The 72,089-nt window shown below is 41.7% G+C and overlaps 1 protein-coding gene across 1 annotated transcript; it reads right to left on the bottom strand.

Annotated features, from left to right (window-relative positions):
- Window positions 1–11,802: 11,802 nt before the first annotated feature.
- On the bottom strand, window positions 11,803–40,618 carry LOC309555056 (low molecular weight neuronal intermediate filament-like). The gene is made up of 4 exons (XM_082256877.1): window positions 39,785–40,618; window positions 23,814–24,134; window positions 21,508–21,632; window positions 11,803–12,274 (listed from the first exon to the last, which is right to left on the bottom strand). Exons 1-4 carry the CDS (start codon window positions 40,502–40,504, stop codon window positions 12,031–12,033), a joined length of 1,410 nt encoding a protein of 469 aa, XP_082113003.1. The 5' UTR covers window positions 40,505–40,618; the 3' UTR covers window positions 11,803–12,030.
- Between the last annotated feature and the right edge of the window lie 31,471 nt (window positions 40,619–72,089).

Raw genomic sequence — 72,089 nt, 5'->3', positions numbered from 1 at the left:
AGTTTGCCCACTTACAAAGAAATTAAGGGTATTTTTTATCATATGTCTATTTTAAAATATAGAGACAGAATATCAACCAAAAAAAAACCGAAAACACACAATACAAATGTTAAAAATTCGCAGTTCAGTGAGTAAAATAAATATTTGGTCCCCAAGCAAAAACTAGATTTTTGTCTTATCGTAAAATCCTTTTCGCTGATGTTTATTGACAAACACATTTCCATATCTTCTTTGACACTTGGGTTATGCTGCTCTCCATAGAAGTGGGGGGGGGGGGGGGCTGGCGCCCTCTTTCCTCATCTTGTTGATTCTTCACAAAAAAATTACAGTTTTATATCTTTATGTTTGAAGCCTGAAATGTGGCAAAAGGTCACAAAGTTCAAGGGGGCCGAATACTTTCGCAAGGCACTGTGTGTATATATATATATATATATATATATATATATATATATGGTAAAGAGAGTGGAAGGTAGAATGCAGAGGTGGGGGACTTAAGTCAGACTTAAGTCACCAGTTTGAGGACTTGAGACTTGCTTGACTAAAATTAATAAAAGACTCGACTTGACTTTGACTTGGTATACATGACTTGAGACTTGATTTTGACTTGAGACATATGACTCGAAATGACTTTACTTTTATTAAATATTTGCATTTTCTCAAGATGTGTTAAAGCAAAATTAATGTGCCTGTTATGTTTCTGACACCACAGTCACTTAAAACACATCAGTGTGTTCTGATTTTTAGGACACTGGCTGTTTAACAATGGAAATACTTAAAGCGGAGTTCCGGCCTCAAAAACAACTTTGGCTCATCCGCTTGCTTTAAATAGCCTAAAAATCAATTGGATAATCCCATTTTTTTTGCTTTACTTACCTTGTTTTTGAAGAAAATATACTTACCTTTCTTCCACTTCCTCCCTCTTTGGCCGCGGCCCGCGCCATCTCTTACTGCTTGCATTGACTCCTGGGAGCTGAACGTCATCGCTCCCAGGAGTCAATGCGCCTGCACCGGCCCGCTCGTCACTTCCGGTACAGACGCGTCATTTCCTGCTAAACAGCTTCTGGGCATGCAGGGCCAGTGCAGGGCATTCTGGGACTCCGAAGTCACCGAAGAGGACACTGAAGAGAATGCTCTGGCTTCAGCTGCCCACACCTGAGATGGCAGCGCTGGACAAGACATTTTCAAGGTAAGTATTTCTTCTAAAAGGTAAGTGAACCCGGGGACAGTTCAGAGGCTATGCCTGTCCCGGGGGTATTTTTATCGAAAAAAAAAGTTTTGCGGCCGGAACTCTGCTTTAAGATGTTTTAGTGACTGTGGTGTTGAAACATGACCAGACAAAGGATTTTGAGCTGTTTGGGCATTCAAAGTGTTTCTTTAAAATGCCAAGAAAAAAGCACTAAGCAGTTTTGTTAATGTTGAAAATAAAACAAAACCTTTCCTGACCACTGACTTTTAACTGATTTAAAGGTGAAAATTGGGGTAGATCAGTATTTTGACTTGATTTGTGACTTAACCAAAATAAATGACTTGACTTGACTTGCTTGACTTCTAGCAGTGACTCGACTTGACTTGCTTGCTTTTCACCACAGTAACTTGGGACTTGCTTGAGACTTGAAGGTTAAGACTTGCACATGTGTGATTTACTCCCATGTCTGGTAGAATGTGACAGTGCCATCGTCATCAGAGGTGGCTATGAAAGGAGATGAGCATCCTCACCCCCAACAGTTGGGGAGTCATAGAAAGAGAAAAGGGGTGGGGGAAGGTCAGCTGGAGTGGGTCTTTAAACTTACTTCAGTTGATTTTAGTAAGAGTAGAGGCCGGAGGGTAGAAAAGAGCAGCGGTGGAGACTACAATCAGGTGTTTGTATATCTATCATGTAGTTAAGCTGTCACCATTCTCATGATAAGATTCAATTCAGCGGTCCAGTCTTCTATACTAGAAACTGATTTGGATCTCCAGTGTCTAGGGATCAGTGTTTTGCTGGCTGAGAAAAATCTCAGTAGACCCTTAAGAGGGCCAAGAATAATGGAAAGGGCTGATAACCTCTAGGGTATCAGGGCATACAGGTCAAAGATGGATCACCTGCAGGTTCTTCAGATTTGAAGCATGATACCCTTAGCATCTATGCATCTCTAGCACTGTGGAAAAGCACTGATACCACAGAGAGGGGATCTTATCTGATGTTTTGAATGCCTAATGTGTTTAGAAGACCCTTAGGTCCCCAGCAGTTTGGTTCGAGCACATGCCTGTCCTCACTCCACTGACATATTTGCTGTGCAACCTGCTTAGTGACACTTAGTGTCTCTTCATAATCCTCCCTGTCTGCCCCTGCTGCCTCCAGTGCATGTGTATGACAGGCTCCATTCATTTCAATAAAAAAGTCTGTACCCCAGCTGCGTACTGCTCTTCCAGATCAGGTCTGAGGTCCGCATACCAAACATGCAGCCAATATGATCACAAGCAGGTCGATAGTATTAGTCTCCATATTTCCCTCAGTACAGGTTTCTTGTACAATTTTGGAACAAGTATAGATACAGGAATTTTAATGGTGCCACAACACAGAAATTGGTAAAAACATTTTTTATTTAAATCAAAATTTAAAAAAAGATATGGAGTATATAATTGCTCCCCAATGAAGCATTTAAAAACAGTTTTATCCAATACACATATGCTTATACAAAGACAAACTGTGTCAGTCACAATGCTTGTTGCTTGACATGTTTCACTTTCCTGGTTCTTCAGGAGCTATAAAGCATGTGTAACTACAAAGAAACAGAACAAATCAACATAATAAAGCACACAAATAGTAACAGTTCTCATTTATTGCTAATATACGTTTGCATATATGTGCATACTGCACAAATATACCAGTATTTTCCAAGGGACTTATTAAAAAGATACTGAATTCTTACATAAACAATCTTCATTATTCTCACTGAGAGTCTGAGTGCTACATATAAGGACAGATGATACATAAACACTCACCATATGCATTTATCCTAATCAGTTGAACACTAGTAGGATCCTAGAGTTGATATAAAGAGGAGAGCCAGCATCTGCAGTGACAGTAGATCGTAGGGAGAGCACAACCTATCAGGGTAGCTGAAAAAAGGTTTAAATATATATACAGGTGTATAAGAATATGTATGCACACGTGAGCCCAATTCAATTGAACTCAATCTCATCAATGAAAGGGACTCGCGGGGGACGCATGTGACGTCATCGTCCTTTGGCGTTCGCATGTGCACGCAGGCAAACGCATGTCCGCGATCTGCCGGTGAGGTCAGACGCCGGCTGATTGGGGGGGAGCATATAAAGGCAGAAATGTTGGTGAACACCACATCACCCGCCTGGAACCGGAGGGTGCTGTTATGTCTCCATGCTTGGTGCCTTGGTGAATAGAAGATGATTTGTGAACATCTCACAAATTGCATCCCTTGTAATATCTGTTTACCTTAGATGGGACATTTCTGATCATCTGGGGCTGCTTTAGTGACTATCTTGTTTTTATTGATGTTTGTAACAACTTATCCACCTTTGGATGAACAACTTTGGGTTTCCTTTTGGGTTCCATATATTTGGGAGGATTATCTGAGAGATGTTGAAGGTATTTAATCATTTTTATGATACATGTAGATAGGTGCTGTTTTCATTGATGGGATTGAGTTAATTAGAATTGGGCTCATGTGTGCATACATATTCTTATACACCTGTAAATATATTTAAACCTTTTTTCAGCTACCCTGATCGGTTGTGCTCTCCCTACGATCTACTGTCACCGCAGGTGCTGGCTCTCCTCTTTATATCAACTGTAGGATTCCTACTAGTGTTCAGCTGACTACGATATATGCATATAGTGAGTGTTAATGTATCATCTGTCCTTATGTGTAGCACTGAGACTCCCATCGTTTATGTAAGAATTCAGGGTTTTTTTCATAAGTCCCTTGGAAAATACTGCTATATTTGTGCAGCATGTACATATATGCAAATGTATATTAGCAATAAATGAGAACTGTTACTATTTGTGTGCTTTATTATGTTGATTTTTTCTGTTTCTTTGTAGTTACACATGCTTTACAGCTCCTGAAGAAGCAGGAAAGTGAAACATGTCGAGCAAAAAACATTGTGACTGACACAGTTTGTCCAAGTATAAGCATATGTGTATTGGATGAAACTGCTTTTAAATGCTTAATTTGGGAGCAATTCTATACCCCATACATTTTTTAAAAATTTTGATTTAAATAAAAATAGTTTTTACCAATTTCTGTGTTGTGGCACCATTACAATCCCTTTATTTATCTTTCGGGGATGAAGGTGCCTTTGATCAATGGATACATGTGACTGAGCTTAAGGTTTCTTGTACAGTTCATGCTCTGCCTTGTAATGTTTTTATATGGAATTTAACAGAATTACCAAAAGTAATGCACTGTGGAAGTCCACTTACTCACAGATGGCTTATTAAGATGTAATATCGATGACCTGATTACATATAATTGAATTTGCGATTCTAATAACAGACTCAGAGAGGGCTAGGGAAATGTCATATCTGGATTTCAGGCTATATCTTGTCATTAGAAAGCATTACTACACCAACTGTACAGATCCACCTAGGTTTGCAGAGAGTATTAATACTTTATGATAGCTAATAGTTTAGGTGCCCCTTATTACTGTTATAATTTGATATAGCATTGTACTTATAGGGCAAAATACACCTCTTAAAATAATTGTTAGGCTGTCAATATTCGGACAACAATTTTCCACCTGTTTCCTTTGATTTTTCTTTTGAAATTTTTTTGAACTAAGGCTACCCACAGCTCCAATTTTGGCTGATTCAGCTGGAATTGGCTGGAATTTGAGCTGTGTATTGCCAGTTTAAATGCATTCCATGAACTACTTTTCTGAAAAATAAATATGTACTCTTTTGCTTTGGTTTTAGCTTTTAGGAAATTTTTTTGTGGTCAGCGCTATGATGGTGCCTGAACCTGGCTCTTAACTTGTGGAATAACTTGTGGACAGTATGAGACAATAAGCAATGAAATTTCTACCTGGACCTTACTGGAGTCCAGAGACTTGTCAGTAGACAAATTTGAATGTTCCTATTGCTGACTTCTCCCTCTGATAATGTTAGGCTGGCAATACATGGCTCAATTTCTTTTGTTCACTGAACTGATTCCCTTAGCCACACATTCAAGGTGGATGGAGGATCCATTGTATTCTGACCGCGGGACTCCCCCAATTGGCTGCATGCGCTGACCAAAACAACAATTTACCAACAAGCTGGTTCATGAGAAGTTGGCCAATAGATCCTGCTGAACCAGTTGAATTTGGATCTGTGTATGGCCAGCTTTACTTGCATGGCTTTGATGTGGCCCCTCTTGCTACAGTACTGACCTGGAGCAAGTATTCTTCCTGATCTGCACACTGTTTCTGGGTACATGTTAGCCAGGCAATTAGCATTTGCAGAAGGAGGTCACCAATGGCAATACTTATATTTATGGCAATTTAAATTCACCTTCACCTTAAAAAATAAATAGATGCACATATTTTTGGCAGAAAAAATGTGCATTATTTATTCATCTTTTCCTGCAGGAGCTTGGAAATCATTCCACCCACAATCAGTAGATCATGGTGCAATGTAGGCTTCTGCAGACATGACCTCCAGCTTTCAGCCTGTACCTCTTTTATGGGCTTTCGATTTGTAAGTCGGAGGACATATCATGTTACTAGATTACAAGAGTGCTCATCAGTGCCCCTGCAGCCGATTAAAATTACAAGTCTGTCTGCTGCAATGGAAGATGGTACTTGTAGTTTATTAATTCAAAGCAATCTGTGAATGTATAACGTGCCTGTGTGGACGGTCACCATGCTGTTTTTAAGAAGTGACAGCAGGTGCAGGGAGAAGAAACCCCGCCCGCTTTCACGGAGGGTGGGGAGAACAGAATAGGCAGGAGCTGGAACATGTTACATGTTCCAAAGGTGAACTAAAGCAGATCATATATGGATTCAAATTCAGCCAGTTCAGCAGGGACTGGCTGAATTTTCATCCCTGTATGGGCAGGCGACTTCTCTACAACCAGCCTGTCAGATTTTACCTGCTCGATCTGTGTCGCCAACTATAGCCAGCAACGCTGATCAGTGTATTCTGACGGCAGGGAAGTCTCCCCACGGTCAGAATACAATATGTCATTGAGTTTGTGGATAGGGGACACAAGTCAGATTTTTTGTTCAACCCGTTTTAGCTTTTAAAGCAGAACTACTGTCATATGAGAACCATACTTTCCTGTCCACACTGCTTCTTGAATTAATTATACTGTAATCCCATACTTGTGTTTGCTGCAGAAACAGCTGTAAGATGAATGCACAGCAGTAGGTTACATGACGGAATGCTCTTGTATTTGGTCACATCATCTGCTAAATAAGAAAATCTGGTATTCTTCTGTCTGATCATTACCTTTAGAGATCATGTGACTAAATTCCAAGGTTTGGTCATAGCTTTAATTAGATTCTAGTTAAACTATTTCTACATTAAAGTTAAAGCGACAATAAAGCTTTATTTTTTTCTATGGGATCACATGATCACAATGTCAACAAAACTGGTATTAATGAAGTTAATTCATAACAGCTGTGTTTCCTATAGTGATTCTGTGGTGGCCCACAGCTATCACATGGTACGTGGGCCAATGATAGCACCCTGTACCGTGTGATAGCTGTAGGCCAATCACAGCAAAATAGTAAATCACAGCTGTTATGAATGTAACCCATTCATGACAGTTCAAAACATTGTTGTTACAGTGACCATTAGAGCCCATTCACACTAGCGCGACTTGTGAGGCAACTTGTGTTGCCCCAGGTAGCTTGACATAACAAAAGCAATGTTAATCAATCAGTGCCGTCTTAATTGGCACTACTGAAGTTGCTCCGACTTCAGAAAAGGGTCCTGTACTACTTTGAGGCGACCTGTGATCCGACTGTCCCATATACTTCAATGGGAGTTGCCTCCTTATCTTAATTGACACGACTTGTTATCAGACTTTCCAGGAAGAAGAAAGAGATTAGCCAGGCATTCCCCACAGACAGTCGCCTGTCTCTTCAAAGTAGTGCACAAGTCTCTTCCAAGTCTCTTCCAAGTCTCTTCAAGTCACGGGGCGACTTTCTGGTAGTGGTAGTGTGAACCAGCTCTCATTGTAACTATTGATCGGCTGATATCGTTTTTTTAACGCCGATACCGATATTTTGGTCATCGGATATCGGTATCTGCCGATATTTTCGGATATTAAAAAAAAAATGTCTACAGGTACTGTGGTGGTGGAGGGATCTGAGGGTCTAAAAGACCCCAAACCCCTCCTCTGCACTTAAAAGCATTCAAAATGCCAAGTTTGGCTGTTTTGAATGCTGTACGTTTTTACAGCACTTCCGAGTACTCGGCGCCAAATTAAAAAAAATGGAGACCCGGTCAGAGCTGAATGCAGCTTTGATCGTGTCTTCTCTTCGGCGGCCCTGCAGGTAGGATGCCCGGGTCTCCCTGTGGGACGGGAGACCCGGGCGAGCCGCGGAAGGTGGCGAGATGGGGGGGACGTCCCCTCCCGCTCCTTGGAATGACAGCCGAGCGGCTTCTCAGCTGCATCGGTTGTCATTACAAGACAGCCGACTGTTGGCTATGGACGCCGGTACTGCACTTTCCCGAAAAATCGGCAATATCGGTAAATCCAAAGGTCGATTCTGATATATCGGGGAAAGTGCATATCGGCCACGATCACTAATTGTAATAGCATTTAAAGTATATAAAAAGAAAACCTCTCTGATCACCCCTATCTCCAGAGTAGTACAGTGTCACTACTCTAATGAAAGTATGTACAAAAAAAATTGTAAATAAAAAAATTTTTTAAAAATTACATTTTTTCTTTCTTTTTTTTTTAACATACTGTCGCCAATCAATATCCCTGGTCACTGCCACATCAGTCATATGATGATGCTGTACTGCACTGGACATTATGTATAAAATTAATGTGAATTAAAAAAAACAAATTTTATTTAATTTCTCCATTTTCCAAAAAATTGCAACTTCAAAAAACTCACCATGCCTCTTGCTAAATACCTCAGACTGTCTACCTTCCAAATATTAGGTCATTTGGGGTGTATTAGTACTGTCCTTTCATTTTAAGGACCTCAAGAAATTAGATCAGTACATCAGGATTGATCAATTTTCAATAATATATATTGTATACAGTATCTCACAAAAGTGAGTACATCCCTCACATTTTTGTAAATATTTTATTATATCTTTTCATGTGACAACACTGAAGAAATGACGCTTTGCTACAATGTAAAGCAGTGAGTGTACAGCTTGTATAACAGTGTACATTTGCTGTCCCTTTAAAATAACTCAACACACAGCCATTAATGTCTAAACCGCTGGCAACAAACGTGAGTACACCCCTAAGTGAAAATGTCCAAATTGGGCCCAATTAGCCATTTTTCCTCCCCCGTGTCATGTGACTCGTTAGTGTTACAAGGTCTCAGGTGTGAATGTGGAACAGGTGTGGTAAATTTGGTGTTATCGCTCTCATTCTCTCATACTGGTCACTGGAAGTTCAGCATAGCACCTCATGGCAAAGAACTCTGAGGATCTGAAAAAAGAATTTTTGCTCTACATAAAGATGGCCTAGGCTATAAGAAGATTGCCAAGACCCTGAAACTAAAGTGCAGCGCGGTGGCCAAGACCATACAGCTGTTAAACAGGACAGGTTTCGTTCCGAACAGGCCTTGTCTTGGTCGACCAAAGTGGTTGAGTGCACATGCTCAGTATCATATCCAGAGGTTGTCTTTTATAATTGACCTATAAGTGCTGCCAGCATTGCTGCAGAGCTTGAAAGGGTGGGGGTCAGCCTGTCAGTGTTCAGACCATTTGCCACACACTGCATCAAATTGGTCTGCGTGGCTGTCGTCCCAGAAGGAAGCCTCTTCTAAAGATGATGCACAAGAAAGCCCACAAACAGTCTGCATGAATTACTGGAACCATGTCCTGTGGTCTGATTAGACCAAGATAAACGTACTTGGTTCAGATTGTGTCAAGCGTGTGTGCCTGCAAGCAGGTGGGGAGTACAAAGACAAGTATGCCCTGCCTACAGTCAAGCATGCTGGTGGAAGTGCCATGGTCTGGGGCTGCACGAGTGCTGCCGTCACTGGGGAGCTACAGTTCATTGAGGGAACCGTGAATGCCAACATGTACTGTGACATACTGAAGCAGAGCATGATCCCCTTCCTTCGGGGACTAGGCCGCAGGGCAGTATTCCAACATGATAATGACCCCAAACACACCTCCAAGACAACCACTGCCTTGCTAAAAAAGCTGAGAGTACAGGTGATGGAATGACCAAGCATGTCTCCAGACCTAAACCCTGTTGAGCATCTGTGGGGCATCCTCAAATGGAAGGTGGAGGAGTGCAATGTCTCTAACATCCACCAGCTCTGTGATGTCTTCATGGAGGAGTGGAAGAGGACTCCAGTGGCAACCTGTGAAGCTCTGGTGAACTCCATGCCCAAGAGGGTTAAGACAGTACTGGAAAATAATGGGGGCCATACAAAATATTGACACTTTGGGCCCAGTTTGGACATTTTCACTTAGGGGTGTACTCACTTTTGTTGCCAGCGGTTTAGACAATATAGGGTGTGTGTGGATTTTTTTTGAGGGGACAGCAAATTTACACTGTTATACAAGCTGTACACTCACTAATTTACATTGTAGCAAAGTGTCATTTCTTCAGTGTTGTCACATGAAAAGATATAAAATATTTACAAAAATGTTAGGGGTGTACTCACTTTTGTGAGATACTGTATATACTATAGTTTGTAGACTCTATAACTTTCACACAAATCAATTAATATACATTTAATTGGATTTTTTTTTTTTTTTTTTTACCAAAGGCATATAGTAGAATACATCTTGGCCTAAATTTATGAAGAAATTTAATTTTTTTTAACGCTTCATAACAGAAAGTAGAAAATATTGTTTTTTTCTTTTCAAAATGTTTGATCTTTTTTTGTTTATATAGCAAAAAGTAAAAAACCCAGTGGTAAACAAATACCACCAAAAGAAAGCTCTATTTGTGTGAAATAATTCTATAAATGTAATTTGTGTACAGTCCTGCACGACTGTGCAACTGCCAGTTAAAGTAGCACAGTGCTGAATATCAAAAAATAGCCTGGTCGTGAAGGAGGTAAACCTTTCTTGAAGTAAAGTGGGAGTAGTTTAGAGCATTTTTTTGCCAACTAGCTTTTAAAAGTACTATGGTACTTTTTGTATATATACCTTCAGTGAACTTTCATGCCCGTGTGCATATTTACTTATGCTAGACTTAAATCGATCTGAATGATTGCCTTTTTTTTCCTTGTATTTATGCAAATAGGCACCCAAGGTCTTCAGCTGTCATTAAGCGAGTCTGGGCTTTTGATGTGTTCCTACTCTTTTAAAGGATAAGTTCATCTTTTGGAAAATTTTACACCTGTAACTTAGTTCTCAATGGACCATAGGGGGGCTGATGAGCATGCTCCTAGTCCATTCACAGAGCCTCCAGCTTTCTAGCAGAAAGCTCTTATGGAAGCATGAACACAGAAAGCTGAAGGATTTCTCTAAAGGAGTCTAATGCCCCGTACACACGTGCAGATTATCTGAAGACTTTTGTCTGCAGACTTACCAAAACCAGATAATATGAGGTCAAACCTAAACACTTTCAATTTGTATGCAATCCGGCAGGCCCTTGCACTACATAGAAAAGGTAAATCTGAAGACAAAAGTCTTCAGATAATCTGCACGTGTGTATGGGGCATAAAGCTGTATACACACTATACAACTTTTTTTGGTAGATTTCCACTATGTAATGCAAGGGCCTGCCTGATTGCATACCAATTGAAAGTGTTTAGGCCTGACCTCATAATATGGTTTTGCTAAATCTAAAGAAAGGAAAAAATCTAAAGCAAATTGTATAGTGTGTATCCAGCTTAACATTGCACCAGTGATCCACTGATCACAGGTACAATGCCTTGGAGACACCTGAGGGGAAATTATAAATGCACATTTTTTTCGGCAAACATATATGTGCATTTACTATTTCTATCCTGAAGTGAGAAGCTGTTCCTCCATGGATACAATTGTTACCCTGGGACAAGACAGTCTTTTACTGGCAGGATCACCAGGTGAGGAAAGAAGGAATAAAAAGAAATAAAGATATAAGTAGAACTAAGTAAAACACTTTTTTGGATAGGTCAAGGGAGAGTAAAGTTTATTTTTGGTTGGATCTTCCTTTACTTCCTGTCCCATAGCCAAAACAGGAAGTACGAGAAAATCCCTCTAAAATGTGAGGGAATCCCTGGTTGTCACCTTGATGATAAACTGGGTTAATAGAGAGGATGAATCTCCCTATCAAGGGCACAAACAGCAATAAAAACTGACAGGTGTTCTAATTTCTCTCCCTTCTATCCAAAACTGAAAAAAGTTTTGCCTCTAGTTATACATATGCCCCGTACACACTATCAGATTATCTGAAGACTTTTGTCTTCAGATTTACCTTTTCTATGTAGTGCAAGGGCCTGCCGGATTCCATACAAATTGAAAGTGTTTAGGTTTGACCTCATATTATATGGTTTTGGTAAGTCTGCAGACAAAAGTCTTCAGATAATCTGATAGTGTGTACAGGGCATTAGACAGCTAATGCAGCCACCACATCTAAGGACTGGTAAACTGTAATATATTACATTCTTGTTTTTGGGTTCAGATACACTTTAAGGAAAGGACAGACAAACATATTCTTTATTAGGCGTTTATTAAGCCCGAAGCTTGGATGTAGTTTGTAAGTACATTGTTTCCTTGTTACACCTTCATTGATGAATATGACAATATGAACAGTTGTATGGCTTATTATTTAACCTTTTCTGGTTATTGCTAGTCTAATTGCATAAAAGTTCAAAATAAATAAATGGAATAAAAAAATATCAGTATGACAGATGTGTGGGTGTTAAAATATTTTAGCTAACTCAATTTTTGGAGGCAGCTTTATCTGCGGAGGCATCTACTGATTTTGGTGGCTTAGGCTGGACAGGGGAACCCCCCTTTCCTCCGTCAGATGCATCTTTTTTCTCTTCTTTGTGGGTGGAGATTGTGCTTGATGGGTACATCTTGCCACCATAATAGGAACCAGAAGAGTATTGGTAGCCGATTCCAAACATGCCACCACCTCCCACTGTAGTTAGACGTGTCTCTTCCCCTTCCAGGAGTTTCCTGATGGCAAAGGAGAAAATATAGTTAACACAGAAGCACTATCTGCAGCAAAGATGGCTTACATGCTACCAAAAGCCATCAAACCGGGACAAACCATTACTTGTTTCTTAATTGATGTCATGATGCAACCTCAGGTGAGTTTGGGGATTACAAAAAGTCAGGGGAATGGCCATCAGCACATCAGTGTGGCAGGGCACCCTATGCTTGAGGTCTTCTAGGTTATGTGGATACTTACCTTATTTTTTTTTTACAATTCTACAGATGAAATTATATGGTAAAGGTTTTTTTAAAATTTAAACATCATTTGATTTTCCATATAAAGTTTACATATTTAATAATACACATACATAATCATTCCTTCTTCCTATTTTTCTCCATTACCCCCACCCACATTTCTACCCTACCCTAGGTGCGCCAATCACTCTTCTTCCTCCTCCCTCTCCCCCCCTCTCCTTCCTTCTTCCTCTTTTTTTTTTATTCTATCTTTATCTCTGCATATTTCTTCTTTTTCTTAAATTGTATCCATCTATCCCATTTACTGGCAAATCTTTCTGCCTGGTCCTATTCCCTGCTACTCAAAAACTCAATTTTATAAATATACAGTATATTCAAACCATTCTCTAATTGTGGGCTTTCCTGGGTCTTGCCATTTTGTTGATATTATTCCCTTTGTTGCATTTTTTGGATGTGGCACTACTGTACTTTTATATGGTTTTTAGTGGTACCCATATTATTGAATAGGCAGACCCATGGGTCATCAGGGATCTCAGTTCCTGTTATTTCCCCTATGTATTGCTGTATCTCCTGCCAATATTCCCGTATTTTCGAACAATCCCACCAAAGATGTGCCATGGTGCCTTTTGATTACATCCTCTCCAGCATAGGGGGGATTCTTCTGGCTGATATTTTTGTCTCTTGTCAGGTTAATATACCATCTTGCCAAACATTTGTAGTTCATTTCTATCGTATTTATGTCTGCCGCCATCCCATGTACAGCTCTCAGTGCTTATTGCTCTTGTATACGTGATCCTAACTCTTTTTCCCCATTTTTCGATGAATGGAGGTATTTTTGGTCCCTCTAATATTGTGAGTATTTTATAGATCCACGATATACAGTATTGTGTTTCATTTTTAACTGTGAATTACATAGTTGTTCTAATGGGTTTAAATTCTCCTCTGATCTAATTGTTTGCGGCAATGTTGTCACAAAATGTTTTAATTGCAAATACCTCCATTCATCTAATTTCATCAATTCTCTTTTGTGATTCAAATGTTCCCTTTTTTTGTTATATCTTTCAACTGTGTATTTTTAATCCATTCCCCAACATATGTCCCATTTCCGCGCAAAAAAAAAAAAAATCGTTTCCGCTAGTGAAATTAGTGGCGAGTTATATTCCCATTTTGCCTGCCTGTAAGTCATATCCCACACTTTAAAAAGATTTCTAGTCATTTCATGTGTGTTTTCATCAAACTTTCTATATTTTTGAGGTATCCATGTATTTTTTTTAATTGTGCTCCACTTAAAGTGGAGTTCCACCCATTTTTAATAAATTGGATTACATAGATGTATCTAATCCCCTTTAAAACGACTTTTACCAATGGAAAGTTGTTTTTTTTTTTTGTTGCTAGTAAATACCTAATTTTCTGCTTTATTTATCCTCTTCTCACTTCCGGGTCTGGTCGGCGATTACGTCATTCGGCGATTTGCAGTGTGTGCTGGGATGGCATGAAATCTCGCTTTATTACACAGGAGATGAGCTGCACTGCGTGCTCTGCCCCGCCTCCTCTCAGTGAGCTGTATGTATGTAGTGTATTGAGGCTGTGCTCCGCCCCACCTCCTCTCAGTGAGTTTAGTGAGGATATAATGCTTTCAGTCCTCGCTCACTGAGAGGAGGCGGGGCAGAGCACGGCCTGAATACACTACATACATACAGCTCACTGAGTGGAGGCGGGGCGGAGGCGGGGCAGAACACGCAGTACAGCTCATCTCCTGTGTAATAATGCGAGATTTCATGCCCTGAGATACATCCCAGCACACACTGCGAATCGCCGAATGACGTAATCACCGACCAGACCCGGAAGTGAGCAGAGGATAAATAAAGCAGAAAATCAGGTATTTACTAGCAACAAAAAAAAAAAAAAAACTTTCCATTGGTAAAAGTCGTTTTAAAGGGGATTACATACATCTAAAGTGACTAAAATGGGTGTAACTCCACTTTAATGTGTTTTCTATCTTCACCCAACTTTTATCACTTTTTGTGTTTGTCCATTCTATCTTGTTAATAATAATGCTAACGCCCCCCCTGTGCTTTTCCTTTGCTTAGTACTGAGAACTGTACTCTAGGCTTCTTATTTTGCCATATGAACCTTAAGATCATTGTCTTTATTATTTTAAAGAATGTTTGAGGAAGGGTAATTTGTAACATCTAAAACGTGTACAGAATTTTGGGGAGCATTGCCATCTTTATCATGTTTATACGTCCCAGCCACAAAAGTGGTCTTGTTGATATTTTTTCATTTCAGTTTTAATTTCATTTAATAATGGGATATAATTGACCTGGTATAGATTCTCAAGGGAAGGTGTTAATTTTTTCCCAAGGTATTTTAGTCCCCCCCCCCCCCTTCCCCCCATGTAAATGGAAATTTCCTCTGTAAGGCTATCTCTTCTTCTTTACTCAAGTTTATATTCAAAATTACCGATTTTACGTGATTATTCTTTACACTTGAGAGCTCTCCATATTTTTTCAGTTCTTTTAATAAATTTGTGAGCGTTGTTCTAGGGTTAGATATATAAAACATGACATCATCCACGTCCCGCTATTCTGTGTTCCTTGTCTCCTATCTTCACCCCCCCAGCATATCTATACTATTTTGTATAGTAGCCAATAATGGCTCCAACGATCGTACGTATATATAATAGGAGTGAGAGTGGGCATCCCTGTCTTGTTCCATCGAACATTTCAAAGGGTGGTGATAAGTTCCCATTCACCTTTTTAGACGCTGTGGGATGGTTGTATAATATTTATTACACTGGGCCATTTTAGGGCACCTGCTCTATTGTATCAATCATAAACCCCCAGTCTACCCTGTCAAAAGTCTTTTCGACATCAATTGACTGTAATATAGAGATCTAACACTTATTTTATGCAGTAATAATAGGGTTCTTATACCAATAGACTTGCCTTCCCTTCCTGGGATAAACCCAGTCTAATCTGTATGGATCCAGTTGGGCATCATTTCTTTTAATCTTGCGGCTATAACTTTTGCATATAATTTTGTATCAGTGTTTGACAGCGCTGTTGGTCTATAATTGGAACACAGAGTTAAAGCGGAGTTTCGGCCATTTACTCACCTGTCCAACGGTCCAGCGAAGCGGCCGCCGGAAGCCTCGATCCTCTCCCTCGGCGCCGGCATCACTGCTGTGGGCACCCGGCTGTTACAGTTTGCGGCTTCACAGCCGGGTACCCACTGCGCATGCGCGAGTCGCGCTGCGCGCCGTGATTGGCCGGCAATCTTCTGGGACCTCTGACGTGTCCCAGAAGATTGCAGGGAGGGAGGGGGAGAGGAGAACTTCCGCTTAGGGCGCCGCGGCGCTCTGAGCTTAAGTGGGAGCGGGTACCTGTCAAAACTAGGTACCCGCTCCCCCCCCCAAAAAATGACATGCCAAATGTGGCATGTCGGGGGGTCAGGACTCCCTAAAGCGGAAGTTCCACTTTTGGGTGGAACTCCGCTTTAAGTCTTTCCCTTCTTTAGGTATAATTGTGATATATACCTGCAATGATTCTTTCCTCATCTCCTCCCTCTCTCCCTATTTATTCATGTATGTGCACATTTTTGGTATCAGTTGTTCTCTGAATTATTTATAATATTGGATTGTAAATCCATCTGGCCCTGGGCTCTTCCCTGTTGCTGTATTCTTTATTGCTGCCCCTATCTTCTCCTATGTTATTGGCTCCTCTAGAGCTTGCAATTTTTATCTTGTATAAAAGGTGCTGTAATAATTATGGAAAACTCTGGCAATATCTGATGTTGTATGGACCATTTCCCCTTTACTGTTTTTCATTTTCTCTATAAAGTTTATTGATTTTTTTTTATTTTTTTAGTCTTGCTAAATATTTCCCTAGCTTATTCTCCCATAGGTATCTGTCCTTGGCTGCTTTATTAAATACCTGTCTTGTCTCTTGTTCCATAAGATCTTTTATCTCATCTCTTTTTATTACAAGTCCCTGTTGTATCTCTATATCTATTCTCTTTTGATGTATTTGTTCGTATTTCTTTCTTTTCTTCCATGTCGACCTTTCCTTCTTTTTTCTGAGCCGATTGATATCAATATGCCCCTTACATAGACCTTATGGGTCTCCCAAATTGTGGGCTTTGATACCCCTGGGGATTTGTTTAACAGTAAATATTGTTCCAGTTCTTTTTTAGTTTTCTCTTCTACTTCTTTATCCTGTATCAGGTCCTCCTTCAACCTCCAGGTACTTGTCCTAATCTGAGTGTCTCTAACCTTCAGCTTCACTATTACTGGCGCATGATCTGATAACGACAATACTTCTATGGACTCTTTTTTTTCCCACAGATTCTAGCAGTCTGTGCTCCACCATAATAAAATCTAATCTTGAGTACGTACCATGTACTGGAGAGTGAAACAAATAATCCCTCGATTGAGGATGTTGGGCCAGCCTTACATCTACCAGTTGACACTGGTGTAGCTTCTTCTTTACTGTCTTTAATTGGAAGTTTCCGGTCCTCAGTGCACGTTAGATACTGTTCACCCATGGATCCATGCAGAAGTTCAAGTCTCCCACAAGGATTTGTTTTCCCTTCTTAAAACCCATTAGTTTCCCCAAAGTTTCCTTCAGGTTTCTATTAGGATCATATACTGTATATTTGCCAATTTCCACTCCAAACCCTGTAGATTTCCTTTTAGAAATATAAAGTTTATAAACTGTCCCTCAGGATCTACTTTCCTCTCTTTTAAAGAGAACATTACCCTCGTTCTCCCCCCCCCCTCCCTTTCCTAAAGGTCCTATACATTGGGACCTGGGCCAACTCTGGTCTTGAGTAGACTCTTATTTTTTTCCTGTTGGATATTCCCCTCCCATCTAGTCTTTCTAAATTGGAGTGGTGCTCTATCTGCTGCACCTGCTATCCCCCCCCCCTCTTTCTTGAGGCGGAAGGTCAAAAGCTCCCCAGGAACCCGGAATCACCCACCCTTTTACTTCTGTAACTCCTTCTTCCCCGCCTTGCCAGTCTAATCTTAATATAGATTAAACTTTCTTCTATGTCTTTGCTTCCCTACCAAACATGCATGGAATCCCGAATTATACTGTATATTATGTTTGCGCATCTGCTCCAGCAATGGTTTAAGGCAGTGTTTCTCAACTCCGGTCCTCGGGGCACACTAACAGGCCAGGTTTGCAAGAAAACTGAAATACATCACAGGTGATCTCATTTGCTGCTCAGTGATTGCAGTATTCTAGTCTGCATCTCCCCAAGGTAATACTTAAAATTTGGCCTGTTAGTGTGCCCCGAGGACCGGAGTTGAGAAACGCTGGTTTAAGGTGCCTCCTTCTTATTAGTGTTTTATGTGAAAGATCTACAAAGATCTGAAGATTTGCGCTTTCATATTTTAATGGTGCTATATTCTTCAGGCATCCTCATATTTGTGCCTTTTCTTCATAATGGTGGAACCCGATTATTATGTCTCTTGGGGTATCTGATGATATTCCTTATGGTCTTCTGATCCTGTGGACCCTTTCTTTTTTTAACGGATCTGACAGGGTTGAATATTTTTGTCATTATTTCCTTTAAATCTTTGCCTTGTGTCTATTCTGATAGGCCACTAATTCTCTGATTTTTCTTTCTGTTTTCCTGATCTTCTAGTCTGTATGCCATGTTTCTTTGTTCCAGTCGTAAATTTTTCATTTCATCTTTTAACTCTTTTATTATTTGTCTATGATTGTCTAGTCTCCTTTCTGTATCTTCTACCCTTGTTAAGATCTGGCCCAGGTCTCTTTGAATTATTACCATTGCAGTTTTTAAGGAGCTTTCTAATTTTGCAAACATGTTTACCATTTCTGATTTTGTAGGTAGTTGGGCATTTGATCTTTGTTCCTCCATTTGAATGCTTTCAGAGTCACTTTCAATCTCCATATCTGCTCTTGACTGGCTAAGCATACTTGTCCCTCCCAAAAGCCTGCCTTGTCCATTCTTGCCGTTTCCTGTACCCTGTTCCTGACTGTTTGTCCAATGTAATTTTGTGGCTACTCCCTTCTTGTTACATACATTTTTTATTGAACCTGAGCTTGCCCTTGTTTTTGGTGATTTTACCGCTCCCCCTACTTTAACTGTTTTGCCCTTCATCTTTTTTTTTTTTTTAAATTTTAATGTCTCTTCTCTCCTTTTAAATACGATCTTATACAAATGTGTAAAGAGGGATAGTTTCACTGAGGAGGTGGGGGGGGGGGGGGATAAGCAGCCAGTCTATAGTTGGTAGAACACAAGAAAATGGAGCGTAGCCCATGCCCTTGAAAAAATGTATTCCAAATCAATGGTCCCAAAATCCACTGACTATAGGCAGCATTGCCTATATGGTGGCAATATGGGCAGCAATTGAAGTTCGTTAGGCTGCTCTAGGACCTCGGTCACCCCTCCTCTTCTTCCTTGGGCATTTGCTTGGGGGATCTTTTCCTCTTAAGTATTATATTACCATTTGTCTTTATACTACATCCTATGGGAGCCCTCATTTGGCTTTGCATCTCTGAGACATGGGTCTCATGCCCTATAGCTCAGATTTAATACAGTATTGATTTTTGGAGGGCATGGAGGTATCCCATGTTAGTCACTGCGACACCCCACCATTCATTGATGGTTTTAGAGGTTTCCTCTATATGGTGGTGAGAGCACACTATCTGTATTATGGATTATACCCCCTAATTTTAGAGCATAGGTCCTATCCAGTCCTTTGGCTAGGCCATATCTGATGTATTATGTGGCCTTTTCCTTATACACTTTTGGGTGATATTATTCTAAATTCATACAACATATTTTTTGCAGACCCATAGCTCCACCTACTGTCCGCTTTGGTGGCACCTATGTAAGGCTGGTCCAACCTATACCATTTAGCCATCTCCCTTCAGGACCCCGGGGCCCTTTCGGGACCTTTTGGCTTGGAGTTATGAGGCAGGCTGGCGGGAGACGCAATCTGAGGTCCAAACCAACTATGTATTTGTTAAAACACTCGCTAAGTCTGGTAAGCAGTGAATATATACTATTTTTATATGTCTCTTAATGTGATACACACACATTGTTATATGGCAAGGCATGTTTTATGATGATGGGTTTGTCTTGCCACTATATTATGTATTGACATGTCTTTTCTCACTATAAATATCTTCAAGGTTTGAATGTAGTCGTGGCTCTGTAAAAGGGGTGAATTTCAAATGCTATAGTTCCTGATGAAGCTGGAGTATTCCCGCGGAATGCATAGAACAAATCAATCACCCATCTGATTACTACTACCATGATATGTGAATTACGATGTATTTATTTTTCACTATGTCTTATGTGTCGACTTTTTATATCTTATGAATAAACATTGTTGCTTTTATATTTTGCCTTTTTCTGCTTACCTATATACTATTGACAAACAGTCCGTTATAGTCCCACCCCCTTTCCTATAGTCAGTGGATTTTGGGACCATTGATTTGGAATACATTTTTTCAATTCTTAGTTGGTAGAACACAGTTGGTCAGAGAGTTGGTATGAGTTGGTAAAGAAAGTGAGAGACACAGTCTACAGTTTGTAAATTGTAAATACTCAGGGGATAGTAAAATGCAGAGACTCACCGCTCCTGGCAGTACAGAGGCAGTTGATGGTTCAGTTAATGGTTCGCTTTTTAGTCCCCTTGAAATCTCCTGCTTATTTCCTCATCCCTTTATATATTGTGCTTTTACTCTAATGAATATCCACTCCTCCTAATGCAGGGGGATCTCCCCTCCTCAGGCTCAACTCAGGGTCTGTTGGGACTCTTTTTCTTTGCAGGGTATATATCCCTTTAATTGGGATGCTCCCGCTCTGCTCTGCCTCCAGCTCGCCTCTTATGTTGCCTGCCCTGGCCGCCTAACCCTCGCAGACTGCCGGGTCTCACAGTTCCTGCCACCAGAGCTTCTTTGTACTCCTCCGAGTGCCACCGACCACTGCCGAGCATGGCCGACGTCCCCTCCGAGCCCGCTTATGGTATCTCTCACTCCCGCAAGCTTTGAGGCTCCCAGGGAGTTTCCGCTCCTCTCACCTCTTCCTCCTCTCCATCTCTGAGACCAGGCACCGTCAGGAGCCGCTACGAGAGGTCTAGCCTGACCTGTGCCTGCTCACTCCGGTGTGTGGCCAGAGAGTTGAGGGTACGGGGATGCGGGGGTAAGTGGGCTATTTCATTCATTGGCTGCATTGGCTGGGTGAGTTTTCCTGGAGCTCCTAGCACGAGCTCCCTGTCAGCGCCATACTCAGGCTCCTCCTCCTAAATGTACTCAAGTTGATCAATCGATACTCAATTATATTAAAGAATAAACATCCTGTCTGAGAGCAGACATCACAATATGCGTGCTATTATCTGTATATAGACAGAAAAGCCGCTTCTGTGCCTTGGTCTAATGTAGCTTCACTTAGTGAAGTTAAGCCATTAAGTCTCAGGCCCCATTAACAAACTGCCACCTGACTGTCCAGTAAGGGTGCTTTTATTGGCCACTGAGGCAGTATCATTGGACAGTGGAATAACGGGGCTTAGCCATAAAATCTCTGAAAGTCAGGCCTCAGTACGCTTTACTGGATTCCTAGGGCAGTACAAACATTCTTCATTTCAGATATTTGTGATACATGCAAACCAGTATGTGTGTGTCACATTCATATGGGCTCAGATGTCCTCTCATTCTGGTCCCGTTGGGGTGTGATGTCTCTAACTGTCCCCAGTCCACCATAACTCATGAATCTCAACTCTCTCCTCCACACAGTGGATCTGATAATGGTTTCCTTTTTGCAATGATGTCACTAGTACCTAGTGAACTGATAGTCCAATTACTCTTTTATAATGGTTCAGTCTACAAAACGGTTGCATCGCTTTATTATTTGCAGTTGACAGGTAAATCTACCCATTCATATTTTCAGTTTTAGAAAGCAAAATTGTATCCTATGATGATGGTTTTCTACTCACTACCTCAGTACTATAGATCCATTACCTGTATGCTGCTATTTCAATGTCCAGAGCCATCTTGACATTAAGAAGGTCCTGGTATTCCCTCAGGTGACGAGCCATTTCTCCCTTGGTGGTTCTTAGAGCATTGTCAAGCTGGTTGATGGTTTCCTACAGACAAAACATTACAACAGTGTGTCATATCACATCTGAAATTATAAAAAATAATTGCTTACCAAGCATACGTTCAGAAAGTCTTCAGAGGTGGTGCAGAACCCTGAAGTCTTGCACAGAAATAGCATACTGCTATCCTTTCAGCATATTTTTATTACTAATACAGCTTGTTGATGTTAGCTGTGTCTTGCTAGCCACATGGGCTCGTTGGTACGACAGAGCACAGCACACCAGTTGTCATGGGAAATATTGTATATAACTAAGAACCTAAGGTCTAAGAAAAAAACATATTTAAAGGGTTAACCTGGTATTCATTTTCAATAGATGTGGGAGAGCTAACCCAACTGACTGTTCCTTTAATTTCCCAGGAATTCATTTAGTAAGATCTCGGAGCTTGAAATCCTGGGTCTACTCTTTTGCTGTAGCCATTATGAAGGATCCTACTCTTCCTGTTGGAATTGGTATTCATTTCAAATTCTTAAGAAAGCAACAAGAGCAGCTGGAATACAGTATCTAAAGGTGGACAGAAACATCCAACATTTCCAGGTTTACAGAAACAGAGAGGAGTCAGGATAAAGGCAGTAGGATCCAACTCTTGGAGTATCAGAGGCATAAAAAGCCAAAGCTGAGTGGGCCCAACAGGCTCCACTCAAAAAAATAAAGCAGAGATTCAGCAAAAAGGGGAAGCTTCACTTGTCTGACTTCTCCCCCCTTCCACTGCCACATTTGGCACCTTTTGGGGGAATGGGTACCTGCTCCCACTTCTGGCTGAGTTTGCCGCAGTGAACTCATCCGGAAGTTCGACCCCCCTCCTCCTTCCCCCTTCAAGCATGCACAGTAGGGAATTCGCAAGGCTTCACTGCCAATTTCCCTTAATGCAGATGGTGGCAACAGCACCCAATAGCCAATTGAAAAATTGGCTCGGGTGAGGACACTGCTGGATTCCTGGACAGGTAAATTGTCCTAACATTAAAAGTCAGCAGCTACAGTATTTGTAGCTGCTGACTTAAAATTTTTTATGAAGGAGCCTGGAGCTCCTCTTTAACCACTTTCGGACCGCCTGCCGCATATATACTGCGGCAGGGCAGCCCAGTTGCGCAAAAACACGTACACGTATGTGATTTTGTGCAAGAGATTTCAGGGGCGCACTTGCCGCCAGAGCGTCGCTCCCGCTGTGATTGGACACAGCAGGAGCCAATCAGCAGGTTCAGTGGCCGCAATGGCCAGCGTACCCACCGATCGTTCAGTGGAATGACAGAACGGCGGTCTGCCCTATGTGAATAAGGCAGACTGCTGTATTGTCAGGGAGGAAAAGAGAGATCTGTGTTTCAGCTAGGCTCTTTCCCTCCAGTCCATCCACTCCCCCCACAGTTAGAAAGCACTCCCTAGGAGCACATTTAACCCCTTGATTGTCCCTGGTGTCAACTCCTTCTCTGCCAGTGTCATTTATACAGAAGGTGCATTTTTTTTTTTTTTTTAGCACTGATCACTGTATTGGTGTCACTGGTCCACTAAAAGTGTCAGATTTGTCCACCATAATGTTGCAGTCCTGCTATCAAAACATTTGATTTTTTACATTTTTTTTATTGGGTATGTTTTATAGCAGAAAGTAAAAAAAATATATATATTTTTTTTCAAAATTGTGGCAATTTTTTTGTTTATAGCGCAAAAAAGAAAAAAATGAAATACCACCAAAAGAAAGCTCTATTTGTGGGGGAAAAAAGACCTCAATTTTATTTGGGTACAGTGTCGCACCACCGCGTAATTGTCAGTTAAAACAACGCAGTGCCGTATTGCAAAAAATGGCCTGGTCATTAAGGGGGTAAAACCTTCCAGAGCTGAACTGGTTAAGGTGGATTGTCTCTTTTAAAGAGGCAAGAATCAAACAATATAAAGTATGTTGTAGTTGCTTTAGTAACTTAAGATTTTGTGTTTTCTTGCTAACTGGCTAAGCTGGTTATCCCTGTCAATTGACAGTGATCAAATGGCAAAGCAATACTAAGCCAGATGTTGACCATTACGCTGTTCATGAGCACTCTGTAGCATATGTAACAAAAATGTAATAAAGATAGATGTATTTGAATGGGTTCGTACCCTGGACTATGGGATGAAATTATTCAATTTCCTGTTTATGAAACCCAAACAATATTGTGGGGTGTGAAAACACTGAGATGTTACCTGCATTTGGGCAATTTCTTCGTTGTTCCTGTCCTCGGTTTCCTGCAGTTGCCTCTCTAGTGACTCGTTAGCATTGCGCAGGGCATCATTTTCCAGGGTTCGGGCTTGGAGCTGTCTCCGATACTCATTGATCTCTTCCTTGGCCTGTCGGATGTTATCATTGTTTCGAGCTGCCTCCTGGGTGACATTGGCAATCTTGGTCTGGTACCAGTCCTCAGCCGTCTGCTGGTTGCGAGTGGACAGGACCTCATACTGCATGCGGATTTCTTTCAGGGCAGCCGTTAGATCTGGTTTATTAACTACATCCATCTCCACAGTGATCTGCACAAAGAAAAGCAAAATTGTCAAGTATGACACTGTAGATATTTCAAAGTAAAATTACTCATATTTTCATGGGCAGAATAGCAGAATAATAAATGCAGTGCTGCTTGTTTGGTAAGATTTCCTATGAACAACCAGAGTTGTATAAAGTACTCGAAACCCATACTTGAGTAAAAGTACAAGTGCTCGATCAAAAAGTGACTCGAGTAGAAGTACTAAAGTATTCAACATTTGATGTACTTAAGTATTGCAAGTAGTTTTTTAAAAAATTTTGCTACTTAAGTACTGAAAGTAAAAGTACAAGTACTGTGTTATGTAGTTATTAAAGAAAGAAGTCAAAAGTTTGAACATCATATTGTTTTTTATTATTTCAAATGCAGCTTTTATTCATACATACAGTAGCATTTATTTTCGTATGCGCTGATAATACATGTTTTGAGCTTCATGAAACCTGCCATCTACTGTTCTGGCAGTGGTAATTTTTATAATTGTAACGAGTAACTATGCAGCACAAAAAAAAAAATATCGGAGTAGAAGTATTGAAATCATTGAAAAAATGTAGTGAAGTAAAAGTGGAAGTAGGAGAAAAAAATTCTACTCTAGGAAAGTACAGATACCGCCTTTCGGTACTTAAGTACAGTAGTGAAGTAGTTCTACTTAATTACTATACATCTCTGTGAACAACATACACTTATATACCATATATTTTAGGAGCATCATTTTGTTGTTGGGGATGAGCAAATCAGGGAATCTTAACAATATTACTAAATATGCAGATTTCTGCAATTTGTGATGAACTATATAATTTATGTCACAATATTCTATATCCAGAATGAAATTCGCTGCACATCAGACAAATATGAAGTACATTTTCTAGGAAAACAAAAAATGCGTGCTTTGCCTGAATTTTCCTATGCAGACCTGTCATGATGAGAAATATGTAATCCAGGATCCAGACAATTGTGGTTATTAGAGTCAGGGCAGTCTTTAATATTGATTGGACCCTGGGCAAACCTTTTCTTGGGCCCTCCCAAATCCACTTATCAACTATTTGTGGGCAGTGTAGTCTCAAGGGGCAGCGTCTTTTAGTCCCACACCCAGGGGAGGGCTGGCAGCCTTAGATCTGGGGGTCAAGTCCAGTCAAGTGGCCCACTGAACCATTGAATCAGCTTACCATCCATGCCCACCTGGTTTTGGACTTGCAGCTGTATACAGTGTCTGGCCTCTACATTAATCCAGCCCTGAGTGAGGCCTTTTTACCAGTTTTTACCACTTTTCAGAGTGGCCCGGGGGGCAATTGCCAACCTGCCCCCCTTGCCAGTCCTCCCCTGCCCACACCAATGACTGGGCCCATGGCAGCTTCCCCTTTTGCCCTGTGTTAAAGACGGCCCTGATTAGAGAATATGATATTTTTAGACAAATCAATTAAATGAGTGAATCGGTTCATAATCCTTTCTGTCTGTGATATTTTCTTGATTTCAAATGTCCTTGCAGAATAACTCGTATTGCTGGAAACATAACATCAAAGGATGAGGCTATATGCAAATAAACCTTATGATGAATCACATGCAGTGTGTGTGGGGTAGGAGACAAAGTCTATACCAGTGAGGCCCATTAGGCAGGCCATAGACGGAGCAAATTTATTTCCTGCAACCTTGTCCCTGCCGGAAGAAGACAGTGATTATTGCTAGAGCAGCAGCTAGCAATAATCGCAAGCAAATCCAGCAGGCTGGTTGTGCCCACGCAGATGGTTTGATCAACTTGGTACATTCAGCCTGCCCACACACGGTTTGAATCGTGGCCGATTCCTGCTGAACCGGCCGAGATTTGAATTAATGGCTTAACAGCAACATAGGGTTCCTGCAACAAACCAAATAACCATGTCTAACAGTTCGTGTTAGAACAAGAATTTTGTTTTGCTCACATTTGTAAATGTATGTGTAAGCTGCAGAGGCCACGTCATGGCACTCCTGTGTATATGCAGTTTGTTGCAGGCTGGCTGGTAAGGTAGGTGGGAATTTTTGTATGTTGTTACATATAGATATGAATACTTTATATACAATTTAGAACATTTTTTTTCGACTTATGAGTAACGACATATAGAACAGGAATCTGGCAGAAAGAAAATCCATCACATTGTCCTAGCTTGACCTTCATCAGTCCTAGCAAGGAGGGTGTTAACCCATGAACAGCTGACAGTAAATCCCAGAGGTGTCCCAGGGTATTGTGGGTAAGACAAGTGCATTAAAAGAACAGCTGGACGCAAGGGATTGAGGGAATAAAATGCAGCATGGACACTGCGATCTTTAGAAATCTTATTATGATTCATCTCCCAGAGGAAGCGTTTTTATCTGCAGAGCGATGAATCTTAGCAAGACAACAGTGTGCAATGCCAGAAAGAATTTATGGTTTTAATAAAACCTAAAAATGGAAGTAATATCCAGCTAGGACTTTCCCTTTTAATTTCCATATACTGCAGCATCTAATGATTAGCCTTGGATGATGGATGAATAGAAGAGATGGTGAAGAAAAATTCAATCAGGAATTGGGAAGTGCATGAGAATAACAGATGGCTAATCCAGAGATCAAAAATGGTCTCGGGATTCTATAATGCATATAGGTCATATCTGTCTGTCATGTTTAAAGGGCTGAATACTAGTTCTGAGCAGAAAAGATGAATATATTTGGCTTCACTGGAAATAGTATCACTGTCCATACAGCCCATGACAGAGGATTGCTGCCTCCTTAAAGTGGTTGTAAACCACTGGTTGTTTTTTTTTTTTTGGACATGCAAGGTAAATGCATAATGTGCTTGTATGCATTGCATACTAGCACATTATGTGAAACTTACCTGAAAAGGAAGCCTTCCAGCGATGCGATGTAATCCCTGGAGGCAGCGTCCAGCTTCACCCTGTCTTCCTTCCGGGTCCGCGGACTCTGGCTGTGTGACAGGTAGGAGCCGCAATGACGTCACTCCGGCGCATGCACAGGGGAGCCGTCATTCACAGCACAGGTATCTGAAGGAAAGGTGCAGGTGGCCAATCCTTCAGAGCGCATGCGCCGATTACTTTATCAGATGCATGTAATGTAACTATGTTTAGGAGATACAGCATCTCACAAAAGTGAGTACACACCTCACATTTTTGTAAATATTTTATTATATCTTTTCATGTGACAACACTGAAGAAATGACACTTTGCTACAATGTAAAGTAGTGAGTGTACAGCTTGTATAACAGTGTAAATTTGCTGTCCCCTCAAAATAACTCAACACACAGCCATTAATGTCTAAACTGCTGGCAACAAAAGTGAGCAAACCCCTAAGTGAAAATGTCCAAATTGGGCGCAAGTGTTAAAGGTCTCAGGTTTGAATGGGGAGCAGATGTGTTAAATTTGGTGTTATCGCTCTCACTCTCTCATACTGGTCCCTGGAAGTTCAACATGGCACCTCATGGCAAAGAACTCTCTGAGGATCTGGAAAAAAGAATTGTTGCTCTACATAAAGATGGCCTAGGCTATAAGAAGAATGCCAAGACCCTGAAACTGAGCTGCAGCACTGTGGCCAAGACCATACAGCGGTTAAACAGGACAGGTTCCACTCAGAACAGACCTCGGGATGGTCAACCAAAGAGGTTGAGTGCACATGCTCAGCGTCATATCCAAAGGTTGTCTTTGGGATATAGACGTATAAGTGCTGCCACCATTGCTGAAGAGGTTGAAGGGGTGGGGGGTCAGCCTGTCAGTGCTCAGACCATACACCGCACACTGCATCAAATTGGTCTGCATGACTGTCATCCCAGAAGGAAGCCTCTTCTAAGGATGATGCAGAAGAAAGCCCGCAAATAGTTTGCTGAAGACAATCAGACTAAGGACATGGATTACTGAAACCATGTCCTGTGGTCTGATGAGACCAAGCTAAACTTATTTCTGGTTCAGATGGTGTCAAGCCTGTGTGGCTGCAACCAGGTGAGGAGTACAATGACAAGTGTGTCTTGCCTACAGTCAAGTATGGTGGTGGGAGTGTCATGGTCTGGGGCTGCATGAGTGCTGCCACCACTGGGGAGCTACAGTGCATTGAGGGATCCACGAATGCCAACATGTACTGTGACACACTGGAGCTGAGCATGATCCCCTCCCTGCGGAGACTGGAACGCAGGGCAGTATTCCAACATGGCAATGACCCAAAACACACCTCCAAGATGATTACTGCTTTGCCAAAGAGGCTGAGGGTAAAGGTGATGGACTGGCCAAGCATGTCTCTAGACCTAAACCCTATTGAGCATCTGTGGGGCATCCTCAAACGGAAGGTGGAGGAGCGCAAGGTCTCTAACATCCACCAGAACCATGATGTCGTCATGGAGGAGTGGAAGAGGACTCCAGTGGCAACCTGTGAAGCTGTGCTGAACTCCATGCCCAAGAGGGTTAAGGCAGTGCTGGAAAATAATGGTGGCCACACAAAATATTGACATTTTAGGACATTTTCACTTAGGGGTGTACTCACTTTTGTTGTCAGCGGTTTAGACATTAATGGCTGTGTGTTGAGTTATTTTGAGGGCACAGCAAATTTACACTGTTATACAAGCTGTACACTCACTACTTTACATTGTAGCAAAGTGTCAGTTCTTCAGTGTTGTCACATGAAAAGATAAAATAAAATATTTACAAAAATGTGAGGGGTGTACTCACTTTTGTGAGATACTGTATTATTATATTATAGGGCTTAGCTATAGGTACAGATTATACCTTTGAGTTTACTTCCTCTTTATTATTTACATAATGAATTGTAAGTATACGTAAACTCAATCACTAAAATCTCATGTAAGCTTAAAGCCTCGTACACACTGCTAGTTTTTTTTTTTGTTCAAATCAGTGGGTTGAACAAAAAAAAAAAACTGACAGATTAGGAGACGCTGTACTAACTATACAACATTAGTACAGTGATCTCCCCTGCTGTGCTACTGTGTTCTGACAGAGGAAAGGCTCCCCAGAAGCGGGACCCAATCAGCAGACCATTTGTGGTCATACCTTTTTTACAGAAGCCAGCACAAGATGTGAGGATACAACCGCTTTAATTAAGTTTTTAAAAGACTGCGTTGCGCAAAATATGTGTAACATAAATAATTGCAACACTCGCCATTTTATTCCCTATGGTGTCTGCTAAAATATATATATCTATCTATCTATATATAGATATATATATACACACATATATATATATATATATATATATATATATATATAATGTTACTGATTTAAACTTGTGAAAAAAAAGCGCCAGAAAACACTTTGTCTTCAAGTGGATAAATAAAAGCTGATCATTTTAGGCACCCTTGTCAGTGGTAAATGGTTTGACTTGCTGGCTGGATGACCAGATGAAAATAGAAAGCCTAAAATGAAAACAAATATAGCCATCGCATCTAAGAATTGGTAAACTGCAATATAATTTAAAAAAAATGTTTGCTTTTGGGTTTGATGCTGATTTAAGTAATTACTGGGGAACAGGGTTTTCTTCACACAAATAGTTTCATCTGAAGGACAAAATAGCTTGTTCTTGTCTCTGGAATCAATAACAATCCATAAAGCCTTTAAGAGCACCCAAGGAACCAATCGATTGTTGAGTAGAGAAAAGGTTTTCATACCAATTGCATCTTTTTTTAGAAACGAACAAAAAAAAAAAAAAAGGTAGAAATTCTTGTGTTTTGCATTTCTCAAATATGCAACTTGATACTGACATAGCTGGCTCTTAAAGTGAATGTTTGCAAATGTATTCAGTACTCTAAATATGGATATAAATTATTTTTTTTATGAAATACATGAAATGGCAACACAGGTTTTGAATTATAACTCAAGGTTTGTGCTGGAAATGGACTGATATCTGAAATCTTTCATGTCCAAGTGAATCTCATGTACTATCAAGATGAAGAGAGACTTGGCTAGAATATCATGAATTTATTTATTATTTAATCTGAAAGATGATGAATAATCTCAATCAGAGAGATGTTGCACACTCCCTTTCTGCATGTGAGTCAACATACAAACTGGCTATCAATGTGTCAAGATGAAGAATGTATAAGGTCAATAAACCATTAAAATGTAATTTAATTTATATTAGGTTTTAAAGAAAAGGCTTGGTTTGCTTACAAACCATAAACGGTGGGTGCCCAGCCATGCATGTCTAATTCAGTGGAGGGGGGGGGGGGGTTGGGGACACTTGAGCACAGGTCTGTCTCTTATCCAGGAAAGAACATCTCCATGAATGCTCAGCAAGACAATGTCTGGTGAAGGCCCCCAACATTGCCCTGTCTGACCATAACTGATGATTTTGTGAACATTCTCCTAAATCTGTAGGTGCCTTTGCACTGTCCATACATTTGGTAGGGCAGTTTTTCATTAGGTGATGATTCAACCAATCTCAGGATAAGCAGCCTACAAAGTGCTCCTTAAATAAATGGCTCTTCCAGATGGACACATTTATGGCAATAGAGAGGGGAAGGCAGAGCCAGATCATCCACAAATGAACCTAGACATAGGCCTGGTTGATGGGAAGGGGGCCCAGCTACAAACTTTTGGCTCCTGCAGTAAACCAGGGGGATGGCACAACTGATCAAAGCTGTACACATGGGCCAGTACAGTCAATGCCAATTAAGCAGCGTATCTGTGCCTGTTGCAATCATTATAAGTGCATACAGAAGATACTGCTACTTTGTCTAGGTCAATGTTTCTCAACTCCGGTCCTCAGGGCACAATAACAGGCCAGGTTTGCAAGAAAACCGAAATACATCACCGGTGATATTATTTGCTGCTCAGTGATTGCAGTATTCTAGTCTGCATCTCCTCAAGGTAATACTTCAAATCTGGCCTGTTAGTGTGCCCTGAGGACCAGAGTTGAGAAACACTGGTCTAGGTCAACATTTGGCCTAATCCATATTTGGGGAGCAATGGCTATCTAATCCATCCAACTGCTTGTTCCCCCTAACCCCAGCAAAGCACCCTACCTGCAGGCATCCAATTAATCCCAGACTGGAAAATTGTCATCTCGTCTATTACTATTGGCGCTATATTATTCCTGTATAATAATAATAATATCATTAGCTAAACAATGGTAATAACTGGATAGAACTTACTGATACCTGCACATTAGTTAAAAAGTTTTACAACTGGGGCGCTATTTCCTACACTCAAATTAGGCCTACAATTTGAAGGAGATGTACACCCAAAGTTTGTTTGGTTGTACATCTTCTATGGATCATAGGAGTGCAGTTTGTTCTGCACTCATGTGACCCGTTTTCAGCAGAGAGTGGGCTAAAGTCCACTGTCAGCTGACATCACAGAAGTCAGTCCAGGCACTGCCTCATCACGACAAAGGAAGTCGGGATCCGCCAGGTGCCTGGACTGACACCCGGCTCAGCCTCTCAGCGAGCTGCTGGGAGCCCGAGCCGGCCACTCCCATCCCCTCCATAGCCCAGTGCTCCAGAGAGCGAAGAGGGGGCAGAGCGGAGAGTTGTCAGAACAGAGCGATTGGCGGTGTTCTAGAGCGTGATTCTCAGCGTAGAGACACCGAGGGACAAATGTAGCATCGGGCGGATGCTGCATCCACTTAGATAAGTATAAATGGGGGGAACCAAACTCATACTTCTCTTTTAAAAAATTGGAAAAAAAAGGATGATTTGTCTAATGAACATTTCTAGCTGTAGGCGTCTGGCTGTGTCATGATCTGCTTTGACTGTATGTACAATGCACACTGTAGTTTTCCTATGGGAGCTCTTTAGTGTCTTTGATATGTAAAGAACTGTGAGCCACCAATATTCATTACGCTCTACTGTTCCACAAGTTTAAATTCCAACATATGTGATGTTTCCTCTAAAGTATATTTAAATCCAAAACATTTTTTTCCATTGTGGAAATAGTAAGTAGGGTTTTCTGCCATTATGTCCCATTGGAGAGATTTCCCCCCATCTCCTGAGCTGTACAGCCATGTCCAAAATTTTTGAGAATGACACAAATATTAATTTTCATTAAGTCTGCTGCCTCAGTTTTTATGATGGCAATTTGTATATTCTCCAGAATGTTATGAAGAGTGATCAGATGAATTGCAATTAATTGCAAACTCTGTCTTTACCATGAAAATTAACTTAATCCCATAAAAAAAAAAAAATTTCACTGCATTAGTGAAGAAGGCTTCAGGGCATCCAAGAAAGTCCAGCAAGGGCCATGTCCTACAGTTGATTTAGCTGCGGGAGTGGGGCACCACCAGTGCAGAGCTTGCTCAGGTATGGACTGGGGTAAAGTCAAGTTTTTCTGATGAATCTCCTTTCCGATTGTTTGGGGCATCCAGAAAAATCTTGTCCAGAGAAGAAAAGGTGAGCGCTACTATCAGTCTTGTGTCATGCAAGAGACTGAGACCATTCATGTGTGGGGTTGCTTCTTAGCCAAAGGAGAGGGCTCACTCACAATTTTGCCTAAGAACACAGCTATGAATAAAGAATGGTACAAAAACATTTTCAGAGAGCAACTTTATCACCAAACTGTTCTTGGATGGTTCGGAGAACAATGCCTTTTCCAGCATGATAAAGCCACCATGCCATAATGCAAAAGTGATAACTAAGTGGCTTTGGGGAACAAAACATTAAATTCTGGGTCCGTGGCCAGGAAGTTCCCCAGATCTTAATCCCATTGAGAACTTGTGGTCAATCCTCATGGGTGAGTGAACAAAAAAAACCCAAAAAATTCTGACAAACTCCAAGCACTGATTATGCAAGAATGGGCTGCCATCAGTCAGGATGTGGCCCAGAAGTTAAATGACAGCATGCTGGGGTGAATTGCAGAGGCCTTGAAAAAGAAAGGTCAACACTGCAAATATTGACTCTTTGCATAAACTTAATGTAATTGTCAATAAAAGCCTTTGACACTTATGAAATCCTTGTAATTATACTTCAGTATACCATAGTAACATCTGACAAAAAGATCTAAAAACACTGAAGGAGCAGACTTTGTGAAAATTATTATTTGTGTCATTCCCAAAACTTTTGGCCATGGCTGTAGACACGTAGAAGAAGACGTAATTTGATTCTACACCAAATGATTGTCCAATCTATCCAGTGCCATGATGTCACCATCCCATAAATTGGAATGCATTCCAAGTGTCCAGCAATGGTAGCTACCATCTAAATCTGAACACAGAAGTATTCTGCTGTGTAATAGATTTCCTTTGGGGGAGAAAAAAAAAAAAAAGAAAAACAACATGCATGCTGGCTTTTAGGAAATAAATCTAAACAGCATTTATGGTTAAACCAGAATATGTTTCAAGAGCTCATGAGACCAGCAGACATTGTTTGGGATATAAAATTCTAAATCTGAATTTTATTAAAGGTAAAGTGTAGTTTTAACCTTTTTTCTGAGTTTAATTGGAAAAATTATTAATGGCAAAGGGTAAGTATATAGCTGCTGTAACATGAAAAACAACCAGACTTATGGAGCCCTTAATGACCCCACAGCAGCTCCCAAACCTATGAAGCCTGGAGCCCTAAATAACCCCAAAGAAGCTCTCAGACCTATGAATCCTGGAGCCCTAAATGACCCTAAAAAACAGGGGTATGGAATTACAATTCACAAAGGTCCGGTCAGTAAAGTTTTCTTTGTGTCGGTACCACTGCGCATTTTCACGTGCGCCAAACAGCATGTTGCTGCAGTACCATGCGGCTAGGTGTGGCACAATCTTTTAAAAATAGGTAAAGGACTTCTTTCTGTGTTTCTTGCGGGTAGTGCAGCCCATGATGTGTGCACCTAATGCACATGCACAGATCTTAACCTATTCTTACATCAGCGTCCTCAGTCCCCACTGCACATCAGTCCCCTCCCCCTTCACATCAAGATCCCCTCTTATTGAGTGTCCTCAGCTCCCCCTTTACATCATCCCCCTCCACCCCTTTCACAGTAGTGTTCTCACACTTCCTTGACATCAACCCCCATTACCAGTAATGTCCTCTGCCTCTATTTACACCATTCCCCACATTCCAGTCCTCAGCTCCCCCCCACAATCCAGTCCTTAGCCTTGTCTAACTTCATCTCCCTCTCTGTTCTGCCTTACACAGACAGATCGCAGGGAGACATGCTGCGCTGTCCGGATGGAGGCAGGCGTTGTAAGATATTGATTGGCTGCTAGGACTGCCCTTCATCCTAGCAGCCAATCACCTGCTTCTTAACCTCAGGCAGCTCCATCCAGAACTGTCCCCCCTCCCGCTGTCGGCTTTATGAGGATTACAAAGCGACAGCAGGGGGAAGAAAAGGCTCCTTAATGGCAGGACTGCGGCAGTCCGGATGGTAGAGTGACACGGTCTGCTTTTTTGACTCACCATTTAGTGATGCCTGCTATAGCAGTTCACAAACTTAGAAGCATGGGGCCCTTAATGATCTCATAGGGGCTCCATTCTCCTTACCATGATCCCCCTTTGCAGGCAGAAGTCTGTGGCATTCTAAACATTAATCACCATGAACTTGGGTGTCACAGACTCTTTGCTGTACCCTAGAGTAAGGAAGACCAAGACAGTGTGACCACTAAGGGCTTCAGGCACTGCAGGCTAACTGTCATATTGCTAATTCTAACTCTTAGCCAGTAAAAGGCCTTCCAGTTTAATGCCCAACAATTGATTATAAATGTACCTACATGGTGATATTAACCTTCAAACGTTGGTTAACTGATATGACCCCCTGGGGGACTTTGCAGGGTGGTCTCTCCCCCCCCCCCCCATTTGTGTGCCCCTTATCTCGTCCCAGGAGGGATTTTTGCAGTGACCTTATTCTGGTATGAATCAAAAAAGAGCAGCGCTATTAGTGGTAAATAAAATGACCCACATAGCGTAATCTCATTGGTCTAGCGTAATCATAGTGTAATCTGTGACCTACCTTATTAGGGGGTCACTACATTAGGGTAAATGTGGTGTGAAATCACAGACTGGTGGCATCTTTGCAAGTCTTTATTCACTTTTCACGGATTGAGGGATTTCCTTATCTTTCTCAGTGTTTAATAGGACTGTTTACATGGACTTTCATTACATTCATTTATTTATTCATCACTAATAGCGCTGCACTTTTTTGATTTGTGTTTGTTTGATCCGGTGTCTGGATTGTGCACAGCTGCTGACAATTTTATATGTTTTCATCATTTGCGCAAATTTATTTTATATATGTTTTATTCTGGTATGGCCTATAGACCGAAAGAACATAATGACATTTTGTATTTTGATTATTGAGTTTGTAATGATAGATATATACAGAGGAATACCTATATGGTAATTATATTTGTTATTATTATATGTTTCCGTTTTAGATATAGAGCTATCCTGTACTTAGCTCCTGAAGAAGCAGAATAATTCCAAGAAACTTGTCAAACAATCCCTGTCTCCACCACTGTATCTAATAATTGCATATGATGGACTGAGTAACATGACATATATTATTATGGCTATGATAGCTATTGAATGTTTGATGGGGACATAAGTACCATGGCTTACCAGGGACATTATGATTTTTTACAATTGTTTTGTATCTTAAAGGATATTACTAAAATGTATGTTGTCATTGGGTACTCTAAAAATCCATCACACACAAAAAATCCATCACACACACTCCAGTGAAGGAGTTTAAGCATGCATGGGATAGGCATAAGGCTATCCTTCATATAAGATAGAGCCAGGGACTATTCATAGGATTCAGATATATTGGGCAGACTAGATGGGCCAAATGGTTCTTATCTGCCGACACATTTTATGTTTCTATGTTTCTTAATTCTGGGCATTCATATTTTGGATGTGGCGCTGGACTGAGCCCAACATCTCTGTTTGATATAACTGCACCTATCCTTTAAGCATTAGACCATATCTTTGGCATATTTACCCACAGATCTAACATCTTTGCTGCACCGAATGATGATCACTTAGCAGTTAGCACCTAAGGTTCAAATGTTTGATCCCCAAGTATTCCAAACATGTGTACTGAACACTCACAAGGAAGGGAAGATTTGAGCTAAGCGGGGGGGATTTGTGCTGAGAGGGGGGACATTTTGTGGGTAGAGGATTTATGTTAGGAGGGGTGATTTTTTTATTTATTTTTTTTTTTTTTTTTGGGGGGGGGGGGTCAGCAGGGGGCAGATTTATACTGGGAGGAGGGAGAATTTTTCCTTGGGGGTAAACATGCAGCACCCATCGGGGGGGGGGGGGGGAAATCACAGTTTTTGGCAGGTTCGCCCTGGGCTTTAGATGACTTTGTCCGGGCACTGACTGCAAATGCCTGTTTTCAGTTGTTGCTTAATGGCTACACTAGCTGATTATTTCTAGAGTTCCTCCATTAATCAAATTGATGACTTGGTCAATGTCTTCCCAATGCAATTTTTTAAAAATCTGTAGCACCCGATATGTCTGTATCTACAACTGTTTTATTGATTGCATAGATATAGAAGCCCCAATAGCCATCTGAACACACTGCTGTTGGTGCTTATTGCCTGACAGGTGCCCAGTAGTTGGGAGGGGAAAGCAATAGGGTGCATCTGTATGATCACACCTCCCAGATCTAACCAGTACCTATGATGGGGATTCTGGAATCTCCTGCAGATTGTAGAAGTGCCAATTGAGCATGGGCTCTGGGGTCCCTGGGGTCTGCAGAAAGAAGGGAGGAAGGGCAGGGACACCAGCAGAACAACAGCTCCCCTGCAGTGTATAGAGCAAATGTAACCCATGACACAGGGCTATTTTGGTTATTTTGTCTATCCCTGGTAATAATGCCATTATAATAAACTCATTTGAAGACCCCCGCCCACCTTTGCGCAACTATGTGACTATCCAGCTACTCGTTTATTCAACCTGACTGAGAGAAATTTCTAGAAGGAATACTGCCAGGATTTAACTTGTTCCCTGTCCAATAATCCAATCATCGGACACTGCAGTCAGCCGCTCCCAGTGGGTTACTCTCAGCTTTATCCAACAATGGAATAAAAAATAAAATCTCACAAACCTGAGCCAACTTTAACTGCCATTACCAATGGAAGTATGGCTAGTAGGTCTCACCAAGGCAATGCAAAACCTGCCTACTGCAACAACGATGAGGAAATATGCAGTATAATAATAATAATTAGTTAATCTTATAAGATCGTTTTACCACTTTGATATGCAACCAAATCTAATTCTGTCAACGAAAAGTTCATATTGCATTCACATTTTCTACCATATTCAATCGCGTACACACATACAATCTGCTCCAGAGTATCTGCAGAGATATTATATAACTATATGGGGTGGTGCCTATGTGTCCCTAGAAGACATCCCTTAGGTGGCTGTTTTAGGATGCCACTCCCCACTAATGTTCAGCATATGCGGGTAACCCCTCTAAAGACTGTAGGAGCAAATAACATGCAGCATTAAAGAACCATTATCCCCCTGGGTGCTTAAACAGGTATAGCAATAGTTTTTTTTTAAGAGATTATCTGAACCATGGGAATAAAAGCTGAATGTTGTTATCACCTCTGGCCAATGGTATAGCTTGCCCCATCCCTGTTACTGTCACTTTTTTTTCCTGGACAGCTTGGTCTACTTGTAAATTTGCAGCAAAATATACATAAAGACGTTAATAAAAAAAAAAATAATAATAATAATTTATATGCAAATTTTTATCATTAAATGCATTAACCACATGCAGTTTTTAGAATACAGTACGTATACAATACTATAATGCTAGCAGATATATTGGTTCATATTTCACATATGTGTAATAAAAAACATCATGTCATTCAATATTCACTCATTTGTGTCTTTCAGTTAATTTTCCAATAAGTTCAGTAGAACCTTCTTAAAACAGAAGGCATCTGCATTTCTGATTTCCATCATAAATAGAAAGATAAGGGGTCTATTCCTCATTTTAGGGTAGTGGGTGGAGCATGCAAATCATTCCTTTTTTGTTACTGGGGCCAATGGAACATCCGCTGGTCTACAGTACAGATACAGACTGTCATTTATTACAAACTGAATAGAAATGTTTCAGACTTCTTGAGAATTGTTGGTGCAATGTATGGAAACAATTACTTCTATGGAGCAAGGCTTTTTGACCACTGGTGCTTTTTTTTCCTTTTAACCCAACTCAGCATGGCTTGTTTTACTAAATGCTTGTTCTGCATACAGATTCAAATATTGAGTACTAGCTATTTTTTTTTTTTATTATTATCTGTCTATCTAACCTATCCCACCTCCTCCTAAGCCAAAGACATGCTGGTAGGTTGATTGGATCCTGTGTAAAATTGGCCCTACTATGTATGTATGAATGTGAGTTAGGGACCTTAGATTGTAAGCTCCTGAGGGCAGGGACTGATGTGAATGTGTAATGTATATGTAAAGCGCTGCGTAAATTGACAGTGCTATATAAGTACCTGAAATATTAATATTAATAATAAACTGTACTTTTACTATCTCCATCAGCTCACCCCATTATATTTTATTATTATCATCTTTTGTATCACTTGCCCCTCTCTTTTAGATTGTAAACTCTCACAAGCTGTTTCTTTTGCATCAAATTTTATTGTAACCATTCTGTCTCCTTTTGTTTTGTGCAAAGGGTTGACACTATACAAATCCTGTATACTTTAATACATTTTTACAATAATTTTTAGGGGCAACTTACTGCTTAATCTGTGCATTTTACTTTTACTGTTTTCATTGACAGTGCAGAACTAGGCTCTCCATTACAAATACAATCAATCATTCTTTGCATTTTTAATATTAATTAAAACAATTATTTAAAACCAAAGTCAGGAAAATCTGCAGAGATGTTATATAACATATGAGGGTGCCTCCTATGTGTCCCTCCCTAGAACACATGTTTAATGTAAGTAGGTAACCCCTGCAAGACTGTAGGAACAAATACCATGCAGCATGAAAGCCCAACTCCAGGAAATCTGAAAATTCTCACTAACAGTGGGGCTGTGCCAGCAATGCAAGGGTTAACTGCCTGTTTGATCTAGGGTAGAGTAAATTAATTTACTTACCCAATCCTCCACTCCCTGTTAGATGGCGCCCCCATATTTCAGCGATTGACTATATTTCGGAGTGGACCCTTGATGACATCAGAACCTTAGACCACAGAAGCATGGGAGAAAAGAGCTATGGGGACCATAGCATTATGGAGGATCAGGTAAGTAAATACACTTTTTTATGTCCCCTAGACCTAAAGGAGCAGTTAACCCTTGCAATGCAGGTGCAGCCATCCCACTGCAGAATTTTCAAGTTTCCTGGAGTTTAACTTTAAAAAGTGCAGATAATATTGATGTAAAAAAATAAAGGTTTATAGCAAAGGCATAACTAGGGGGCACCATACACCTTACAATATAAATATGACTGTATCATCTCTGTACAATCAACTTTAGATTTACCAAAACTTGTCCTATGAGGACAACTCCAAACTATCCAATCAATCAGGCTCTTGCACCACCACCATAAAATGTACAGTCAGATTGCAACCTGTGTGTTGAGCTTAAACCCATTGAATCACTCAGAAGGAGTGCCCTCTTATGGATCTTCATCACACAGATGCTGATCCTCTCCCCTCCTCCCATCCCTGCAGGAGCCACCGCCCTGCCTGGCACCTCCTGCCCTTCCTTCCCCAAGTACCCACCTGCGCCTCTGTCACAGCACTCTGAAGCTCGGCCACTTCTTCTTCATGGACCTTCCTCACAAAAGCCAACTCATCCAGGAGGGACTCCACTTTCTTCTCCAGCTGTAGGCGGTCCAGGGTGGCTTGGTCCACATCCTTCCTGAAGTCCTTCATGGTCTCCTCTGCTTCTTGCCTCTTGGCAGTCTCCTGTGCCAGCTTCTCCTGCAGCTGATGGGCAAGGTTCTCCAGCTGCTGGCAGTCCAGCTGAGCCTGATCCTTCTCATGGAGTTGTTCCTCCAGCCTGGATCTCAGCTCCCTGATCTCCTGCTCATAGACCTGGCTGAGCCTGGACGGTTCTGATTGCTTCTGCCTCAGCAAGGTCACCTCTGCCTCCAGCAACTTGTTCTGCTGCTCCAGGTGGTGGACCTTCTCGATGTAGGTGACAAAGCGGTCATTGAGACCCTGCAGCTGCTCCTTCTCATTAGTCCTGACGATCTTCAGCTCGTTGCTGAGGGCGGTGGATTGGGACAAGTCAAAGTGATCTTGAGGGATGGAGGCCAGGTGGCTGGCTGGGGACCTGCTGCTGATCTTCCTATAAGAAGAGATGTTACTGGTGTAGGTGTCTCTGGGTTTGTAGGTTTGGGGGGATCTGGAGCTAGATGTATACAGGTAATTGGAGGACCTAGGAGCATCTCCAAAGATCTTCTTGTAGGATGAAGCGTAGATATCCCTGGAAGTCATGGCTGGACCTTGCAGGTGGTTGTGGGATGCTGCTGGTGATGGCTGAACTTACTGCACCGTCCTGCTTCCCCTCTGCAAACAATGCACACTGCAGAATCCCACCATCACTTTATATACACCCCCTGCTCTGCCTGACATCAGGACACGCCCCCCTCTGCAGCCCCATCAGCATCCACCTATCCCATCTAATACAAAGAGATCCATCATATCATCCTGGGGCTCTGCAGGCACCAGGACACAGGAAACGCCCTGAACACACACTGACACTACTTCTCTCTATCTAATAACATGCATGTGCCAAACAAACAAAGATACATCAACACCAGCAAAATGTTACATTCTTTTATTTATACATTGTATTTATTTTATAGTTACACAAACCCTCTTCCCAGAATAATACAGATCTGCAGAAGAAGTGACAGCACACACCCTCTTTTTAACCCTGTCACTGCTGAACCAGCACGTGCACATTCTGGACATCTCTAGTGCATTCTGCAACCAAGAAAAATGTTTTTAGCAACGTTTTTATACAGATCTGTGTCCAATAGTGTATTTTATACCTTGTCATTGGTAATTCAAAATGTTTCACATCACAAGATTTATGTATGATATAATTTGTGTGTAAAGTTAGCTGTGTATAGCACAAAATATGGATAGATAGATAGATAGATAGATAGATAGATAGATAGATAGATAGATAGATAGATAGATAGATAGATAGATAGATAGATAGATAGATAGATAGATAGATGTTTGACATCACAAGATTTCTGTATGATATAATATGTGTGTAAGGTTAGCTGTGTACAGCACACAATATAGATAGATAGATAAATGCTGGCTAGCTAGAAAATAGGGAATGGAGGGCATTATAGAGTGATAGATAGATAGATAGATAGATAGATAGATAGATAGATAGATAGATAGATAGATAGAGAGATAGATAGATAGATAGATAGATAGATAGATAGATAGATAGATAGATAGATAGATAGATAGATAGATAGATAGATAGATAGATAGATAGATAGATAGATAGATAGATAGATAGATAGATAGAGAGATAGATAGATAGAGAGATAGATAGATAGATAGATAGATAGATAGATAGATAGATAGATAGATAGATAGATAGAATCAGTTCTGGCTATTTTAATAAAATATACATATGCATCAAAATGCATTAATTTGGAAAGCTCTTTTCTTGCAGATTATTTGGAAATAGAAGTACATTTAGCAGCAGATTATACAGTTTATTCTTCCATGTGAGAAGTCAGCCCATGCTGGTAGTTCAGCAGATTTTGCTGGTACTGCAGGAGGAGGATGTGGAGGGTGTGGAAGGCAGAGGGTTGGTCCTTCTAATCTGCAGTCCTATAGAGGGGGACTGACCTCTGCTGCACTAAAAGGATGAGCCTGCACTACACTGTGCACATGGGACTGATGACAAGAGAGAGAAGTACTCCACACAGTCATAAATAGAACATGGAGTAAATGCCTATAATGTATATCAGGGGTCAGCAACCTTTTCCACAATAGGTGAGAATATGCAGCCATTAGACAAGCGGCGTACCCGTGAACAATAGTGAACACTTGCTCTATAGTGGTTTCTTCTTTGCACTTACAGTTGTACTGCTAGTGGCAAATTAGATGCATTATTATTATATTATTATTATATAAATGGATGAACACACGAATTGTTCATATTTACTGTTAAAGTGGACTGAACAGTAAACTGTTTTTTGGTGGAATCCCTTTCATGGTTTAGTACAAACACACACACACACACCACACTTCTGATTTATCTGTTATAAACTGTCTTTGAGATGGACCTACCAATGTCCACAGGTGTAAAAAAATCTGTTCGCACATGTATGTGGATCCAAATGTTGAGATTCATGTGCACTGCCGCAGACATGTAAATGAAGATGCCCTTTCATTCACACTTCATTCTATTCTTATAAGTAAAAATTCTGAATGATCCCTTTGCACACTGCTATACATTCTTTCTAACAAACTTCGCACAACAACAGGGATTTTTAGTTCACATACATTGCAATACATGTTTAAATTGGAAAACTGCATCAAAGTAATCCTTCTCTGGCCAATCCCTACTCTGCTCTGCAAAATGCAAACCTGTGTTACCCATGGCAGCCAATCATTTGTCATTTGAGTGTAGAAAATGGGAAAATATAGTCAACAGACTTGATGTTCTGGTCAATGTTCTCTCCCTGAAGCCCACAACACTTAAAGAGGAATTAAACCCTGCACAAAAAAAAATTAGAAAAAAAAAACCCTGTAAGACAAAGGCATAATGAGCTAGTATACATCGCATACTAGCTCATTATGAAATACTTACTAGAACAATGCCCCCGCAGTGCCGCCTGCACAGCGACAGGACGGCTGACATGTTCTGCTTCCTGGTTTGCGTCATCCGGCCATCTGATTGGCCAAAGGCGCGATTACATCACTCCCGCGCATGCGCACGGGAGCCGCCGTTTACGGCACAGGGCTCTGAAGGAATGGCATGGGTGGCCGTTCCTTCAGAGCGCATGGGCCGATGATGTAATCGGCTGCATTAAAAGTAAATATCTCCTTAACGGTGCAAGTTTAGGAGATATTTACAGTACCTATAGGTAAACCTTATTAAAGGCTTACCTATAGGTACAACTTCCAAAAGAGGGTTTACAACCTCTTTAAAGCGGTGCTGCAGCCCCCCTATGGAAGAATTTAAAGTCAGCAGCTACACATACTGTAGCTGCTGACTTTTAATATTAGGACACTTACCTGTCCTGGAATCCAGCACTCGGGTGCTGCTGCCTCCATAGCCTGTAAGGGAAACTGGCATTGAAGCCTTGCGACTTCACAGCCGGTTTGCTACTGTGCATGCATGAAGCTCTCTGCGCTCTGTGAATGGGCCAGCTGCCGGGGAAGGAGGAGGGGGGCCCAACTACCGGTCAAAACCAGGTACCCGCTCCCCCCTCCAAAAGGTGGCAAATGTGGCAGTGGAGGAGGGGAGGAGTGGAGGAGTCAGACAAGTAGAGCTCTGCTTTAAAGTGTTTTTTTTTTTTGAGAGGAGCCTGTTGGGCCCACTCAGCTCTGGCTTTTTTATGCCTCCGATACTCCCAAGAGTTGGATCTCACTGCCTTAATCCTGACTCCTGTCTGTTTCTGTAAACCTGGAGATGTCGATTCCCTACTGCACATGCGTGAACCGTGCTGCACTTTCTGAATGGCCCGGTGGCGAGGCCCAACGGAAGTGGGGAAGGGTACCTGTCAAAAAATAAAATGTGGCACCGGAGGGGGGAGGAGACAGATAAGCCGAGCTTCCACTTTTGGGTGGAACTCACTTCTGCAAACTGATGTATCTGTACATCGGCTTGAAAAAGTTGTTGTACCAGGGTCGTGCATGCAGCTGCAGGCATCACCTTGGTACCATTTTTTAGAGCTGGCGGTCAGCTTTCTGGTGATAACAACTGATGTTATCCCAGCGAGCGGGAGGGGACATCCCCCCCTCCCACCGCCTTCTGCCGCTCTGCACTGGTCTCTCGTCCCCCCGGGATACCCAAGCAACCAGCCGACAGGTCCGCCCATTGGTTAGAGTCCCGAGAGAAGCTGGATTCGGCTTTGATCGGGTCTCCCATCATGTAATCCGGAAGCGACGTCACAACATCACTTCCGGTTTACTCAGCTGCCAATGCCACCGATTTAAGAAAAAAATTGTCAGTATTCAAAAACGCAGATTTTGGGGTTTTGAATACTTTGAAGTGCAGTAGAGGGGCTTGGGGTCTTTTAGACCCCAGATCCCTCCATTAAGAGTACCTGTCACTGCCTATTGCTGTAACAAGCGATGTATACATTCCTTGTGACAGCAATAAAAGTGATCAGTTTTTTTTTTTTTAAAACAGTATTAAAAATAAAAACTAAAAGAAAATAAATAGGAAAAAAAAATGTTTAAACCACCCCCGTCCCTGTGAGCTTTCACGCCAAAGAAAACACATACGTAAGTCGCACCCGCAAATGTAAACGGTGTTCAAAACACACAGGTGAGGTATCGCTGTGATCATCAGAGTGAGAGCAATAATTCTAGCAAAAGACCTCCTCTGTAACTCTAAACTGGTAACCGTTAAACATTTTTAAAGCGTAGCCTATGGAGATTTTTAAGTCCCATAGTTTGTCGCCATTGCACTTGTGTGCCAAATTTTAAACCGTAACATGTTAGGTATCGATTTATTCAGCATGACATCATCTTTCACAATATTCAAACAAAATTGGGCTAACTTTACTGTTTAGTTTTTTTGTTAAATTCAGTGAAGTGTATTTTCTTCCAAAAAATTGTGTTTGAATGACTGCTGCGCAAGTACCACGTGACAAAAATTTTTGCAATGACTGCCATTTTATTCTCCAGAGTCTTTGCTAAAAAAATATATATAATGTTTGGGGGTTATAACTAATTTTCTAGCAAAAAATACTGATTTTAGGTGGTTAAACAAAATCACATTATAGACACTTTTTTTCCTGCAGTCTTCTGGGCATTGGTGGTTGACACAATAGTGATGTGTTAGCTGCATGATATCCAGAAGTATTGTTAACCAAGGTCTGTGTGATGATAGACACCCAGGAAGAGACAGTCCAGGCTCACAGGATGTGGGTTCAACAAGAACGATGAGTGGTGCTGGATCAGAGAGTGTTGGAGAATACAACAATTGAGTCAAGGTGGGTATTGCAGCCAGTGTTACTTTCTTATTTTACATGCTGGGTCTTGGATATTTTTAAAAATGCATGTAGGTAGGCATGTTGAAGTATGTTGGTTTTAGCAAGTGAGACAGACTGCCCAGGCTGGGAAGGGTTTATACCTGTTTCTGCGATTTCCCGGTCTTTGTGGGCTTTGTCTCTCCTCTGTAAATAAAAGGGGAAGGGCACTGCACACAGGGAGCTGCTGCTTGGGAAGTAGACACAGACAAGCCACAGCATTTACGCTCCAGCTCTTCTTTGGATTTCTCTAAATGGTCAGATCATCCTAGCTGTCTGTGCGTGGATTGAAGGCATTAGGACTTTTGGGGATAGCCAAGCTATTCACAATGCAATAATAGACTCTCACCTCTTAGAGGTATGCCTGGGCAGCCCCGCTGCTATAGGTAGAGTCAGGGTAAAGACATTGTTCATACTGAACTGAATGCCTAAACTTGTTCAGCAAAGTATATTAGCTGGTATGAGCCTGGTCGGAAGTTATTTAAAGGAGTAAATGTGGGTTCTGGCGTTTCTAAAGAACCAGGGTCTGTAAAGCACAATTGTGTATGAAGTAACACCATTACAAATGGATTAACTCGGCAAGAAAAGAAGAGCAGTGTAGTTGCTAGGAGTAACCAAGTACAAGTTCAAGACACGAAGCAACCAGTCCATAGGTGTGGTATCTAGGAAGGTGACAGGTCCCCCGGTAATGAGGGGGTCGTAGTTTGGCTCCATCCCTAGCGGTCAGCATCGAATAGCAACCGGACCAGAACCCATGTTACAGAGATTATCATTTCTTTTCTTTACATTATTGCTGGGCATGCATGGGAAACCACTTCCCCCTTTTTTTAAGGGTATTTGTTTGTTTGTTTATTTATTTTATTGTTTTACACCGGGGCTTGTGGTCTCCCGCGAGTGTCCCGGTATATGGGTAGAGGGATATGCTCTTCGTTCGTTTTTTAGCCTTGCATGAGACCTCTTGATATTTTTACATACGGCTTTTTCCTTGTGTGCATCTAAACATTTAAGCTGATATAATTATTTAAGTAGTTGTACAATTAGAGTTACTATGGGCTCAATATCATTTTTCTCAGCTTGTTTTATTTATCCTATTGATATTGGCTTTGGTTGGTTTTGTCTTTTTCTTTTTGGGGTTTTTAATCTGGGCCCGGGCGCCCTCTATATTCTCTGGCGCCCTTAGTGTTACAGATTTGAGTGACTAGTAGCCAATTATCATAATGCCATTATATTGATGGATTTTTATACATTTATACATATTTCCTCTGGTGCTTTTAGTGTTACAGATTTGAGTGACCAGTAACTAATAATATTTATAACTATAATGCCATAGTGCTGATGGGTTCACATACAGTATATTCATATACAGTATATATTTTTTTATATGTGTCTTTTTTTTTTTTCATTTGCTTATCTGTATTTTATATTCCTCCTTTTTTCTTATTCCTTTCAATTTCTTTTTGCACTGTTGGGAAGAATATTTTCAGGGTTTACCCTTGGAGTCCATCTATAGGTAATTTGCGGGTATATTTATGGGTGGTTTCTCTTTTTTCTTTTTCTTTGTTTACCTCATAACTGTTTAACAGCTTTTCATATATTTTTTATTAAGAGGTGGATATGTATATGCACATTATTTTTGTTTATCTATGTCAGGAGTTTTTATAAACTAATTCTGCCACTCCTTTGGACTTGGTCTGTCAGAATTGAGATCACTTGTCTATATGCAGTATTTCATCTCATCTGATCTAGCTCACCTGTCAGCCTGGGTTTATAGGATGAGTGCCTACTGGGGATAATCAGCAATGATTAAGCACAGGAGTGTAAAACGCGTCTGCTGACCAGTATGTACTGTGTTTGTCATATTGTTGTTCCTATAGATTTGAAATAAAGAAGTGCTTTTCTTCCTGGAAGTGTCACCAGCCTCTTCTTCCTTCCACATGCTTCTTTGGCTGTGGACCAGGCAGGCACCCAGGCTTACACAGCAGCCAGGGATCTCTACAGGTTACCTTGGAGCGGTGTCCCCCTTCACAGCTTTGCATGTTACAGAGATCTTTGGCCTAGTCATGAAGTACTGGAAGTGAAGAGTTAAAGAGTGCATGCATGAGGTCTGCTCTATGTGCTCGGTGGGACCCCATTCTGTTACTGGGAGTGAGTTAAAAGAAGTATGCTGGACTGGTGGAGTGGGCACAGGCTCAGCACAACCCTCCTAATGCAACATATATAAGCTACAGACACGGGACAAGTTGCTTTTCAGAGGAACTCTGCACTTTATCAGTGCACACAGTGCATCGCTTTAGCCAGAAAACTGTCTTAATGTCCGATTCTTCTTCACATGGCCGCAGTCTCCACCTGGACCCAGGCATTGATGAAGAGCACAGATGACCCCCCCCCCCCCCCACAAACTTGGTGTAGTCAGTTGGATCTGCCCACATCATGCACCTAAAGACCACCACTAAAGAGACCATGGCTGTAGTTAGCTAGTTTTCTAGAACTTGTCCAGGCTTGCCCAGAAGCATAGTATGTGACTGCTGTGTTGTGCTTCAGATTGGCTCCTGTGCCAGGAACTGTCACTAGATTGGCTGGAATTCTGATAAGGAGCATATATAACATCATAAACCCAGAAACTTCCCATATTTCCACATATATGCTACGCATCTGCATTGCTATGTCAAGAGAGGTACTACCCTGGAAGAAGCCTATTCTAGTGCTGGAAACAGGTCTTGTGTACCGGCCGATTGCAGTATTTGCCCACTGCAGGGTATGAGACTGGATGAGCTATGAGTCATCTGCCTCAAGATGCATGGACTTTATCCCCTGGGCAACATGCTCCAGTTGGAGGTCGCTGCTCTACTACCGCCGGCAGGTCGCTGCTGATCCCCCAGATACTTTATGCTCCTTTTAGCCTCTCCCTTACTGCAAAGGTTCTGAGCCCACCTGCCTTGTGAAGCACTGTGATCAGACAAGATGTCCTTGGGTTGGCCTCCCCCAAGGAAATAGGGGTCTAGCAGCTGACCAAACCACCTGCACCAGGAGAACTGCCTGTCCAGCATGATAACCAAATGGCCACCTGCTCTCAGCACTCTGTAAGTCCTCCTGTTGCTGCCCTGCTGGCACCAACAGTGGCGGTAATGCCTTCCGAGCCCCTACCGAATGTCACCAGTACTGAAGCTATAGCAGATCCTTTCAAGCAGTGGGCCTCAGTGTCTGACACGAATGCACCTCTGTGGTCCATGTCAGTAACATTTTTTTTTGTATTCTACCCTGTATATATATATATATATATGTATATATATAACTGAAAGTAATTATTTGAGTGGTGTCCATGAACACCTCAGGAACAATCCTTTTAGATGCTTTTAGGGCTAACCCACACTATAGTATTGTTGGGCATTTTGCAGTCCCTTGTTTGCCTTTTGCAGTTAGGATGGGACACTATGTTGCCTATTGCTTTTTATGGCTTATTCCAGTGGCCTATTCCCCATTGCACTGGGACAGTGGGCAAGGAGAACATACTGCAGGGCAAAACATTGCATCCAAAGCCTTGAAATGTTTTCTTGGCAAAAAATAAATAAAATAAGACACAACACTCAATACAAAACATCTATTCGACACATCTCTACAGTGTTGTCAGCGTGCCCATTTTTTCTCAGTGGACTACAGAACATCTCCCCTAGTATAGAGAGAGGGGGAAGTGTTTTGTTGTCTTTCACAAGAAAACTGAGTAGGGCTGACAACGTTGCTTAAGAGTTTGGTGCGGAAATGCCAGTGTTGTTAACTTACTACAGGAAGTTAGGAGCTCGTGGATTTTTACCAGATCAACATACAGTATATTGTTTCATTGTCGTGGTTTTAAAGAGACAAAACAAGGGGATGTGCAGATATTGCAGAGATGCACTGGATATGTTTTTTTTTTTTTTTTGCCCAGACATACACATTAAGATGCCCATACATGTGACCATCAGATTTTGCAATCTCTGTACAATCTCCTTTAGATTTATCAAAACTATATAAAATAAGTGCCAAGCTGAACAGTCTATTCAGTTTATAGCCAGTCAGACAGGCCCTTGCAATGTATAGTTGTTGACAGATCAAAAAAAAAATAGTACAGTCAGACTATAATATGTATGATCGGTTTATATATAATGGCCAATGCTGCTTACACTTGTGTGACATTCTGTATTTCTTAACAAGTTGAATGCTTAACGAGGAGCTCCAGTCTGTAAAAAAAAAAAAAGTAAAGTCAGCAGCTACATATACTGTAGCTGCTGACTTTTAATATAAGGACACCTAGCTGTCCAGGGATCCTGTGATGTCAGTACCCCGAGCCAATTAGCTTCAGGTGCAGGCGCCGGCATTGTAAGTAAGGAAAACAGGCAGTGAAGTCTTCACAGCCAGTTTCCTACTGCGCATTTCCGAGTCGCGCTGCACTTTCTGAATAGTCCTGATGTCTTCTGGGGCCTGTGTGTGTCCCAGAAGGCAGTGGGGGGGGGGGAAGGAGGGACCAGAAATGTCGTAGATTGCCGATCAGCAATCTTACCTGGAAGTGGGAGCGGGTACCTGTCAAAACCAGGTACTCGCTCCCCCCCAAAAGGTGCCAAATGTGGCAGTGGAGTACAGGAGGGTACGAACAAGTGGATCTTCCCCTTTTGGATGGAACTCCGCTTTAAGAATGAACCTGGAAGCTAGAAGTATTTGCATTCTGCAAAGAAACAGAATAAATGTTTAATACATTTAATAATTTGGGGACCCTTATATGACTCATCAGTGAAGGTGAGAAGAGGAGAGGCCCTCTTTAATGTATTTAGACCTGATACAACAGCATTGGAGGTTGTATAAGGTAATAACTAATGCGCTGCAGCTAGCAGCGATAAGAAAGCAACTTTTATTTATAGCCTGACAAAAGCTCACTGTTTTCTGCCTAAAAATCTATATAATTAATGGAGATGACTTAATGTCACTGTACATAAGCATGAAGTTTCAGTTCTTAGTGTGCCTGCGGAGTATTTTTTTATTTTATTTGGTATTTGTGCATCTGTTAATAATAATTAATGGCCGTTTATATAACAAATGATCACTATTAAAAGGATGTCCATGGAGGATGCAGACATCTAGCAGACAGAAAGGATAAGGACTGCAGAAGAAGCTTGGCTATGCTTTTAGTGCAGACACTGCAACCTTGGAAGATGCTGTGCCTGCATCTAGTGCAGAATCTTAGTGTAGGCTGCAGATCTCCCCCCACCAGAGCAATGAACAGCCAAGCCTGCAGCATCTGCAGAGGTTTGTCCCACAGAGAAGTTATTGACGCCATGTTGCCGCAGAGAGAGAGAGAGAACTCATTTGCATGCAGGCTGCCTCACTGCAGAACCCTGCAATGTGGAGGTGGAAAACGAACAACTCCAAGACTAATGAATCATTCAGGAAGTCCCAGGGATCCCTCTGTATCCTGAAGACACTGTCTGCACACACACGACACATTTAGCTGTATCACATGGCAGGCGTCCAATGCTGGCACAAATAGCTAACAAGTTCAATGGGATGTGAGATTGCTATGTGCATTAATAAAAATGGAAAGGACTCAATAGGTTTCCTTATACAGAAGCATACTAATCTGTTAAAGGGAAAGTCCACACTACATGATAAACAGTAGGAAATAGGAGTCTAGGAGGGGCAAGTTTTGGGTTCAATTCAAAGCGCAGTAACACAAGGACAGTGCTTTCTATGTTTAGACTTCTAACTGAAATTTTCAAACCTCACTTGACCCAGCTAAAAATAATTGCCATTTCACATGTCATTGGGGGGGGGACAGTTATCAAGCACATAAATAGAAAACCAGGCTGCATCTTATTCAGCAGACCCTATACCAGCATTACAGATGTGTGCCTCTGTATTGGGTAGTTATAAGTGTAGGGCACCCCACGTAGGAGCCGCTGGTGGATAGGGTTCCCCTACCCTGCACAGCCATGCACACCAAATTTCCACAGGCACCCTTGAGTCAGGAAACGGTCCAGCAACTTTGTTTTTGTGTTTTATTTAGGGGTTAATAAACTTGGATGGGATGATTATGAGATGCCCACTTGACTGGAACAAACTTCTTCAGGGACACTTTAACTATATACACAGTCTATATACACTCCTTTCCTTCCTCATGCACAAAACTTCACCACTGTGGTGTCACCCTAAAAAAAAAAAGTCTGTAGCAATGGCCCCTTACTTGAGAATAATGGGGTGACACCACTAGCACTTTCACTGCACTTCTTCTCGTGATCAATGGTCCAAGCACCACCTCTTCAGGCTCTGCCAGCACACCTGGCTGCAGCAGCCTCTTTCACTAGCCCACCTGGCTACATCACACAGTCTTTCCAGACTGAACTCTCACCAGCCCACCTGACTGACTTCTCCTGGAGATCTCCCAAACATGCTCGCTGGCTCCTGCTGTCCTCTGAACAGGACTTCTCTGTGTGTTGTAGGAGGATCCCTTCAGCACCTGAGCCACAGGCCTGATATTACCCCCCCCCCCCAGACTTGGGGGTTACCCTTAAGGACCAGGGACAGCCTCCACAGCACTCTAACGCCAGCTTCCACCAAATCTCCCTTGCTGGCATAACCCTAAGTAATTAAGAGGGCCTATTCCCTGCCAGCCCACTTGGTAGCGATTGGCTGGGGCCCGCCTCAACACTCCAGGCAGCTCCTCCTAAACTCCCTCCCATTCTTCTGGAAGCTTCTCCAAGATTCCGTAAAGGAGGGGGAGGTACCAGAGGTGCTGCCTGATGAGTCATCCAGCCTCCCTGAGTCACTCACCCTGACCATGGTTGAACCCAGCCTGGCCAAAATTACCTACAGAGACACTAGCACACTAGCTAGAGGGTGCAATATAAGATAATCAGTAAATTATTTCTGATTGGTCGAAATCACGTTCGCTGCTTAATTTGGCTTGTTTGTTTACCTGCCAAACACCATATAGGTATATATATAACCCTTTCACTGCCAGAGACATTTTTCTTTTTTTGCTCACATGGTAAAATGCACATTTTGGACCGAAAGATGAGTTAGACTCCCTCAAATATTCTGAAGGTAGAGACCCTGAAGAATACGTTTTTTTTTTTTTTTTAGCACAGATGTTTATTAAAACCACATTTGCAGTTAAAAAATTCACCAAACTATTTCCTCCTTACTTATTCTCTCCTTAAGTTCTTGCTAAAAGAATGACAGTGTTATGTATTTCTTACAAGACCATATCTTACCTTATTTTGGTTGGACAGATGGGTTCCTTATTTTTCAAATTCACTTTCCTCTTCAGTTGATAGGGTGTCTGTTATTGTTTATTTCCTATGAACCACCTAAAAGGTTTTGAAAATGTACCTTTTACAGTGCCTTGAAAAGGTATTCATACCCCTTGAAAATTTCCACATTTTGTCATATTACAACCAAAAATGTAAATGTATTTTATTGGGATTTTATGTGATAGACCAACACAAAGTGGCATATAACTGGGAAGAGGAAGGAAAATGATAAATGGTTTTCAATTTTTTTTTTACAAATAAACATGTGAAAAGTGTGGCGTGCATTTGTATTCAATACTTTGTAGAACCACCCTTCGCTGCAATTACAGCTGCAAATCTTTTTGGGGATTTCTCTACCAGCTTTGCACATCTAAAGTGACATTTTTGCCCACTCTTTTTTGCAAAATAGTTCAAGCTCTGTCAGATTAGATGGAGAGTGTCTGTGAACAGTAAAGTCTTGCCACAGATTCTCAATTGGATTTAGGTATGGACTTTGACTGGGCCATTGTAACACATGAATATGCTTTCAGCTAAACCATTCCATTGTAGCTCTGGCTGTATGTTTAGGGTCCTACAAGAAGGCAAACCTCTGCCCCAGTCTCAAGTCTTTTGCAGGCTCTAACAGGTTTTCTTCTAAGATTGCCCTGTATTTGGCTCCATCCATCTTCCCATCAATTCTGACCACCTTCCCTGTCCCCGCTGAAGAACAGCATCCCAACAATATGATGCTGCCACCACCATGTTTCAGAAAGGGGATGGTGTATTCAGGGTGATATGAAGTGATAGTTTTCTGCCACACATAGCATTTTGCTTTTAGGCCAAAAAGTTAAATGTTGGTCTAATCTGACCAGAGCACCTTCTTCCACATGTTTTCTGTGTCCCGCACATGGCTTCTGGCAAACTGCAAATGGAACTTCTTATGGCTTACTTTCAACAATGGCTTTGTTCTTGCCACTCTTCCATAAAGTCTCACATGTGCCATCTGGCTTAAATGAGGGATTCACCTATCTGCCTTTTATAAAGAAATAACTATATCTTGCAGTGTGCATCCTGAGTTCCCATTTAAATTTAAAATAAGATTATAATATTGTTCTAGACTGTAAGAAATGGCTGTAGAAGACAATTAATACAAAGCAGGTTTTTTTCTGTTTTTTTTTTTTAGAGCTAATTAGAGGTATAAAAAAAAAAAAAAGTGTGTGGTAGGCCCACTATTAGTATATACCGCCCTGCATCCACCCACTTCTAATATAGGGCATACATGCAATTTTTTTTTCTTCATTTTTTTTTCAAGGAACCTAGCAGATTCCTACTTCACATCGATCAATGTGGATACAGAAATCTCTGCCAAGAAAAGTGAAAAAGAAAATTTAAGCCAAAGCGTAGAGGAGATCTGCTCTCTGCCCCTATGCTTCGGCATATATGCTCTTTTTTCAACTGTGGTGGTGAAATCTTCTCCTACAGCACTGTAGTCACTGATTTATGTATGCTAAAAGCAAACCCTGTTGCTGTCAGAAAAAAACAGATCAGTGCTGCAGCTGAATGGCATACCTGCAAACAATGGTTAACAGTATAACACAGTAACAATAAAACTTTACAGTATAGCAGTATAGTATAAAAAGTGCAGTCAAACAGTAAGAACAGAAAATTAACTCAATCATTTTTTATTTATTTTTTAAATGTTTTATGGTTTATTTTTTTACACTTTTTTTGTAACTATAAAAAACTTTAAATGTTCCAGGCTATTGTGTCTCAAAATGCCAAAGCCATCTAACGTCTTTTGAGACGCTGTGTGAATGTGTGCCCGAGACTGTGCCGTGCTGTACCCTATACTAATAATCCACTAGTGTGTGGTAGCGACGGAAACAGTCCTGGATGCAGAGACCAGGTTGGCCAGGACAGAAGGGACAAAAATAGTGGGTGTCACACCAATATCTGCGTTTTCTACAGACAGAACCTCTTTCTTGAGGTGCTATTTGGGTAGGGGAACCAGGGAGGACATCCGGAAAATGCCTCTCATGCAGCCGGCTCACTACATCTGGATTGGGAAATTGGGCCATAGCCCTCTTCCTTCAATTTTAGGAAGGATCCATTTCTTCCTGATGCTTTGTATAGTACATAAGTGTTGCGCTGCTCCTTATGTAGTCTGGGCAAATGGGGGTCCATGCTGCTATCTTTTCCCTTGTAAAACCAGGAAACTCTATGCATAGCCTGTTGCCCTGTCACAGAGCTTCTAAATTTTGACCCCATATCCAACGCTGTATCTTGGCTTAGGCCAACAAGGCCCAGGTCTAGGGCGGCACTGTGCAGAGGGGCGTCAAAAAAGCAGCTCACGCATGAGAAAAAAAAAAAACAGCCTCCTCCTGGCTCCTGCATGAAAAGAGTTCCCACCACTTGCCAGTATGTTGGGCCTGACTGGGCCAGGTGGCAGGGCCTAGGAGGTAAATCGGTCTGGTGCCCCCATAAAGCGGCTCTCTGCTGCCAGTATGATAATACTGGCTGGCGGCCAATGACTGGCCTGATGTTTGGACAGACCAGTGGCCGCACTCAATACAACTGGCGGCCACCAATTCTAGTAAGCGTGGCACTGGCAGCAGGTCTTAGCAGCCTAATGCTCCGCCTACCCTCCTCTGCAATATACTGGGTTTTTGTAGTCTTCTGGGTGAGAAGTAAAGTTGGAACATATACTTTTTTTGCTCATGGTTTTTACAACCTGCTGATTTGTCTTAGGTTCTCTATAGGAACATCTTAAAGCCAGTTAATCCTGTTTTATTTAGCAAAATGTATTGTAATTAAACATACACAGGTAAAAGATCTTGACAAATTTTGGGGTAATTTTTGGCCTGATCGAGTCCTAATGCTTTGACTATTAAACTGATTTGTGAATGTCACATGATCACCTTCAAATGGAAGTGTAGTTGGGCAGGTCCCCATCCCCAGTGTTCCTCCTGGGATAAGTAGCATTGACATCTAAGAGCGGTACCTGTGTTTTCAGATCAACATTGTATGTCCAATGATACACACATATGGATTTAGCCCAACCATATCTGCTGGCCCCAATGTGATGTAATTTTGGGGTATTTTAGCAGGTGAATATGAGCACTTCAACCACTGGAAGTGCTTTTGTTATCACTTGGCAATGGCATTTGTTCTGACATCAGTTTGGGATGTTTCAGTAATCATTCAGAATTAATTGACAGATGCACTTGACCTCCTTCTGACCTGCATTTACCTGTGCCTAATGCATATGTTGCATTCCAATAGACTTGCATTGGTATGGAAAACCTACTTGAATCAAGCAAAAGCCTCCCAACACAGCTTAGGGTCCATTCACTCCAGCCGCTGCATTGGTGAAGCCTTAATAGGAAGGGGTGTGGTTTGCAGATGATGGGGGGGGGTCTTAAACATGAAGGGGTGTGGCCTTGGCAGGAAGGGGTGAGTCATATTTAAATTAGGGGGTGCACGAATTTAGTCAGGCCTAGAGCAGCACAAAACCGAAATACATCACTGCCCATATCTGACACGCTTGCTGGGGAGAAACTGTCTGAAAACAAGGTGGCCAGAAAACCTAATCAGGGACTCATCTATGCAGTCATCTTGATTGCGTATACAAGGCTGCACATTTTTGTTTGAAGTGGTTTATGAGGGACCGAAATTTGTGGAGCCAATTATATACAGGGTCACCCCGAGGACGACAGAGTTCATTGTCATTGAAGTGCATTAACCGCAATATTTGCTCGTATTTAGTCCTGGCCATGGCAGCAGAGAACACGGGCATATGATGAATTGGGTCAGTGGACCAATATGACCACAACTCATTCTTTTTAGTAATACCCATGTTGAGGGATAGGCCCAGAAAAGTCTTAACCACTTTAGCCCCAGAGGATTTTCCTGCTTAACGTCCAAGCCACTTTTTTCAACTTGGCACCTTGTGACTTTAACTGACAATTGCGCGGTCATGCAACCCTGTACCCAAACTAAATTTACGTCCTTTTTTTCCCACAAACAGAACTTTCATTTGGTGGTATTTGATCACCTCTGCGGTTTTCATTTTTTGCAATATTAATAAAAAAATAGCAAAAATTTTGCAAAAAAATTGACATTTTCTACTTTGACAGTTAAAAAATATCCAATATATTCAATTTTTGTTATATATTTAGGCCAAAATGTATTTAGCTACATGTCTTTGACAAAAAAATTCTCAATGAGCGTATTTTTAACCACTTTAAGACCGGAAGATTTTACCCCGTTCCTGACCAGGCCATATTTTGCGATTCGGCACTTCGTTACTTTAACGGACAATTGCGCAGTCCTGCAACGCTGTACCCAAATTACATTTATGTCCTTTTTTCCCCCACAAATAGAGCTTTCTTTTGGTGGTATTTGATCACCTGTGCGATTTTTAATTTTTGAAAAAAAGAGCGACAATTTTGAAAAAAAAAAAACAATATTTTTCACATTCTGATACACAGTATAACATTCCCCCCAAAAAATTTACAAATCAAAATTTTTTAACATTTTAGGCCAATTTGTTTTCTGCTACATATTTTTGGTAAAAAAAAAATAACAATAGGCGTATTTTGATTGGTTTGCGCAAAAGTTATCATGTTTACTAACTACAGGAAAGATTTGTCATTTTTATTGTTTATTTTTCTTTTACTAGTAATGGCGGCGATCTGCGATTTTTTTCGTGGGACTGCGACATTGCGGCGGACAGATTAGTTAGTCACATTCAACTGGACTTGTTCTGTAATATTGTTTGTTTTGTAGCTTATCCAAGCCACTTCTTCAGATTAAATGAATGTCAGGAGGATCCCCAGCATTTATACCTACACCTTAAACAGGACGGATCTAGTCTGTCTGATTTGAGGGTGCTATAAATATGCCAGGGGGACAGAGAATTTGAGGTCAGAAGGGCAGAGTAGAGGGGTCAGCAGGGCAGAGGATAGGGTCAGCAGTTTGTAGGGCAGTGTACAGAGGCCAGCAGGGTGCAGGACAGGGGAATCAGCAGGGCAAAGGATGGGAGGTCAGCAAACGAGTGTACATGAATCAGTATGGCATTGTATAGAGTCAGTAGAGCAGAGGCAGGGCTCTGAGGGGTGGGGCCCACTGCACCCATGGATGCCCTAGGGGGTGCCAAGATGGGGGAGAGGTAACATGGTGGTATGTCATATCATTTTGCATATAGGCAAGGTTCTGTTGCATGTAAATCTGACTTCCTAATAGTTTTAATTGTAGTTTTTTATTATCATGATATAAATTAATGGATGTGGGGGCCTTTTGGTGGGTGTACTTTTTTTTTTTTTGGTGGGTGGGGGTGGGCAGCATTTAATTCTTGGACCCAGGCAGCACAATGGCTTGAGCCAGCCCTGAACAGAGGACAGGGGTCAGCAGAGCAATGTGTACTATTGTACACACTGAACATACGGGATAACTTTACTCTTTTATCATTGTTTTTTTTTATTAATGTTATATTATCCTATGTATGTTTGCACAATAAAATGTTATGTAGGATCCATGGAAGAGTTTTTCCACTACAGACATCCTTCTTACAAATTTGAATGTTAAAAGAGAAGTATGGCCAAAGCTTTTTTGGTCATACTTCTCTTCTGGGTCATAGAAGTACACTTATTTCTGTTCTCCTGTGACCCAGATTCAGCTGACATCACAGAGTTAATCAAGGTTGGGATCCACCCACATGCCTGACAAGCAGCTGACTCGGTCTCTCACTGCTGAAAACCTGAGCCAGCCACTCCCACTCCCGCTCCCTTCCCAACCTAGCACTTCAGTGAACACTGACAGTCACCGCTCTCTGTTCAGTGAAGACTGAGAACTGAGCGATCATAGGTTATGTGATCATTCAGTTCTCAGTCTTAGAGTCAGATGAAGTGAGTATATGTGTGTTTGTGTTTTTTGCAATCACGCACTTCTCCTTTAATATACGGTGTTGGAATTTTGGGTAGAGTTAATGGAGTCCACTATTCAGGAGTATTTCTTTTTTTTGCTTTGTTTTCATTTTGTATTGGTATTGGTGGACTCCAAACTCAGCCTTTGGTTTTCATTCGATTTAAGGACCTTGAGGCCTTGTGTCTCGTGAGTTTCAAATTCAATTTCATAGCTCATGGCTTGTCTTCATATATTGATGGATGTTTTTTCTCTCCAGAAAATCCAGGTTTGCAATGTCTGTGTTTCTGTGCTGGATACACATATCACCTCTATCTGCCAGCAGTTGATACTGTAGTTGTTCAAGTAATTAGCACAGAGATTATTGTTCTTGAAATTGTGATATTATATACAGTAGGCCTCATGCGCACTGCAGCTGGACTTTTTTTTGCCCCTGAATTCCCCTCTATGTTAGTTAGCCTAGGTGTCATAAAGATTAAATTAATGTCTTATTCCAATTTTTTTTTTGTAAATGTTTTATTTTTTCACATTTCAGAGTTAGCTACATCGCATGTTCAGCTTATAGTACATTGTACAATCACTCCTAATAATAAACAGATTGATGAAATCCATGCTTCACATATCAGTTTGCACATTAGCCAAAATGTACATGACAATTAAATTTATACACAATGGTTGGGGTGTTGTAGGAAATCATCTTATTAAAAGTATATTTTCCATTTGAAGTGAAGTGGTGAACAAAATGAATTTGGATAATGTGGTCCACCAAAAATCTATGTGAATATGCGCTAATGGGTACATTAAAAAGCTGCTAGCACACCATCAGATGCCAATAGTAACAGAACATATAAATCAAGTGCTGTACTAAAAAGTGACCAATAATACATAAATACAGTGAGACAAAAAAAAGAAAGAAAACAAAAAGTTTGTGGTCTAGAAAAGCCTTTTTTAACCAGGGTGCCCAGGCACCCTGAGGGGCCTTCAGGTTTCTTCAGGGGCGTCTTGACAAAATGCCTAACATTTTCCCAAAAACTGAATATAAGAGAGCAGGTGGATCGAGCTTACCATTTAGTTACACAAAGCCACAGGTTTTCATTGATCACTGTTCATTCATTCATCAGCCCATATTTTGCCTTGGAGATAGTTTTTCCTGAGAGAGAATGCATGGGCTCAATAAATAACACAAGGTAGTGATAGGAGGCATCCTTGTATTGTACTATTTCTGAGAGAGATCCTTTGTGAGGAAGAATGTGATAATTTGACCGCCTTCAGGGAGTAAGGAGATGCAACACTAAAATGTCTCAATAAAGAACAACAAAATAATATAAAATAAAAACTCTAATTTAACATTGAAACTACCCCTTGAGCTTCGGTTTTTTGACAAAACCAAAACACGTTCTCTCTAGGTCTTCCCAGAAAGGCATGCTGAGATCATCAGCAAGAAAGAAGACACATTTCCTTATTCTCCTTTCCCCAGTGACCACTTAGTTCTGTATAGTGTGCTGATATGTCACAATATAGGAGGCTACAGGAGGACTAAATTATGTGAGTCTGTGATTCATTGTTCACTGGCTTGTCATAGAATGAGAGGCATTAGAGCAATGGTGGTCAACCTACTTGAAATAGTGGGAATCAAAAGTCCCTGACTGCCAAATAATTTTCTTTATAAATTAAAATAGTGCAGCACAAGAAATATTCATATATTAAAAAACATATAAATCTTATAAAATATTTAAGAGAAAGTTCAAATAAAAGATCCCGGATGGTGCAAAGTGGTGTCCCTAAATTGAACATGCAGGTGTGGCCTTATTTTCCTGGAAAAGGTGATCCCTGTGAGCTAATCTCCCATAACACAACACACACATATACATATATATAAATATATATATATATATATATATATATATACATATACATACACATATACACACACATACACAGACATACACACACATGTACCTATATATATATATTTTTTTTTTTTTTTTAAATAAATGATTCTCTGAATGAATGGAGGAAGGAAAATCTACACCCCAAGGAACGCCTGGCTGGCTGGTAAAGAGAAAGGGGAAAACTAAGCAGATGGAGGGGAAGGAGGGATACAATAAAATGGAACAAACTCACCTGGAGAGGAGGGAAAATAAATGTAGATACCTGAAGAAAGATAGCGGGGGTGGGGAGTCAAAGAATGCTGATCCTGCTGCTGCCGCCATCAATGCCAATCACAAAAAAGGTCTTTATGCAAAAGAGTTATGGCAGACTGTGTTCCTCATTAGGAAACTCTGTATACCCCAAAAGATCCGCAGAAGGGGTTCCCAGACTTTTTAGCGCTAAGAGCGGCCCGAGTACCGGGACTGCGCTTGGGAGAGGCTGAACCCAGCGGAAGCTGCCAGATGGTCAGCAGGTAAGGACATACTGCAAACTCTTCACCAGTCCAGAGGTGAGGAAAAAAAGGAGAATGCTGGGAGTAGGGGGCGTCTTTCTTTTATGCTATTCACTAGTCCTGAAGGCGGAGTAGAGGAGGAGCTCTATCACAGGTATGCTGCCATGGAGGCACCAGGAAAATAGAATTTACCTGCTGCTCCTCTGATAGTCAGACAGAGCCAAAAACTATGGTGCTACACTCATTGACTTAACTTTTAAATATTATTTTACATTGGCCCCCAAAGTCACTTCCTTCATTCATGGAATTTGGAAGTTTTAAGATTTGGGGGGGGGGGGGGTCTAGTTGTGCAATCCCATCCTCATAGTAAGTACCCATTTGCCTTCTTTCTCTTCTTCTATATCCACATAAGCATGTTAACAGAGGCACACACATATATATAGAAATTGGCAAATTTGGTCATGTTATAATGTTTGTCCAACTTCTCCTCCCCCTATATATATATATATATATATATATATATATTTTGTCTGTCTATCTATCTATCTATCTATCTATCTATCTATCTATCTATCTATCTATCTATCTATCTATATATATATATATATATATATATATATACATATATACAGTATCTATCTACAGGCCTAGAGGGGCAGTACCATAGCTGGCTATTTAAAAAATAAGCTTGCTATGCTGCTGGAGGACTACAACAACCAGCGGCTCCGTCATTAACCACTTGCCGACCGCCGCAAGTACATATACTGCGGCAGTCAGCCCCGGCCAGGCAAAGTGACGTACCGGTACGTCACTAGCCTGTCACCGCCTTGTGAGCCAATAGCGGGCGAGCGTGCCCCCGCTGAGGCGCGCGCCCGCCCCGGCTCGTTCCCTAAGAAGTCAGTGCGTGTGACCGGCGGACCCGATGTCCGCCGGTCACTCGCGATTGTTCGCCGGGAAGGGAGAAAGGCAGGCGGCTGATGTAAACAAGCCGCCTGTCATTCTCCCCTGTGTAAAAATGGAGATCAGACGGTTCTACTATGTAGAACCGTTGATCTCTGTTTTTACACTAGTAGCCATGTCCAATCACAGTTAGAAGCTCGCCCCTAGGACACACTTAACCCCTCCCTCTCCAATACAGTTAACCCCTTCCCTGCCAGTGTCATTTTTACAGTAACAGTGCATATGTATAGCACTGATTACTGTAGTAATGTCACTGGTAACCCCAAAAGTGTCAAAAATGTCAGTCAAGGGTCCGATCTGTCCGCCGCAATGTCGCAGTCCCGCAAAAAAAAATCGGAGATCGCCACCATTACTCGTTAAAAAAAAAAAAACCACCAAAAATGACAAAAATCTTTCCCTTGGTTAGTAAACACGATAACTTTTGCGCAAACCAATCAAAATACGCTTTTTGCGATTTTTTTTACCAAACATATGTAGCAGAAAATAAATTGGCCGAAAATGTTAAAAAATTTTGATTTTTACATTTTTTGGGGAATTTCATATAAAGAAATGTGAAAAATATTTTTATTTTTGCAAAATTGACGCTCTTTTTTTGTTTGTAGCGCATGATCAAAAAATCGCACAGGTGACCAAATACCACCAAAAGAAAGCTCTGTTTGTGGGGAAAAAGGGACGTCAAATTTGTTTAGGTACAGCGTCGCATGACCGTGCAATTGTCCGTTAAAGTCACACAGTAAAAAATCGTAAAAAACCCCCTGGTCAGGAAGGGGGTAAAATCTTCCAGGGCTTAAGTGGTTAAAACAACAATTTCTTAAATATGGTAAAAATAATGTGAATAATAAGTGAATATCAACTCTAAAATCACACAATTAACACTCAGAAATAATAATGAAATACATTTGCCCAATAGCAAATAAAAGATAAATAAAAAAATAAATTTAAAAATAAACATAATAATAATAAATTCCAAAAATATGCAAATATGAGTCCGTAATTGCCAGAAATTGTAAGAACGATGATCATAGCATCAAAAAACTTTAGATAATATTTAAAATATATACAGTATCTCACAAAAGTGAGTACACCCCTCATATTTTTGTAAATATTTTATTATATCTTTTCATGTGACAACACTGAAGAAATGACACTTTGCTACAATGTAAAGTAGGGAGTGTACAGCTTGTATAACAGTGTAAATTTGCTGTCCCCTCAAAATAACTTAACACACAGCCATTAATGTCTAAACCGCTGGTAACAAAAGTGAGTACAGCCCTAAGTGAAAATGTCCAAATTGGGCCCAATGTGTAAATATTTTGTGTGGCCACTGTTATGTTCCAGCACTGCCCGAACCCTCTTGGGCGTGGAGTTCACCAGAGTTTCACAGGTTGCCACTGGAGTCCTCTTCCACTCCTCCATGATGACATCACAGAGCTGGCGGAGACCTTGCGTTCCTCCACCTTCCATTTTAGGATGCCCCACAGATGCTCAATAGGGTTTAGGTCTGGAGACATGCTTAGCCAGTCCATCACCTTTACCCTCAGCCTCTTTAGCAAAGCAGTAGTCATCTTGGAGGTGTGTTTTGGGTCATTGCCATGTTGGAATACTGCCCTGTGGTCCAGTCTCCGAAGGGAGGGGATCATGCTCAGCTCCAGTATGTCACAGTACATTCGTGGATCCCTCAATGCACTGTAGCTCCCCAGTGGTGGCAGCACTCATGCAGCCCCAGACCATGACACTCCCACCACCATGATTGACTGTAGGCAAGACACACTTTTCTTTGTACTCCTCACCTGGTTGCAGGCACACACGCTTGACACCATCTGAACCAAATACGTTTATCTTGGTCTCATCAGACCACATGACATGGCTCCAGTAATCCATATCCTAATGGGCCATACACACTATAAGATTTTCTGAAGACTTTTTCCTTTAGATTTACCCAAACCATATAATATGAGGTCAAACCTAAACACTTTCAATTTGTATGCAATCTGGAAGGCACTTGCACTACATAGAAAAGGTAAATCTGAAGGAAAAAGTCTTCAGAAAATCTAATAGTGTGTATGGCCCTTTAGTCTGTGTGTCTTTAGCAAACTGTTTGCGGGCTTTCTTGTGCATCATCTTTAGAAGAGGCTTCCTTCTGGGATGACAGTCATGCAGACCAAGTTAATGCAGTGTGCAGCGTATGGTGTGAGCACTGACAGGCTGACCCCCCACCCCTTCAAGCTCTTCAGCAATGCTAGCAGCACCCATATGTCTATTTCCCAAAGACAACCTCTGGATATTACCCTGAGCACGTGCACTCAACTTCTTTGGTCGACCATGGCGAGACCTGTTCTGAGTGGACCTGTCCTGTTAAACCGCTGGATGGTCTTGGCCACCGTGCTGCAGCTCAGTTTCAGGGTTTTGGCAATCTTCTTATAGCCTAGGCCATCTTTATGTAGAGCAACAATTCTTTTTTTCAGATCCTCAGAGAGTTCTTTGCCATAAGTTGCAATGTTGAACTTCCAGTGACCAGTATGAGAGAGTGAGAGCGATAACACCAAATTTAACACACCTGAAACCTTGTAACACTAATGAGTCACATGACACCGGGAGGGAAAATGGCTAATTGGGCCCAATTTTGACATTTTCACTTTGGGGTGTACTCACTTTTGTTGCCGGCGCTTTAGATATTAATGGCTGTGTGTTGAGTTATTCTGAGGGGACAGCAAATTTACACTGTTATATAAGCTGTACAATCACTACTTTACATTGTAGCAAAGTGTCATTTCTTCAGTGTTGTCACATGAAAAGATATAATAAAATATTTACAAAAATGTGAGCGGTGTACTCACTTTTGTGAGATACTGTATATATTTTAAATATTATCTAAAGTTTTTTGATGCTATGATCATCGTTCTTACAATTACTGGCAATTACGGACTCATATTTGCATATTTTTGGAATTTATTATTATTATGTTTATTTTTTATTTATCTTTTATTTGCTATTGGGCAAATGTATTTCATTATTATTTCTGAGTGTTAATTGTGTGATTTTGTAGTTGATATTCCCTTATTATTCACATTATTTTGACCAAATTGAATTGTTGTTTAATGACGCAGCCGCTGGTTGTTGTAGTCCTCAGGGCCGGCCTTTGGGTTGTGCGAGCTGTGCGGCCGCACAGGGCGCCATGGGCAACAAGGGCGCCGTGCGGCCATCACAGCTCGCAGATGATCAGGCCGCACAGCGGGAGGTAAGTGGCAACTGCGGCCTGGAGGTTCAGTGTGGGGGTCTCTGATGTAAGGGGGGCTCTGTGTGGGGGTCTCTGATGTATGGAGAGCTCTGTGTGGGGGGGGGGTCTCTGATGTAAGGGGGGCTCTGTGGGGGGAGTCTCTGATGTAAGGGGGGCTCTCTAATGTAAGGGGGTCTTTGATGTAAGGGGGGGCTCTGTGGGGATCTCTAATGTAAAGGGGTATTTGATGTAAGGGGGGCTCTGTGAGGTGTCTCTAATGCAAGGGGGGCTAAGTTATTAGTGATCATAAAAAAGTCAAATAAAGTGCAAGGAAATGTGCGGGGGGGGCGTCACGCGCGCGGTGGGGGGGGCGCCACAGGATTAGCTCGCACAGGACACCTGAACACCTAAGGCCGGCCCTGGTAGTCCTCCAGCTGCATAGCAAGCTTATTCTTTAAATAGCCAGCCAGCATATATTAAGCAAAGGCATCTTGCAGTGCATTCCTATGGGAAATAAATTTAGAAGAGACAAAGCCAAACCTGGCTGGCTAAACCATAGCGTTAAAAACCTTATTAGGGGAAAAAAATTGGCCTTCAGGAAATATAAATCAGAAGGCACAGTATTGGCTTTCGACCAATACAAGGAGGCAAATAAGAAGTGTAAACACGAAATCAAGATGGCTAAAATAGACTTTGAGAGACAAACAGCGGAGGATAGTAAAAAAAACCCAAAGAAATTCTTTAAGTATATCAACAGCAAAAAAACTAGGGCAGAGCATATTGCACACATAATTAACGATGATGGGAGGATGGTTACAGAAGACACTGAAAAAGCAACCATGCTGAATGCTTTTTTCTCGTCAGTCTTTACACAGGAAAAGGAGGGGTACACTGACCATGACTGTATGGTTAGTAGTAATACACAGGACTTGCCACTATGGCTAACAGAGGGTGAAATCAGGGAAAGGCTGGATAAACTTAACACAAACAAATCACCAGGCCCGGATGGCGTACATCCGAGAGTACTCAAGGAACTCAGTAAGGTTATAATCCAGACCACTGTTCCTGATCTTTGCGGACAGTATTAGGACAGGAGATGTACCAGGGGAGTGGAGGAAAGCTAACGTGATTCCGATATTCAAAAAGGGTCAGAGGCATATCCCGGGAAATTATAGGCCTGTCAGTCTGACATCAGTAGCATGTAAACTTCTGGAGGGGATGATAAGGGACTATATCGTAGAGTTTGCTAAGGACAACAGCATCATTAGTAGTAACCAGCACGGGTTTACAAATGGGCGTTCTTGTCAAACCAATCTCTTAACATTCTACGAGGAGGTGAGCTGTGAGCTAGATAGGGGCAGACCAGTGGATGTGGTGTACTTGGATTTCGCTAAGGCGTTCGATACAGTACCCCATAAGCGCTTAATTTATAAAATAAGGTCTGCAGGTATCGACGGCAGGGTTTGCTCTTGGATACGGAACTGGCTAAAAGGGCATGTCCAAAGGGTGGTAATAAACAGCGCATACTCAGACTGGTCTTAGGTAGTAAGCGGGGTCCCCCAAGGCTCAGTCCTAGGACCAACCTTGTTCAATTTATTCATAAACAGCATTGAGGACGGGATCTGTAGTTCAATATCAGTTTTTGCAGATGACACAAAATTAGGCAGGGCAATAACAGCACAGCATGAAGCAGATATCCTACAGAATGACCTGGACAAAATAACGGAGTGGGCAACGACTTGGCAAATGAGGTTTAACGTGGAGAAGTGTAAGGTTTTGCACTTGGGGACTAGCAACATAAAAGCACAATACACGTTAGGAGGGGAACCCCTGGGAGAATCAAAAATGGAGAAGGATCTGGGAGTATTGGTGGATGATAGACTAGGCAACAGCATGCAATGTCAAGCGGCAGCTGCCAAAGCCAGCAGAATATTAGCATGCATAAAGAAAGGGATGTATTCCAGAGATAAGACTATAATCCTTCCACTTTATAAAACTCTGGTCCGACCGCATCTGGATTATTCTGTCCAGTTCTGGTCACCAGTCCTCAGAAGGGATGTGTTGGAGCTAGAGAGGGTCCAGAGAAGGGCAACTAAACTAATTAGGGGATTGGAGGACCTTGATTATGAGGAGCGTCTGCAATCGCTTGATTTATTCTCCCTGGAGAAGAGACGCCTGAGGGGGGACATGATAGCAATTTTTAAATATCTCAATGGGGATCTAGGCTTAGAAGAAAAGCTGTTCAGTCGCAGGGATTGCATGAGGACTCGGGGGCATACAATGCAATTAGAGGAGAAGCGTTTTAACCTCAGGCAACGTGAGGGGTTCTTTACTGTTAGGGCTACAAGATTGTGGAATTCTCTACCACAAGAGGTGGTTTCTGCAGGTAATATGGTGGCTTTCAAAAGACTTCTAGACGTACATCTCAAGGATCAGAACATTCAGGGGTATGCGAGATGATTACAGCCACACACACCTACACAGGTTGAACTGGATGGACTATTGTCTTTATTCAACCTCACCTACTATGTAACTATGTAACTATGGTAATGCCCCTCTAGGCCTGTAGAAGGAGCCAATTGCTCCGAGCGTGTAGCCTTGCTTTCTGTTCTCATCTGATTCCTCTGATCCTTCCGGTGATGTCTCTTCCACCGTGCGTTCCACACTGGACAGCGTGGCATCCAGGGTCTTCCCCAGGTTCCTGAAGCAGCCATCGCCTTGCCCCAGCTATTAGAATGGATGACAGTGGTCCTGCAGGACGGGCTCAGGAGGACCTACATCCTTAGACAACAACTACAGATGAGCTATAACATTTTATGTTTCTTGTGTGGTCAGTCAGAGACTGCAGGCATACTACAGGAGATGGTCAGAGACCGCAGGCATACTACAAGAGATGGTCAGAGACCGCAGGCATACTACAAGAGATGGTCAGAGACCGAAAGCATACTACAGGAGATGGTCAGAGACCGCAGGCATACTACAGGAGATGGTCAGAGACCGAAGGCATACTACAGGAGATGGTCAGAGACTGCAGGCATACTACAGGAGATGGTCAGAGACCGAAGGCATACTACAGGAGATGGTCAGAGACCGAAGGCATACTACAGCAGATGGTCAGAGACCGCAGGCATACTACAGGAGATGGTCAGAGACCGCAGGCATACTACAGGAGATGGTCAGAGACTGCAGACATAGCACAGGAGATGGTCGGTGGCTGCAGACATGTAGCAGGAGATGGCCACACGCTGCAGACATGCTCCCACCTACAGCCCCCTTAAAAACTACTTCTGTCACATTTGATATTTTTTAGCAGTATTCATTTTTAAAGATCAGAAGAAAAAAAAAACATAAAAAGCAATGAATAACACAGAAAAAGTAAGATAGTATAAAAGAAATGAAGCAAACCTTGTAAGCACTTGAAGGCAGCCTAAATATATTTTTCCTTTAGGGCTCTTTCACACGGGCGGTCCGATCAGATCCGCCTGTCAGTTTTTTAGGCGGATCTGATCGGATCCTCCATGCAGCTCTATGGGGCAGCGGGTGTCAGTGGAGACACCTCCGCTGACACCCGCTGCCATCCGCATCCGATCCTGTGCTGAAATCTGGACGGATGGAAACCCTATTTTTCCATCCGTTCAGTAATCGGAGCGGAGCGGATCTGATGAGAGCGGACAAGCGGTCCGCTCTCATCCGATCCCCCATAGAGGGCAGCGGGTGCTGAGACACCTCCCTCTCCGCTCTGCTGTCATCCGCCCGGCCCAGCGGGGATCGCGGATCGATCCCCGCTGAGCAACACGGATCCGCCTACGGAGGCGGACCGTGTGAAAGAGCCCTTACTGACTTCAGTAAAAAACGTTCCTGATGAGGGCCTGCCCCTCCTCCCTCCTCCTCTATTGAGAAGAGTTCTTTAATGGCTTCAACTGCCTGTAATCAGCCTGTGAGTGGGGAGAGGGTGTTGAGTCACAGAATTACCTTTCCCATTCACAGTTACAGGCAGTGATAGCAATGAAAGGACTCTTCTCAATGGAGGAGAAGGGAGGAGAGGGTTTGCCCTTATTGGAAATATTTTCCATTGAATTCAGCCTGGAGCCCCAAAGCTATTAACCCAATGTGTACCTGAAGTTCAGAAGCAGGAAGAGGACAGACATCCCTGCAGTGAAGATTTCACCAGCATCCAGTAGCCTGACTTATGTGGGAGATTTTTCATTACAGGTTAAGGCCTATGAAGCCTGTATAGTGTGCATAGGCCATTTTTTACAACATCTTTAACTTCCAGGTGCTACATGCAGGCAGCCCATACATTTTTTTGTGTTACATTAATATAAGCAGCTGTGTCTGTGCAGCCATACGTCCCAATATACTGTAGACTGCCTGCATGCAGCACCTGGAAGTTACAGTGGTTGCAAAAAATAAAAAATAAAAGTTCAATTCACGCTATATGAGCATCATCCCCCTTGTGAACGAGGCTTAAGTTAGGTCTCTAACGCCAAAAATAGATTTTAGCTAAATTTCAGCTTTAAAAAAAAGTGTCTGGATTTACCCCTAATTGCTGCTGCAATGCATGGCAACTACCGAATACAGTGCATCCGGAAAGTATTCACAGAGTGCTTCACTTTTTCCACATTTTGTTGTGTTACAGCCTTATTCCAAAATGGATTAAATTCAGTATTTTCCTCAAAATTCTACAAACACTACCCCATAATGTACAAGTGTAAACTCTGCGCTATAGACAAAACTATGAATTGTGTGCAAAACTATACCGTATCAAAAGTGAATTGTATATCTAAAATATTGACTTCACTGCTGCCACCATGAACAAAACAATATATCATAATAAAAGTAACAGTTAAAAGGTAGCGCTGTGAAAACACATATATAAACACACAATATTTATATGATGTGCTACAAGGACATAAATATAAACACCCAGTGCTGATATAGTTTGTGAAAGCTCTAGATGTCGGGGTGTGGTTACATGGCGACCTAAGGAGACCCTGGGATGTGCAGCTGACATAGACAGTGGTGAGATAAGGAGTGGTTTACAAAGTCACTTATTACACGTGGAGTCAGTGGTGTGTTGGAAGTGGAAAGTATATAGGAGAATAAGGAGGAAAGTCACAAAATTTAACATCTAGAGCTTTCACAAGTTTTTAACACCAATATCAGCACTGGGTGTTTATATATATGTCTTTGTAGCAAATTATATAAATATTGTGTGTTTATATAGGTTTATGTTTTTTCACAGCGCTACCTTTAACCACTTGCCTACTGGGCACTTAAACCCCCTTCCTGCCCAGGCCAATTCTCAGCTTTCAGCGCTGTTGCATTTTGAATGTAAATTGCACGGTCATGCATCACTGTACCCAAATTAAATTTTTATAATTTTTTTCAAACAAATAGCGCTTTCTTTTGGGTGTATTTAATCACTACTGGGGTTTTTATTTTTTGCTGAACAAACAAAAAGGACAGAAAATTAAAAAACAAAAATAGTTTTTTATAGTTTGTTATAAAAATTTGCAAACAGATAATTTTTCTCCTTCATTCATGTGCGCTGATGAGGCGGTACTGATGCGCTCTGATAGGCACTGATAGGCTGCACTGACGGGCACTGATAGGCGAGACTGATGGGCACTTATGAGGTGGCACTAATGGGCACTGATATGGCGGCACTGATGGGTGGCACCAATGGGCACTGAAGGGCAATGGTAGGTGGCACTAAAGGGCAATAATAGGCAGCACTCATGCGCACTAATAAGTGGCACTGATGGGTGGCACTGATGGGCAATGATAGGCACTGGTAGGTGACACTTATGGGCAGCACTCATGATGTGGCACTGATTGGCACTGATAGGTGGCACTGGTGGGCACTGGTAGGTGGCACTGATGGGCACTGATAGATGTCACTGGTGGGTACAGATGCCCCTTTTCTCTTCAGGACCGATGTCCCTCTGACAGCAGCGGCGATCGTCTTTTTTTTCCCTCACACTGACAGCGTGAGGAGAAAAAAACAGCTGATCACTGCCTGCTGTTTACATCACATGATCAGCTGTCATTGGCTGACAGCTTATCACATGGTAAGAGGCCGGGACCGACCCCTTACTCCGATATGTGATCAGCTGAGTCTCTTGGATTCGCTGATCACAGAGCAAGCTGCACATGCTCCACAGGCAGCGCATAGGCAGCTCATGCACGGGAGGACGTACATGGACGCCCTCTCTGCAATTAAGGTCTGCGCTGTAACCGACTTTTAGTTAGAGTGTTACACTGTTACTTTTATTTTGGAATACCGCATAATGACAACATGAAAGAAGTTTGTTTGAAATCTTTGCAAATTTATTAAAAATAAAAAACGACTTATGTACATAAGTATTCACAGTCTTTGCTCGATACTTTGTTGAAGCACCTTTGGCAATAATTACAACCTAAGGTCTTTTTGAGTATGATTTCACAAACTTGGCACGTCTATTTTTGGGCAGTTTCTCCCATTCTTATTTGCAGGACCTCTCAAGCACCATGAGGTTGCATGGGGAGAGTTGGTGCACAGCCATTTTCAGATCTCTCCAGAGATGTTCAATTGGGTTCAAGTCTGGGCTGTTGCTGGGCCACTCAAGGACATTGTCCCAAAGCCACTCCTTTGTTATCTAAGCTGTGTGCTTAGGGCCATTGTCTTGTTGGACGATGAACCTTCGCCCTAGTCTGAGGTTCAGAGAGCTCTGAAACAGGTTTTCATCAAGGATCTCTGTACATTGCTGCATTTATCTTTCCCTTGATCTTGACTAGTTTCCCAGTTTCTGTGACTGAAAAACATCCCCACAGCATGGTGCTGCCAGCCTGCCACCACCATGCTTCACTGTAGGGATGGTATTGGCCAGGTGACGAGCAGTGCCTAGTTTCCTCCAGACATGACGCCTGCCATTCAGGCCAAAGAGTTGAATTTTTGTTTCATCAGACCAGAGAATTTTGTTTCTCATGGTCTGAAAGTCCTTCAGCTGCCTTTAGGCAAACTCCAGATGGGCTGCCATGTGCCTTTACCTGAGGAGTGGCTTCCGTCTGGCCACTATACCATACATGCCTGATTGGTGGAGTGCTGCAGAGATGG

This window comes from Pelophylax lessonae (genome assembly GCF_965119305.1).
Source record: "Pelophylax lessonae genome assembly, chromosome: 4".
Lineage (NCBI taxonomy): Eukaryota > Metazoa > Chordata > Amphibia > Anura > Ranidae > Pelophylax > Pelophylax lessonae.
Note: the sequence above shows the minus strand (reverse complement) of the source record. Positions and strands in the feature narration are given on the sequence as shown.

Coding starts and splice junctions, on each gene's coding strand:
- LOC309555056 (XM_082256877.1), bottom strand. CDS start 40,504: ATGACTTCCAGGGATATCTACGCTTCATCCTACAAGAAGATCTTTGGA. Junction 24,135..39,784: donor GTGCTGTGACAGAGGCGCAG/GTGGGTACTTGG, acceptor TTCTTTGTGCAG/ATCACTGTGGAGATGGATGT. Junction 21,633..23,813: donor AAGAAATTGCCCAAATGCAG/GTAACATCTCAG, acceptor TTTTGTCTGTAG/GAAACCATCAACCAGCTTGA.